Source organism: Marmota flaviventris, chromosome 3 (genome assembly GCF_047511675.1).
Source record: "Marmota flaviventris isolate mMarFla1 chromosome 3, mMarFla1.hap1, whole genome shotgun sequence".
NCBI classification, from domain to species: Eukaryota; Metazoa; Chordata; class Mammalia; order Rodentia; family Sciuridae; genus Marmota; species Marmota flaviventris.
Window position 1 is genome coordinate 136,817,895 of NC_092500.1, and position 72,089 is coordinate 136,889,983.

The window sequence follows — 72,089 nt, forward strand, 5'->3', positions numbered from 1 at the left end:
TTGTACCCAGAATTGAAACCAGGAACACTTAACCACTGAGGCACATCCCCAACCCTTTTTATTTTTTATTTTTTGTTCTGAGACAGTGTCTCGCTAAGTTGCTTAGGGCTTCTATAAGTTGCTGAAGCTGACTTTGAACTCATGATCTTCCTGCCTCAGCCTCCTGAGCCATTGGGATTACTGCCATGATCTGCTGCACCCATCAAATGTTGTTTAATTTTTAATGTAAAAGTCATATCACCTATGAATAATGGTAGTTTTGTTCTTCTTCCCTTTCCAGTCTTTATGTATGTATTTTATCAGTAGAACATATTGTCATGCACTAAGAAACCAACAGAATATGACACCATGAATTGATTAAGAGTACCAATATAGATAAGTATTTTTTTCTAAAAATATTTCTTTAGTTGCAGATGGTCACAATACTTTTATTTTTGTTTATTTATTTTTATGTGGTGCCGGGGATCAAACCCATTGCCTCATGCATGCTAGGCAAGTGCTCTAGCACTGAACCACAACCCTGCCCCAAGGTAAATATATATATCACACGTGCACTTCCCCTAATCTCTAACCAGCATTGCTATGGAGGGTTACTAACTCTACCTAGACTCTTCCAACCTGCAGAAATTTTCTCTCTAAGCCCACACCCTTAACAAGCATTCAAATTCCCAAACCTGAATTCAGTTTAGCCATAATGTTTTTTTTTTAATTTTTTGGAAGTTTTAAAGTGAGAGAGATATATTTTTCATGTATGTAATTCATCTATTATCTATATTATGCATGATTTATTGATGGCATTTGGCTGTTCTTTGAGCCATGAATAAACTTACCAAGAAGTAGCTATTCTAATAGTGTATGGCTCAGTAAACTCATATATTGCTGGTGGGACTGCAAATTGCTGCAACCACTATGGAAAGCTATGTGGAAATTTCTCAGACAACTTGGAGTAGAATCATCATTTGACCCAGTTATCCCACTCCTTGGTCTATGCCCAAAGGATAGAAAATCAGCATACTATAGTGACTCAGCCACATCAATGTTTATAGCAATTCAGTTCACAAAAGCTGAAAGCAAATGAGGTGCCCTTCAATAAATGAGTGGTTAAAGAAAATGTGGTATAGGGCTGGGGATGTGGCTCAAATGGTAATGCGCTCACCTGGCATGCACAGGGCGCTGGGTTCGATCCTCAGTGGTACACAAAATAAAATAAAGATGTTGTGTCCACCGAAAACTACAAATAAGTATTAAAAACTTCTTTCTCTCTCTGTCCTCTCTCTCTCTTCTCTCTCTCTTAAAAAAAAAGAAAATGTGGTATGTATATATATATACACACACACACAATGAAATATTATTCATCCATAAAAAATTCTGAAATTATGACATTTGCTGGTAAATGGATGGAACGGGAGAATATCATAGGTGGAGAATAAATGAAATAAGACAAACCCAAAAAACCAAAGGCAGAATGATTTCTCTGATATGTGGGTGCTAATTCATAATAAGGGGGTGGGGATTAGGGAAGATTAGAAGAACTTCGGATTAGACAAAGGAGAATGACAGGATGGGAGGGGGAATGGAAATAGGAAAGATAGTAGAGTGGATTGGATTTACTCTCCTATGGTCATATATGATCATATGACCAATGCAATTCTATATCATGTACAACCAGAAGAATGAGAAGTTATACTCCATATATATAATGTCAAAATACATTCTATTATATATAAATAATTAGAACAAATAAAAAAGCAAAAAAAAATATTTGAATATAAATATTTCCAAATATAGAAACCAAATAAAATTCATGGTTTTTGACATTTATAAAAGAGAAAAATCTATGCCAATACTATTTAATATTTACTTATTTAAGCTACTCTACTATGTTTACACCACTATATTTGCTATGTACTTGTACTTTCAAACTTAAATACATATTGAGAAATTTTCCAATAGGAATGTATTTACACAGTTTTATGTCAGTTATTCATAATTTAATTTGTTCTGAGATATTATATGCTTTATTTCACCTTAGAAAGCAATTATTTTGTACTCAAAATCAGTTAAATGTTCTTGTTAAATAACAAGAAGGGAGTATATTGACAACTTAATAAACAACAGAATGCCTATGATTTTTAAAAAGTCTAAAAAGCTTATTTATCTCAAGGTCATGCTTTGGTTAAAATTATAGTTGGGACAACCATTAGATAACACACAATTTCCTTGCTAACAGATTTGATCATCTACTGTCTGTTATGTCAGATTTATTCTGAGTTCTACACACAGTATTAGGTGGGAAAGTACACTAGGCAGTGGCTGTTCTCCATTTCCACAGATGCTGCCCTTCAAGAGGCTTCACTTCCCCCAAAATAATAAAATTAAATTTAAAAAATCCACAAAAACTACATGGGTAGATATGTCTTGAATGTTTTAAATAAATATTTAAGTGACAGGGTAAAATTTATATTCTGCCCCAAAGTGTGTGTCAGTTTTTCAAGAAAAAAATGAATGATCACCTGACATTATTGCTTTTACATTTCTATATAATTCCATAAATAATAATAACAAAGTGAAAGAATACACATAACAACCATAATAATAAGTAATTGATTATTACTACCTGCCTCTGAGAAACACGAATTGTAATAAAATCTGTAACAGAACTAAGAAGTGGCAAGGCTAAGAACTTTTTCTTACAGTGAAATATTTAGTTAGCAATCATATTCCAGAGATGTTTCACACCTGCAGCCTGTGAAATAAAGTTATTAATTTGTTCAGTTAGTTTCTCTTAAATTTCAGTTTGGAGGAGATGGAATTTATTGTTTTGGTTTACATGTACAAGAAGATTTAAAACGATGGTTATTATTGAGAATAAGGCACTGTGATGAGAGGTAGAGATAGAGATAAAAATAGAACCCCTTATTTTCTCATTATAGCATCCTTTTTAATTCCTTTTGTGATCAAAGTAATATAATTACAAAAAGATTCGTCTTTAAAAGGCAGTTATTATATGAGTTATATTGGATAAGATGTGGTTTCAAGAGCAAGATATGTCAAGCGCAACTATAAATTTCAAGATAATATGTGACATTTAAAGTAAATTTGTATAATATTCAAAATTGAATATCTAAAAATATAAGATAATTACAATATTATTGTCCTATATTTCATTAACTGTTTTAAAATAAAATTATTATTATCCATTAAAATTATTTATGGTTTTCTTTGATTAAATAAAATGCACTGTGATTTAAATATCATGGTAAGTGTTAAAATATTTTCTTCACATTCACATTGTATCTAAAATCCAATAGAAAAATAATATTTTAGAATAAAAGATAAAAAGCTAAAATAAAAGACTCTCAGGAAGCAATAATTTTTGCTTTATGTACTTTTTAATTTGGGGAATTAATTAATTTGATTCTTTTACTGAAATGTCTTATATGAATTCAAATTTATCACAAATAAAATAGAAATGACCGTCAGTAAGAAAATCAGTTTACAATTTTAATTTACCTTTGACACTTGATAAATAAGTTTGTGATGGCCACAAAATTATTTCTAAAAATGTATTCTAAATTGTCTAAAAGTAGGTAGATATATTTTATAGCAGTTAGTGTTTTTCCTTATTAATACATGCTTGTTTTAGGAAATCTAGAAAATACTGCATAATGTCAAAATAAAAATATTAAACATCCATAAACCTCTGACTCACAGAAATTCACTTTTGGAATTTTAGTGAAATTAAACATTACAAAACAGAGACCATGTATATTTAAACTTATTTATACATATACCATTCCATTATGAGTATTTCCTCAAGGAAATGGATTTACCTTAATTTTAAAATTAATTTTATAAATTGGAAAATTATAGATTTTTCTCAATATTTTCAATTAAAAATGTATTTCAAATTCACCTGAAGAATTTTTCATTGATTTTTGTGTCTATGTATTTTATTAATTCATGTTATATATACATTTATGAAGTCATTGGCTTGATGTTAATCTCTCAAATAAAAATGCTATCTTAAATTACATATATATACTTATTCAAATGCATATAATATTTTTTTATTTTTTATGTCCCTGACAATATAACTTCACATAATATGTCCTGATAGAAATTTTTGTATTATTTCAATAAAAATATATACCTATATCATTTAGGTATAATTGTATATTTTGTAATCCTACTTCCTTGTTCATCCTGCTTCTATATTCAGAATTAAGTGGATTAACCCACAATAGTAAACTATGTGTAAGCATATGTAACTCAGAAGACAACAATTTTTTTTATCTCTACATCCTGAAAAAATTCCCCCAACATAGCCAATTGATAGTGATATGCTCTCAATTAAACAAAACTTCAAGTACTTAAGTTCATGCCAGATAACAAAGTAGATAATCTGAAAATTTCCCACCACAACTACCTGGAAATGACAGGAACAACATTAATAAGCATTTTTAAATGCACATCTAAAGTCCTTGAAAAATAAGGGCTCCCAAATCAAGGGAAAAGTGAGAAATAGAGTGAGAGGTACATAAGCCAATTTCCTTGGGAAGTTGGAGGCATAATTGATGTTCTGGTAGGAAGCCAGGACCCTTGGAAAGGCTGCCTCAGCAGATCAGAAAAAAATTTCCACTAGCCCAGCTGGAGTAGAAGAAAGCTTGTTTGCCTTGATGAGCATCCTAGGAGGGGAAAAAAATGGGTCCTCTGAAAATAAATGCTGCTTGTGCAAATGACATTTGCATGAAAGTCACTACTGCTTTCTGAGAACTTCTCCCTTCCAAAATCAGTTCCTCTTTCACTGAGGGAAGAGCTTGTCTGCCCCAGGGACAAGCATTCTCAAATGATCCTGTGCATTCCCATACATAACATCTCACTTAAAAGGCTATTGACCTGCAATAACCATTGATGTAGATCAATAGAAACTCCATTGCGTACAACCAGAGAAATGAAAAGTTGTGCTGCAATTGTGTACAATGAATTCAAATGCATTCTGCTGTCATACATATCTAATTAAGATAAATTAATTAATTAATAAAAATAGGCTATTGAAAAAGAACTCAAACTCCAAATAATACATGCAGGAGGAAACAAATTGTATACCTGGGAACTTCAGTTAATGGAATTCTAATAGATATTTTTAATAAAAATACAAACTCAGAAGAGGAGCAGCCGCCTGCTGAGAGGCTGAGCCGCCCCCTCCCCCTGCGCCGGCATAGTAGAGGGAACTGGGACCAAACACAGAGCAGGCCCAGCGGCCGGCTGAGGGGCAGAGCCGCCCCCCACCCCCCTCGCCTGCCAGGTAGGGGAAGGGTGACCACCGACAGAAAAGGCCCAGTGGCCCGCGGCGGGACAGAGCTTCCAATCACTCCTGCAAGGTAGGCGGGCCTGCGACCCACCGGCAGAAGAGGAGCAGCCGCCTGCTGAGAGGCTGAGCCGCCCCCTCCCCCTGCGCCGGCATAGTAGAGGGAACTGTGACCAAACACAGAGCAGGCCCAGCGGCCTGCTGAGGGGCAGAGCCGCCCCCCACCCCCCGCGCCTGCCAGGTAGGGGAACTGTGACCACCGACAGAAAAGGCCCAGTGGCCCGCGGCGGGACAGAGCTTCCAATCACTCCTGCAAGGTAGGCGGGCCTGCGACCCACCGGCAGAAGAGGAGCAGCCGCCTGCTGAGAGGCAGAGCCGCCCCCTCCCCCCCACGCCTGCAAGGTAGTCGGAACTGTGACCACTATCAGAACAGGTCAGACCTGCAACCGAGAGACAGAACAGGCCCAGTGGCCTGAGGAAGGGTAGAGCCGCCCCCCCCCCCACGCCTGCAAAGTAGGCAGACCTGCGACCCACTGGCAGTACAGCCCCAGAGGCCTGCAGAGGGGCAGTGCCGCTGCCTGCGCCTGCAAAGTAGGCAGAACTGCGACCACCGACAGAACAAGCCTAGCGGCCCACAGAGGGACAGAGCCGCCGCCCGCGCCTGCAAGGTCGGCGGACCTGCTACCAACTGGCAGAGCAGGCCCAGCGGCCTGCCGGCGTGGTAGGCACATTGCCCCAATTGGAGGAGGGGCAGAGCCGCCGCCCGCGCCTGCGAGGGAGACTTTGCAACTATACAAGACCAATATAAATACATAGGGGGAAAATTCAATAGCACAACAGTTCCACCAAGTAGAAAGGAACGCGAACAGTATGAAGAGACAAGGAAAGAAAGGACCACAAGCATTGCAGGTCAACTCAACGTTAGAAGAGGTAATAGCTGCAGCTGATGGAATGTCAGATAAAGAATTCAGGATATACATGCTTCAGATGATCTGGAGTCTCAAGGAAGACATCAGACAGCAAAATCAGACAATGAAAGATCACTTCAACAATGAATTACATAAACAAATCCAAGAAGCAAAAGATCAACTATACAGGGAAATAGAGGTTATAAAAAACAAACAAACAGAAATCCTAGAAATGCAGGAAGCAATAAGCCAACTTAAAAACTCAATTGAGAATACTACCAGCAGAGTAGAACACTTAGAAGACAGAACATCAGACAATGAAGATAAAGTATTTCAACTTGAAAAGAACATAGACAGATCAGCAAGACTGTTAAGAAACCATGAGCAGAACATCCAAGAAATATGGGATAACATCAAGAGACCAAATTTAAGAGTCATTGGGATACAGGAAGGAACAGAGTTTCAAACCAAAGGAATGAGCAATCTATTCAATGAAATAATACGAGAAAACTTCCCAGACTTGAAGAATGAGACAGAACCCCAAATCCTAGAAGCCTACAGGACGCCGAATGTGCAAAATCATAAGAGACCCACACCTAGACACATTATAATGAAGATGCCCAACATACAGAATAAGGAGAGAATTTTAAAAGCTACAAGAGAAAGGAAGCAGATCACATTTAGGGGTAAGCCAATCAGGATAACAGCTGATCTTTCAACACAGACTCTGAAAGCTAGAAGATCCTGGAATAACATATTTCAAACACTGAAAGAAAATGGGTTCCAACCAAGAATTGTGTTTCCAGCGAAATTAAGCTTCAGGATGGAAGATGAAATTAAAACCTTCCACGATAAACAAAAGTTAAAAGAATTTGCAGCTAGAAAACCATCTCTTCAAAACATCCTTGGCAAAACATTACAGGAAGAGGAAATGGAAAATAACAATGAAAACCAACAGTGGGAGGTAGGACACTAAAGGGGGGAAAATAATCAAAGTGGAAAACAAACCATGTTTAGTAACATAAATAAACAAATATGGCTGGAAGAACAACCCATATCTCAATAATAACCCTAAATGTTAATGGCTTAAACTCACCAATCAAGAGACACAGGCTAGTAGAATGGATCACAAAACAAGACCCAACAATATGCTGCCTACAGGAGACGCATTTGATAGGAAAAGACATACATAGGCTGAAGGTGAAAGGTTGGGAAAAATCATATCACTCATATGGACTTCGGAAACAAGCAGGAGTATCCATACTCATATCAAATAAAATAGATTTTAAGCCAAAGTTAATCAAAAGGGATAAAGAGGGACACTACATACTGCTCAAGGGAACCATACACCAACAAGACATAACAATCATAAATATATATGCCCCAAACAATGGTGCAGCTATGTTCATCAAACAAACTCTTCTCAAGTTCAAGAGTCTAATAGACCACCATACAATAATCATGGGAGACTTCAACACACCTCTATCACCACTGGACAGATCTTCCAAACAAAAGTTGAATAAGGAAACTATAGAACTCAATAACACAATTAATAACCTAGACTTAATTGACATATATAGAATATACCACCCAACATCAAGCAGTTACACTTTTTTCTCAGCAGCACATGGATCCTTCTCAAAAATAGATCATATATTATGTCACAGGGAAACTCTTAGACAATACAAAGGAGTAGAGATAATACCATGCATCCTATCTGATCATAATGGAATGGAACTGAAAATCAACGATAAAAGAAGGAAGGAAAAAGCATACATCACTTGGAGAATGAACAATAGGTTACTGAATGATCAATGGGTTATAGAAGACATCAAGGAGGAAATTAAAAAATTCTTAGAGATTAATGAAAACACAGACACAACATATCGGAATGTATGGGACACATTGAAAGCAGTTCTAAGAGGAAAATTCATTGCTTGGAGTTCATTCCTTAAAAAAAGAAAAAACCAACAAATAAATGATCTCATACTTCATCTCAAAATCCTAGAAAAAGAAGAGCAAAACAACAGCAAAAGAAGTAGAAGGCAAGAAATAATTAAAATCAGAGCTGAAATTAATGAAATCGAAACAAAAGAAACAATTGAAAAAATTGACAAAACTAAAAGTTGGTTCTTTGAAAAAATAAACAAAATCGACAGACCCTTAGCCATGCTAGCGAAGAGAAGAAGAGAGAGAACTCAAATCACTAACATACGGGATGAAAGAGGCAATATCACAACAGACACTTCAGAAATACAGAAGATAATCAAAAATTATTTTGAATCCTTATACTCCAATAAATTAGAAGATAGTGAAGGCATAGATAAATTTCTTAAGTCATATGATCTGCCCAGATTGAGTCAGGAGGATATAGACAACCTAAACAGACCAATATCAATTGAGGAAATAGAAGAAACCATCAAAAGACTACCAACTAAGAAAAGCCCAGGACCGGATGGGTATACAGCAGAGTTTTACAAAACCTTTAAAGAGGAACTAATACCAATACTTTTCAAGCTACTTCGGGAAATAGAAAAAGAGGGAGAACTTCCAAATTCATTCTACGAGGCCAACATCACCCTGATACCTAAACCAGACAAAGACACTTCAAAGAAGGAAAACTACAGACCAATATCTCTAATGAACCTAGATGCAAAAATCCTCAATAAAATTCTGGCCACTCGGATACAAAAACATATCAAAAAAATTGTGCACCATGATCAAGTAGGATTCATCCCTGGGATGCAAGGCTGGTTCAATATACGGAAATCAATAAATGTTATTCACCACATCAATAGACTTAAAAATAAGAACCATATGATCATCTCGATAGATGCGGAAAAAGCATTCGACAAAGTACAGCATCCCTTTATGTTCAAAACTCTAGAAAAACTAGGGATAACAGGAACATACCTCAATATTGTAAAAGCAATCTATGCTAAGCCTCAGGCTAGCATCATTCTGAATGGAGAAAAATTGAAGGCATTCCCTCTAAAATCTGGAACAAGACAGGGATGCCCTCTCTCACCACTTCTGTTCAACATAGTTCTCGAAACACTGGCCAGAGCAATTAGACAGACGAAAGAAATTAAAGGCATCAAAATAGGAAAAGAAGAACTTAAATTATCACTATTTGCAGATGACATGATTCTATACCTAGCAGACCCAAAAGGGTCTACAAAGAAACTATTAGAGCTAATAAATGAATTCAGCAAAGTGGCAGGATATAAAATCAACACGCATAAATCAAAGGCATTCCTGTATATCAGCGACAAATCCTCTGAAATGGAAATGAGGACAACCACTCCATTCACAATATCTTCAAAAAAAATAAAATACTTGGGAATCAACCTAACAAAAGAGGTGAAAGACTTATACAATGAAAACTACAGAACCCTAAAGAGAGAAATAGAAGAAGATCTTAGAAGATGGAAAAATATACCCTGTTCATGGATAGGCAGAACTAACATCATCAAAATGGCGATATTACCAAAAGTTCTCTATAGGTTTAATGCAATGCCAATCAAAATCCCAACGGCATTTCTTGTAGAAATAGAGAAAGCAATCATGAAATTCATATGGAAAAATAAAAGACCCAGAATAGCAAAAACAATGCTAAGCAGGAAGTGTGAATCAGGCGGTATAGCGATACCAGACTTCAAACTATATTACAGAGCAATAGTAACAAAAACAGCATGGTACTGGTACCAACACAGGCGGGTGGACCAATGGTACAGAATAGAGGACACAGAAACCAATCCACAAAACTACAACTATCTTATATTTGATAAAGGGGCTAAAAGCATGCAATGGAGGAAGGATAGCATCTTCAACAAATGGTGCTGGGAAAACTGGAAATCCATATGCAACAAAATGAAACTGAATCCCTTTCTCTCGCCATGCACAAAAGTGAATTCAAAATGGATCAAGGAGCTTGATATCAAATCAGAGACTCTGCGTCTGATAGAAGAAAAAGTTGGCTACGATCTACAGTCAGTGGGGTCGGGCTCCAAATTCCTCAATAGGACACCCATAGCACAAAAGTTAATAACTAGAATCAACAAATGGGACTTACTCAAACTAAAAAGTTTTTTCTCAGCAAAAGATACAATAAGAGAGGTAAATAGAGAGCCTATATCCTGGGAACAAATCTTTACTCCTCACACTTCAGATAGAGCCCTAATATCCAGAGTATACAAAGAACTCCAAAAATTAGACAATAAGAGAACAAACAACCCAATCAACAAATGGGCCAAGGACCTGAACAGACACTTCTCAGAGGAGGACATACAATCAATCAACAAGTACATGAAAAAATGCTCACCATCTCTAGCAGTCAGAGAAATGCAAATCAAAACCACCCTAAGATACCATCTCACTCCAGTTAGATTGGCAGCCATTATGAAGTCAAACAACAACAAGTGCTGGCGAGGATGTGGGGAAAAGGGTACACTTGTACATTGCTGGTGGGACTGCAAATTGGTGCAGCCAATTTGGAAAGCAGTATGGAGATTTCTTGGAAAGCTGGGAATGGAGCCACCATTTGACCCAGCTATTCCCCTTCTCGGTCTATTCCCTAAAGACCTAAATAGAGCATGCTACAGGGACACTGCTACATCGATGTTCATAGCAGCACAATTCACAATAGCTAGACTGTGGAACCAACCTAGATGCCCTTCAATGGATGAATGGATAAAAAACATGTGGCTTTTATACACAATGTAGTATTACTCTGCATTAAAAAATGACAAAATCATAGAATTTACAGGGAAATGGATGGCATTAGAGCAGATTATGCTAAGTGAAGCTAGCCAATCCCTAAAAAACAAATGCCAAATGTCTTCTTTGATATAAGGAGAGTAACTAAGAACAGAGTAGGGTCGAAGAGCATGAGAAGAAGATTAACATTAAACAGGGATGAGAGGTGGGAGGGAAAGGGAGAGAGAAGGGAAAATGCAGGGAAATGGAAGGAGACCCTCAGAGTTATACAAAAGTACATACAAGAGGAAGTGAGGGGAAGGGGGAAAATAATACAAGGGGGACAAACGAATGTCAGTAGAGGGGGCAGAGAGAGAAGAGGGGAGGGGAGGGGAGTGGAGGGGGGATAGTAGAGGATAGGAAAGGCAGCAGAATACAACAGACACTAGTATGGCATTATGTAAATCAATGGATGTGTAACTGATGTGATTCTGCAATCTGTATATGGGGTAAAAATGGGAGCTCATAACCCACTTGAATCAAATTGTGAAATATGATATATCAAGTACTATGTAATGTTTTGAACAGCCAACAATAAAAAATTAAAAAAAAAAAATACAAACTCATTAAAGACATGAAAAGAAAACCAGGTAACTATGGACAGAAAAATATAATTTTGGAAATAAATATCCAATAAATTATTATAAAAGGATACTATAAATGGCCAAAGAAGGAATTTATGTATTAAAAATTCAGGGTGAGTACATTACACAGAAGGCTGTAAAGGGAGATAAAGAATTAGAAGATGTGAAAATCCATTAGAAGGGCAGGAGACAGAAATGATAACTTTTTACCAATGATTATTTATAGTTCCAAATGGAAAGAACACAGAAGTAATATTTGAAAAACTAATGACAAAAAATTTTCTATGACATGAGTTCTCCAAAGACATGAATCTTCATATTCAAAAGGCACAATATTTCCTTAATTTGATAGTTAAGACTACCTTCACTCTGATGCACTGGAGTTAAACTACAGAACTTCAAAAACAAGATCCCTTAAAAAAAAAACAAAGGATGTTAACAATATGGAGATGCTGTCAACTTGCCTTCTCATCAGCACAAAGAAATGCACAGACATTGAGAAAATAGCTTCCGTTGTTGAGAGAAAAACATCCTCTCTCCTCTCCTGAATTCTGGAGCCAACTAAGTTACCATTTGATAGTGAGGAAGAGAGTAATGAAGAGTCTAGACATTACCAATACTGATAATTACTTATAAGAACTTTCTTTTAGGACTAAGGAAATCAAACCTTAAAGAAACTATTGAGAATGCAAGAAAGAAGGATGAACAAATTAAAAACTGTGATTACATCCAAACAAGCACTGATTATGTGAAACAATGACAACAATGAGAAACAAAACAAAAGCCCACCCTGGATACATGTAGGGTTGTTATAGAAAGTTAGAAACACCTATAATGGGCAAAAAATAACAGTATGCGGGAAGAAAAATTGAATAGATCTAAGATCTTGTCTAAGATCTTAGGAGAGGGGTAAGAGATGCTGAATAACTCCAGAAATCATTTTGTCAAGTGTGGCTGCTATAATTTTAATAGTTCAAGCAATAAAAGGGAAAATAAGCTGAAATAGATAAACACTGAAAATATTTAATAAAGTTTCATCAAATTCTTTGGATTAAAATGGTCATAGTTATTAATGTTGATATCTTACATAGTTTTAAAAAGTTACCTGGTAATAATGTTAATAATTTTTCCATTGTCCTTATTTTGTGTCAAGTATGTTTTGAAGCACCTTATATCCGGTACCTCATTTGGGAGTTAATCATTAAGACAGTGTGAATTATGCTGAACCATCAAATTGGAAAAAAAAATCATTTAATTTTACTCTTTTCTAGAAAGACACAACTTAATAAAACTGCATGAGGAAGATGTCAGAAATTTGAATACATTCATAAATATTAAATAAACTCAATTTGGGAAGTTCAAGAATGAGAATATCAATGTGGCATGGTTGAAAGCTGTACTTGAAGAAAAATGAGGTACTTCAGTATCATACTCTTCAGGAATACCTGTTCAAAATTGGGTACACATGGGTTCACTGTCAATCATGACTGGAAATTATAAATATAAATGCAGAATAATTACTAATTCTTTGAAGGGGGTGGAGGGCTAGTTGCCTTTGGCTCTGAAGACCAAGTTCTGCATGACCCAAGATCAACTACCTCACTTAGATGTCAGTGTGAGTGCTTTTTGCCCAACATGAAGCATCATGCACAAAGATCAGAGGGAGGAAAACAATGATGGCTTATTCCAAAAACATGTACAATATGAAACAAATAGACAGAAATTTTAATTTAAGCACAAAGTTGTCAATTATAAAATTCTCAAAACTCTTGTACATTCTTGATACAATACATACATTTTAAACATAAAACAATACAAAGATGCCTTGTTAATGTGTCAAAAATAAGTACCTAGACAAATAATAGACACATGACTTTTCATTTCTAAAGCCCTAACATTTTTAATCAAGAACTTTAAAATGTACATAACATTGCGATACTTCTGTTAATGAAGCAAATAAATGAATAATGGGTTAATTCTTGAAACTTTATTTAAGTCATTAATGTTATGACCCTGCTATAAATAGCGGACCTCTATTTCACTTAGTTAAATTCAAGAGGCAGAACTAGTTGATCTCTCACCTTCTATTTAAATTAAACCTTGAATAGGAATAGTTTTATAATTTGCAATTCAAAATATATGGCTTTACTTTAGCTATACAAATATAAAATTCATTTCTTAAGCAAGTAAAAAGGTCTTGAATTTTATTAGCCTTATGTGTTACTAAGCAAATTCATCTGGTATATCAATTCCTTCTGTAAACATTTTACCAAGAAGATGAAAACAACAGTACTACTTCTTTGGGAATTTGGCACCATATTTTTGAAAAGTATTCGAATGAATGTTCATGTCGTTTTCTGAAAACTCAGCATGACACTTTCAATCACAAATCTTGTAGTTTTAACTGATAGACTTTCTATTAGGTCATTGTGTTTAACCTCAAACACTGTACGCTCCCTTGTAAGGAGAGATAAAACCAATTTCCTTTTAAAGTGAATGAAAAACTGATTTTAAAAAAATGTTCTTTTATCAAACTATAACCTATTGTTTCAGTTATAGAAAAATCACACACAGGAAAGTGTATAAAGGGACTCCATGAAATTATCATGACAAGAAGAATTGCCAAAACAATAGACATAAAGTGTCTATCTTCTGCAAGAATGATGTGAGCAAATTCCAATATAACTTGACATTTTCATGTACAAACTGTGAATTATTTTAAATCCAATATCATTGAGCGCCATATATATTCATAGGAAAATTGAGTCTTTCTACCTAAAACAACTTTATTGACATTGGCCATATTAACATGCTTTTCTGCTGACTTTTAATACTTCATTCTTTTCATTTTTTTTTCCCACAGAACTATACTGTTTAGTAAAGGTCAATACAAATTATAGCATGAAGTGAAAATAATAGGAAAAAAAGGTCACTTTATTTCCATTATAAATATGTTGCAGTGCAGAAAAGTTACTTAAGATGAATATTAGATGTGTTTACACTGTCCTTTTTCTAATGATTTTAGGTATATGATGAAGTGTAAACAATTTTGCTCCCATGAGAATAACTTCACTGTGGAGGCATCTTAGAAGCACCCACAAGGAATCAAGAGAGAGAAGAAGAGAGGGGAAGAGGGAAGGGTTGTTGTAGATAGTTGTGGCTGGAGAAGGCTGCACAGAAGAGTGGACACTTAATGTAAACTGCAAAGATTAAGCCCAGTTAGGCAACCCCACGTGGACAGAGAAAATATGCATAGGTGATAAAGTTATACTATTTTAAAATGCTAACTAGTACCCTCTTAGAAAAGAAAAAAGGCAATGAACCTTCCTTATGGAGCAGAATTCCAGTAAAAGGAGAACCTTATTATTTAAATGAAACCCTTTCCCCACTTCCCAAAAACAGTAAAAAAAAAAAAAAAAAAAAAAAGATTACAAATATATACTTCTAAGGAAATAAAAAATTTGAAAAGATTGTAAGGACTGTGGAAACAAAATTACAGAAAAAAAGGAGATCCTAAACATGTAGGTGAACTTAATGCAAGCATAATTAATCAGGCACATTTGGACTTCAATGATGGATTATTGCATGATGAAAGATATTTGAGGTCATGACTTCATCAAATCCTCCAGTTTAAGATGCCTCCCAGGTTAAGTTGAGATATCCACAGTACAAAACAGAAGCAGGAGTAAACCAACCATCCACGTGCCCAAAGGCATCATAACTTCATTAAAATTCTTAAAAAGAACAACTTAGAATTGGAAAAATTTCTGGTCTCAAGGTTTTTAGAAGTTCAGTTCATGGTCAGCTGACTGCATTACTCAAGACCTGAGGTGAGGCCAAACATCACAGTGAAAGGGCCCAGCAGAGGAAAGCTGTTCAACTCTCACATCTGGGAAGCAGAAAGACAGAAACAACAGTCCCCAGTGACCTACTTCTTTCAGATGCATCCCACGTGCCTATAATTACCACCCAGTAGTTCATTCAAATTACTAATCCATCAAATGGAATAATCCAGTGATGAAGTTACATCCTCCTGATCTGATCATTCTTAAAAGCCCTACCTCTGAACCTTGCTGTGTTGGGAACCATGCTTTCAGTACATGAGCTTTTCAGGGGTTATTAAATGTCCAAGTGATGATGAAATACTCTCTTACATAAACTAGAACATGAAGCAGAAATAAAAGTGTTGAAAAGGGATCTATACAATAGGAGAATAAATCTGAGCTACTAGAGTTAGGAAAAGTGTTTTTCTGTTTGGTTTGATTTTGGTTTTATTTGTTTTTATTGTTGTTGTTTTATTTATTGTGGTGCTGGGAATTGAACCCAAGGCATTGTGCATGTGAGGCAAGCACTCTACCAACCCAGCACTAGGAAAAGTTTTTAAAAAATTGAAACTACATAAATAATGGCATAATTACAAAAATGAGATGGTTTTTAGATGACGGAAGTGGAGTATAAAATAATAAACATAACAAAAATGAAATGGGCATACATTATCAGTTTTAAAGGTTAGAGGGAAAAAATGTATGAATGAATAAAAATGGATATCTAATATAAAACAAAATTGTAATTTCTAAGTTGGGGATGAAAAAATAAAACATGGAATAAAAGACTTTCAAAAGTAGAATTTAAAATCTTTCAAGATAAAATACTATAATCTGGTTATTAAAATGATACATTGTCAATCAAGGGGAATATCTATATATGTTTATCTGCTCAAATTGCAATCAGACTGAAATGTATTGTCCTGAAGTAATTGCTAAGTAGCACTCTACTTTTATTATCAGAAATGTTCAGTTTGAACAAAAACTTGTACATAGGTGGGTTGAGAAAAATTTTAAGGAATACTGTGCCCAAAAGCCTTGCTTTATAGAATTATTTTTAGATGATGAAGAATTAACTCACAACCAAAAGGTAGAAAATATATTTGAAGACAATTCTTAATCTGCGGAGAGTGGTGACTGGAATCAAGTTCTTTCTGATTGCCTTATGGCTGAATTTGTACTCCGAACTTCCGGGTGTCAGATCTGGATGGCCCAGTTGCTATGGTGATGCCAGGGAGAAAACTCTGTGCAAAGGCTCAGAGTTATATCAGTCCAGAACTTGAGCTCAGGCACCAACTCCCAGGTATAGAAAATTCTGAGCATAACAAGATAACCCTAAGGTCTCACCAGTCTTGCATCCTTCAGATTGCCTGTTTTGCTAAAACTTTCCCACAAACAACCTTTTGATGAAACTTATATAATAAATGTTATGAGCTAGCTCTGAGTCAGTCAAATGCCATCAGAGGTTGACCACCCACCTGGCCCCAGATTTTTCTCTATGTGTGTCTATTTGTCTTTTTTTCATCCCAGATCACCCTTCATCCTGTTTCTTTCTCTGAATTAACAACCAGGGATGAGAGTTGAGAGGGCCATGGTAGTTGCTACTTGAACAGGGACATGAGAGCCTCAGGCATTAATCTTCTTACATGAAGTGATTTTAAAAAATACAGGATGGATTGATAAAAGAATATATTTTGTACATACATTGACAAGGTAGATATTAAATAAACTAATAAAGATTGAATGTAGAGCAGAAGAGTATGAGATAGTGCAATGTCTGATTTCCTTTCAGCTTCATATCTAGATTTTCAAAACCTGTTATTTAAAACTGATAATTCAATTATTAGAACTAAGACTAACTCAAATCATATAATAAACAAACATAAGTGAAGGACGGAATGGAGGAGAAAGGTGAGTTATGCTATTTTCATCAATGGCCATGGTGGGAAATGAATCAATATTATATGAAGATATAAATATGTAAGTATCATATAAATTAATGACAGAAAAGAGAAGTTCTAAAAAACACAATTCTTCCCAATTATCAGAATAAATAAGTATAAGGGAAACAAAGCAAATAAAATTAATCACATAGCTATTAAAGAAGGAAAGCAACTGAAACAGATGGCAAAACAAAGTCTAAATTTGATAATTATGGTAAATTGACTAAATGCGCCTACTAAAAGATAAAGAAAATTGAGTTGGGTTCAAAAGCACAACCCAGTGCTATGCTGCATACAAAATAAAGTAGTTGGAAAAGGCAGAAATGGAAAGGAGAGCAATGATAATAAAAACAAAAAAGATAATAGAGGTTATATTCTAAATATAAAACAATTTGAATCCTGGCACTTTGTTATAAAGATGCAATCGTTATTAATATCTGTGCAGCAAACAATTCAGCATAAAGTTTTCTAAAAACAACAAAAATGAGAGAATCAATTACAACACATAAAAAATAGAGACCAATATTCTGAAGACAGAAACAATGCATATAAAAGTTACAATAGAAATAAGTTAAATATCTTTCAAATTTTTAAATGCACATGCAATTTGAACAATAAATTTAACTTCTAGAAATGTATACTTGTAGCATGTGTATACTTGCTCACAAAGTATATGCACTGTAGCATGGGTATAATAGCAAACAGTTGGAAAGTTTCTAATGCAGGACTAAGTAAGTAAAATGTGGCACTTTCATTTAATTTGACATTATTAGGTCTTTAAAATCAAAATTACATATAATGATATAGAGCAATCTCCAGGAGATAGACAGATAGATACATAGATAGATAGACGAACTTAAAAATGAAAGAGTGATATGTAAGTGCTGGATTAGTGCTCAATATTTTTTAGCTTCTGGACATTGCTAGGCTACATTTTCAAAAAGACCATATTTCCCAACCCTTTTGCTGTGGCAATACCATGTGACTAGAAGTCCTGGGCTATAATAGCATCTATTTGTAATAGATCCAAATATTTCCGAGTATTTAATAGAATTCTAATTATATATGGGCAATGGATTAACCATATAAAAAGCATATTTTCCTTTAATTGCTTCTGTGTGACTCCTTCTTCTCTTCTGACCTGCAGTGGAAGAGGGGAACTTGAGTTCTATTTGGTGCCAAGAAGAAAGATGAAGACTGTCAATCATGTCTCTGAGTGACAGAACAGGGCAGAGCACCAGGGAACTCCCAGTGCCTGGCTGTTAACCCAGATTGAATATGCACTGCAATCAATAAAGAACTCTTTGGTTAACCATTCATTTACAGACTTGATTTCTTAGTGCAGTTTAGTATAGACCATCTGAATATGGCACAGAACAGTATATAGAAAGTAATCATTTGTAGAGCAAAGAAAAACTCTACTTATAAACATAGATATGTGAACTGAGAACAGGGTCAATAGAGCAGAAAATGTAGGGCTGGAGAAAAGAGGACTGAAGCATTTACATTTGAATTTGCATTTTCACCTTTTTTTAAACCATTTCAAATTTACACATATCTTATTTCTGTATATATAGTTTATACGTTTTTCCTCAAGAGGAAAAAAAAAGAAGAATCAATAGTTGGATAACTGTAGAACCTAAAATACAGCTGCATCTCTTTGTGTTGATCATACCAAGTGTTAAATGTGAAATTATTAAAAGGACTACATTGTTACTGTCAAACTGGAAAGGTATCTAATTTTACATAATTAGCATAATGGTCTCCAGATTTCTATCCAGTGAGAGGGTATTTTCATCTGATACTGCAAGTCATAAAATGATTTGGCCAAGACAAAACAAGGCCTAAGTCATTGTTTTCTAAAATTTTTGTAGAATTTGAAAAATTGGAATGAATATTCAGATTCTGAAAAAATTGAAGGACCCAAGTAATAAGAAAGATGTCCAATTAAACCTAAGGTGTTATCTATATAACAAACTATAGCATTAATTAAAATATATCAAAGCCATAATCATTATAAATATAAATATAAAGAAATCTTTGTAATACATAAAAGTGTCTACCCGTCTCACTCACAATGAAAATTAACATTTAATAAGTTCTGTTCATACCTACACATTTTTTTTAGTACTTCTTCCTGAAGGGATAGTCAAAGACCCTGATACTTGAAGAATGCCTTTATCACAAAAAAAAGACACAAAATGGAAAAATAGCAAAAATGAACTAGAGTCAGTAGAAACAATTCAGGAAGTAATTAAACATTATTGAATGAAACTAATATCTTCAGAGGAAAAAAATTTCCTTTCTTCATAGCCTATGCAGCTATGAAGAAAGAACACACTATAGAGAGCTATCATCTAAAACAAAGTTAGAGATCAAGAAACAGCGTTCAGAACTTTAAAACAAAAGTAAAATTTAAAAGAATAACCAAACAGTGTAAATTTGGGAAATTAAATAGGAGGAGGCACACAGAAGCAAGTGAAGATTAGACACTGAGTGGGAAAGAATTACTGGGGTTCTCCATCTACTGCCCCCTGCAGTCACTCAGATACTCCAGAGGCAGTTGTTAGAGAGATTTCAAGTTCTAAAACTCTAGTGTTTCAGTCCTCTGGTCTCCACCACTGGTAATTGTGGATGACAGTTTGGAAATTACTATACCCTCACAGGTATGAATTATTATGAGAGCCCTCAAAAATATGCATGCCAACTGGGCTGAGGGTATGGCCCAGTGGTGGAGTGTATGCTTAACACACCTGAGGCCGAGTTCAATTTCCAGCACCAAAAAAAGAAAAAAAGAAGAGTTTCAAGGCCAAATCTCCACTTCAAATGTGTCACGTATGTTTAGTGAACCGAAACACAGGGCAATCAGTTTGGTCTGATTTTTTGCTAGTTCATTCTAGTGGCTAAATATTTATGTAAACTGTGAGAACTGCCAGAATATGTTTGAATTAGGAGCTGGGGTAGAAAAAGAAATACACAGTAACCATTATTAAAATACCCAAACACCTTCAAATTTTAAAATCACCAGAATCACAAAGATTTACTTCTGAAAATAGAGATGTGAATGGACTGTATGTAATTCAAATAAAATTAATCTTTTGGATGCTCTTGTAAAAACTGAATGCCAGTTTAAAACTGCACATTTTTTATTGAATTCCTTTCTCTCAATTATATTTTCTGGTGACTTGAGAGCATCTGTTCCCAGTAGCAAGGCAGAACAGTAATAACAGGACAACAGATCATTATAACTAACCTTGTCATACAGTTAATGTCAAGAAAGGCATCTAATTTCACATCCAGTATACTTCCCAGCGTATGATTGATATGTCATGAATATAAAAAAATAATGATTTTTGACATATCTTAAATTGAAAAGTTGTGTGATAAAACTCTACCAGTAAACTATACCAGAGAAGTAATACTTTGCAGTGACCCCAGGTTTTAATATTTTTAAAAATATGTAAGTACTTTACTACCTGGTGACCTTTTTATTGATTCTATAGGAACCAGTTAATTAGGCACATACCAAATGCATCTTGATCAAAAAAAATTATATACTTCTTTTTCACTTCTAGTTGCCTTTTAATTAGGAGTGGCCTATGAAAAGAATTTGTTGGCTATGTATAGCATCTGTCTTTCCATACAAATGTTTCAGAGCATGTAATAAAAGTGGATTGTATATCATCATATTTATTTCTAATTTTTGAACTTTAAAATCTCACCATTTTAAAAGTGAATTGATTAAAGATTCATATCATTATTAAGCAAATAAATATATATATACAAAAGAATGAAGAGATAATAAACCTAGTTTATTTCTAAGAACAAATAGTATGAGAGTTAGAGAAATTAAGAACAATTTTCACTACATTTCTATTCACTTATGTTAAAAATACATTTATTTATATATGTTAATCATGAAAGACCTTAAAAAACTTTAGTGTAAACAGAATCAGTAATGTGGTATATGAATATCTACCTATGGATATCATAAATGCTTTTTCCCAAATTAATTTCAAAAATAGAATCTGGTGTCTATGATTATCTTTCTGTTTGCTTTTCTTGTTTTTTTTTTTTTTTTTTGTCTTGTTTGTAGTATTTTTGTATTAACAGTAAAAACTGAAGATAAAAATCAGAAATCTAGGGCTGGGGCTATAGCTCAGTGGCAGAGCAATTGCCTAGCATGTGTGAGGCACTGGATTCCATCCTTAGCACCATATACAAATAAAATAAAGGCATTCCGTCCATCTCCAACTCCATTTTTAAAAAAATCAGAAATCTAGGATTATTTTGTTAAAAATAGAACAAAGAAAGAAGGGAATATAATATCTGTACTGGGGCAGATAAGGGAAAGGATAAAATATCACTTTTTGAGAACACTAGGGAAAGGACACAGGGGTGGAATGATTCAAGTGTGAATCCTGCTATGTGTTTTTGTGCTAAGATATGTGGTTACCTTAATGGGGCATAAGTTACATTGTCCTGTTTATTGGTGAGGTGTTAAAGAGACCACCCAATCCAAAGAACACATTCAAATCACCTTAGTTAGCTATAATGAAGTGTTTATAAAACTTACCTAAATGTTTTCTCACTTAACATATTTATGTTTCTCGTGTTCCAAGGACAAAATAAAATGAATGTTAAGTAAGAAACACTTATAAAATCTCTCTCCCTCCCATCCCATAAAAACTGCTCTCCCGGTACTTCTTAGGATCCAATCTACAAATCACATAGGATTTTCAAGAAATTTTTCACCTGCCTTTTTTGAAAAGATTTGAACTTTGAGCCTAATTATCTGTGCTTGGAATGCTCATTCACTGCATCTTTGTATAAGTGTGGTTCCTTCTCAACAAATGATACAATTTTCTTCCCTGCATGATTTTCTTATCAAACATAACACAGTCTAGTGGTCCTCTATCCCAGTACATTGCTTCATGTTCTTTAATGCAGTTTGCATCTTCTCAAATCGTGTTATTTATTTGGTTCCATGTTGATTGTCTCTTCCTATGAGAACAGGACTAAATTAGTAATGTTTACCATTGATAAACAATATTCACTCAGGCAATATTTTTCAAATAGGACTGGATGAACAAAGGGAGTTAGGGGTAAAGTGAATATATTATTTCACTCTTTGGTAGAAATTAGGGGTTAAGATACTGAGGGCTATCAAGTAATACTACCTTAGTTTGGATCCTGACTCATATCTACCATCTGGTTGGCCTTTAGTTTGCTAACACACAAGAAGGAGAAGAAATGTAACCACTATATAGGATTACAGTTAATTCAAGTAAGTTGTTATTATTGTTAGTGTCACAAAAGAACTTAATTAATTATCTCTACTATTAACCACAAAAAAAGGATTTTATAGACATACTGATATGAAATATGTATTTTAAAGATTATCAGAAAAATCCAAAGCAAAAGAATTGAGGCTAGTCTATGGTTCAACTCACTGAAGACTTTTGAAATGACACATTATACATTAACTGTACATTACTACGTTAATGTGACATTTGAAATGACAAATTCTACATGAACTGTAAAATGCAGAGAACACATAGAAAATCATTCTATCTATAATGCCCTTGAACTTCAGGAAACAAAAGAAAAAAATCAAACTGGGAGTTCAATCACCCATCTAAATATGCATTTTTTTCATCTACTTGTGAAATTTCATCACAAACGCTCAGAAAAGAAAGCAAGATTATGCATATTCATATAACACTTTATTGGAGATGATAAATGAAACATAGCCACAAAACCATTCATTGAATATAACATGACTACATTTCTTTCCATACTACCTGACAACAAAGATTACCATGCAAGATTCTTATGTTTATAAGAAAAAAAAGTCTAAATTTCTGAATGAAGGCAAAATCAAAATACATAACTTATAAACATCAACTGGTATATGATTTCAATGTGCTTCTTTGTTTTTCATTAAGAAATACATAATAAAATCCAAAATCTTACAAGAAGATAGATAGTTGTTCTGACTCACTGATGATTTCAGTAATTTGACTTGGCAATGCTTAACAATTGAAAACAAACACTATTTTTGTATTTAAATGAGTTTTCTAAGTAAAATATAGGTAGTCTTCAAAACTATTTTGTTTAACTTTTTGGTTATAAAGCAATAGAATAGCATTTTAATTAATGTTCAAACTACTTTTGTTCAAAACCTTTAATGTTTGTGCAGTATATCAAAGTGATAGGCTTTCAATGATATATTATGGCAATAACTTATCACAAAGACAGCAGTTTGATTATGCTGTACATTAAATATACCACCACAACTTGTCTTTCTGATAGCAATGTAAAAAAGAATCTAGCACAAATTCTTATTTGGTTACATGACTTTTCTTTAACTCTAGAAACCATTTTTCAGTCTCCCTCACAGTCACATAGACACACTGTTATACACAAACATATGCACACATCTATTCCTGACTGAGTACATGTTTATACATGTTATAAATATTACTCAGAAAGAATTTAACCTAATGGGAAAGCAGATTCAGGTGAAAAACTTGATAAGAATAAGTAGATCAAGAGAAAAACAAAAAGATAGTTAAACATATGTTTGTGCATGGTTTTACAGATAATAAAAATAATTCATGACAATGGTTAAAAAATCTAAAAATACAAATCACAAAGAGGAAAATAATAGTTATCCATACTGCCACCAGCCATAAAAAACAAATATTATGATGTATCCCTTTTCTTTTAATCTTGAATTATTTCTATGAACTCTTCCATAAATATATAATATATATAAAAGGTAACATAGATCTAAAGCACAAAAATTATTACATCATAAATATATCCTATGAATACTTCATAGATACATATTACATAGCATATGTAAATGTTAAAATAATTCATTTTGTCTTCTGTGAACTATTATATATCTTTTTTATTACCAAATATATATTTTCTACCAACTCTTATGAATATATAATTTATACAGCAGTTATTTAGATCTAAAGCACAAAAATAATTGCATCATAAATACATAAATATGCTATGTATATAAGTAGATGTAAATGTTAAAATAATTGAATTTATTCTCTATGTACTATGTAATAATATGACAATTCTCATTTAAAATTATAAGTTCCTTTTTAAACAAATATGCATAGGTAAGACATTTTTCTTAAATGCATTAATTTGTAGTTATCAAATTTCCAAATTTAAGTCATTTAAAAAAGCATCATTCACATTTAACATGAGCTAAGAATATTTTTGTTTCTGTGACTTAAGTTTATATGTATATTTCTCACTATTTATTTAGAATAACATACCAGTAGTAAACTTGTTTGAAGATAATGAACATGAATGTGAAATTCTTTCTAGAAATGTTACTGAATACACATTTGCATCATTAAGTTTCAGTTCTCTGGAAACAGATCCTGAAATTGATCTTAGGTTGTCAAAAGATAAAAGTACTATAAATTTAAAGATGTAAGTAGCTTTTATTTGCAATTGTAGAGTGGGGCTTATCCTCTCCTATAGAAAGAGTTTTCTAATTTTTAAAAATTTATCTGTTCAAGAAAAAGATTCTAGAACTAGGCAGCATGTGAAATCAAAGGTAGTTAGGAATGCTCCACCCTACCACATGTGCAGGTTATATTTATAACCAGAGAAGCAACCTGATAGGCTACAGTTATAATTTTTCTATGGTTATGGTTGTGTTTGACCTCTGGCTCACAGTTCACAGATCACAGGTTCACAGTTGCTTGGTTACAAGGGTATATACTAATGTTGTGTTTTAACTTGTTTACACATAAGCACAGTTCACTATATACAGAGATTCCTTGGGCCAAATCTTATTATCCAAGTATAGAACCTAGTTTAGGCTAAATTTATCTCAGTTTAACAATTGGCACAAAAGAACTGAACAAAATGGAAATAAGGAATAAAAGGCAGCATTATGGTTTGCACGAGAGACGTCCCTCAGAAGTTTCTGTGTGAGACAATGCAAGAAAAATTCAATTGGGTTGAGAGTCTTAACCCAATCAGTGAATTCATCACCTGACGGAATTAATTGAGTGTTAACTGAAGACAGATGGGGTGTGGGTGGAGGAGGTGGATCACTGGGGGTGTGACCTTGGGTTAGATATTTTGTATCTGCCAGGGGAGTCTCTGTTTTCTGATCACCCCTTAAACCTCTTTGCTCCACCACACTCTTCTGCCATGATCTCCTGCCTCACCTCAAGCCCCTGACAAATGGAGCTGGCTGTCTGTGGACTGAGACCTCTGAAACGGTAGGTCCCCGAGTAAATGTTTCCTCCTCTGCAATTGTTTTGGTCTAATAAGCAGATATGTCATTTCAAGGTTACTTTCCTTATAGGGTTAAAACACACAGGACTTCCATATTACCTGGATTTAAGTTGACTGGAATTTCCAGTGTTTTTGAACATTGGCCTGTTTCAAAGTTCAGTTTCATTGCAGGGTGTGGTGGTCTTCTGGGGCCTACTTCAGGCACCTATTCATAGCAACGGCCTCCCTGAGTGCAGGGCTTTTGTTAGGAATTCACATTCGAGAAAGGAAGAGTCTGGCAACAGGATAGAACAAAGAAGTTGATCAGTAGTGCAGGGCCAACTTTCTCTTTCTTTTTTCTTTTTTATTCTTGCCCTTTCATGGTCTTTCACCTTTTATCCTTCCAGTAAATTTATTCGATTATTTATTTTTTAGAAATATATCATCTATTAAGAACATTAGACTTTTCTCTCAAGTATCTTGTGATTAAATGCACTTGGCCCCTTTAGTATTGTTGATAATCAAATCTATTTTAAGGAAGAGTAACTAAACTTTAACACCATTTCTTCCCACAAAGAAACTTACTCTCTCCTCTTTTATTGGTCTTGTCTTCTCATTACTGGTTAAGAGCTTGCAGTTTTCTCATGAGAGTCCCATACATTTAATAAGTTAATTTCATAGCATTTCACAGTATTTTGCTCTTATAAGATAGATTCATTTATCTTATTTTCATACTTGCTTATAAATAAAAATGTCTGATTTTTTGCATATTTTAACTATTTTACAGTAATGAGTTACTGTTTTGAATCATTTCTGTATTTGTTCTCATGATTTTTTAAGTATGCAGGCTTGGCATGTATAAACTTCAATGATTCTTAAACATCAATTGTTTGATAAAATTTAATTCAATGCAGCCTGATGCACTAATGGAAAGAGATTTAGGAGAGCACTTGGGGGAAAACAATGGATACAGTTTGCCTGTCTGAAAGAGGTGACTTTTGTTGCCAGAGGTTGAGACTCTAGCAGATTATATTTTCCAAAAGTGGAAGAGCAGTTTTCTTGTTCCTGATGCTCTTTTCTGGAGTTTTCTATTCCTTCCTCAGGAGTTAGGGCTAACATTCCTTCCTTTGCTCATAAGAGGGATCTTGTTATGTTCACTTCCATAAGTACCATATGAAATAAGTGATTAAGGCTGTCCTGGCTGGTGTATAAAATATGCTTTGTTTTCACCTAGCACTTTCTATCAGGATTTTCCACTTAGAAGCTATTAAGGAAGCCCATTCTATGTGGAAAGTTGTTCTAGCCAGTAGTCACTGGTAAAATGCATATAAGAGACAAAAATTCTCTATTTCTATATTTTAATGCTTTGGATCTTACATTTATTCTACCTAATATGGTATATTTTCTTTATTTCTATCCAAATGGTATATGTTATTACTGTTTGTTTTTTTTTACAAAATTCAGGTGACTCTCTTATAAAGTATAATTTGAATTTGAATTTTCAATCTGACCTAACTGCTATGAATCTACAATTGAGTTTCATTCCCTTACATAATTTAATATTTTTAAAATAATTTTATACTTAGTTAAAATTGTTATCTTTACTGTATGAATTATATTATTCTAGTATTGTTGATTTTTAATGTAGCCTAATCACTTCATTATATGTTTAATTTACTAGAAGTTATATTCAATTTTAAAAGAACACATACATACCCCTCTGTTCTAATTATTTGTGTAAATATATAGATAATATTTATTGATTCTCAACTCTATTTAAAATGCAGAAATCAGCTATTATTTTTTGATTCATGATGCTAAGTATTTAATAGTAAGTGAGTTGACCTTCACCAGAAGCTTATGAAATGTATATCATTTTTATTTCCATTTATCTGAGAGAATAAGTAACTTGCCTCAGATTAAAAGAGAAAACAGGGATTCAAGTTAAATTTGTCAAACTCCTAACTACAAGTTCTTAACCACAATGCACACTCTTGCTATAAATTATACTTCTTCATCTACCCAACTTCGTTTTCTCACATGGATAATGCTATATCACCCACCTAGACCAAATTTATGTCACCCCCTCAAACACACACATATTTCTTTCTGACATTCCAAACAGCAATTGCTCCTCATTGTGCTACACGTCTGTGAATATTTGTAAAGATGCTTTATAACTTGTAGTTTTACTGCCTGATCTCTAACTATATTGAATCAAGCTTACTCCTCTGCATTCTAAGTGTTGGCCATGTTCTTTAATCATGTTATCTATTAAAGACAGATCACATCACAGGTGAATTTTATCAGAGAAACAAATGAATGGATGAATATATTGTATAATAAACACTAGAACTACCCATCCAAAAAAGGCCTTGAATATGTCTGTGATATAAAGTAAATGTGCTTTATGTATTTAATACATGTGTTTTATACATTTAATCCAAATTGATCCAAGTTAATATTAGTCATTGTTTTATGCAGATAATATAGACATAATTGCTGTGTTTGGGAAGATTGATTAGGGTAAAAGAACTATGGAAAATGTACTAGGATGTATGGAAGTATAATGGAATACAGTACCAACACATTCTGACCAACAGGCTATCAGGGTCTTAGTGAACAGGATCCCAGCAAAAGCTGTACACCATGGCATGAGTAAGGAAAAAGAAATGAAGCTCCTAATTCCAAAACCTCTATGGAATTTTCATTTTCACTTCCATCATCATTAATGGCAGAAAAGTTGACCTTCCAAAAGATACAAAATATAAAGTCCCTGGGGACTGGTAAATGTATTGTAGGACTCTGGAAGGGATATTGCAGTCATCTATTTTCTATCAAATCCACTGGCAAAGATCACTCCTAGTTAATAATATTTATTTTGTCATATTCAGTCATAATTCTTATATTTCAAATACACTGGCAAAGATGATTTCCAGTTAATAATATTTACTTTGTCATATTTAGTCATAATGCTTATATTTATAGTGATGAAATTGCAATTATGATATTTATATTTTAGAGAATAGATGATCCAAAATCATATTCATTTAAATTATATCCCATTAAAGTAGAAGGCCTTAAACAAACTAACTTTTGTAAAACACTGAACAAAAGCCATTAAAACTTGTCATTCTTTACTTCAAATTTTAATATTATCACCTTCTAAAAGCCCTTCAACTTCCATGTACTTAGTACTCATTTGTTTTGGACTGGTTGTGTTTAATTCTCCATGTAGATGATAAACTCCTGAGAACAAGAATTTTGTGATCTTATTAAGTACATATTACTTTGTTGAGATTAGTATCTTATAGTCATAGCATCAGTGAGTCCTCAAGTTTTAAGTTTACAACAAGAAAAATAATAGCTAGTAATCAGTAAATCAAGTACTTCATGTTTTAGTGTAAACATTTGTTGTTATCATCATCTCTAATACTGCTTTTGCCACTTCCCACAAGTTTCATTATGTCTTGTTTTTATTTTCATTTATCTCAAGATATCTTCTGATTTCCCTTTTTATTTTTTGACAAATATTGTTCAAGAATGTGGTGTTTAATTTTTCTACCCATGGAAGTTTTCCAATATCCCTTCTGTTCTTCACTTCTATTTTCATACTTCCATGATTAGAAAAATATTAAATATGATTTCCATCTTTCTAAATGTGTTGAGTCCATTTGTGTCCTAACATATAATCTACTCTGGAGAATGTTCCATTGGCACTTAAGAAGAATGTGTATTTTATTGCTATTGAGTATGATGTTCTACGTATTTGTTAGGGTAAGTTGGTCTACACTGTTGCATGCCAGCTATTTCCATATTGATTTTTTCTCTGAATATTCTACTATTCTTGAAAGTGGAATATTGAATTTTCATTCTACTATTGTGTTGCTGTCTACTTCTCCTTACAATTCTGCTAATATTTACTTTATATATTTATATGCTTTGATATTGGGTAGTAAATATTTATAATTATTATATCTTTCTAGGAAATAGATTCTTTTATCATTATACAATGTCTTTGTCTTTAAGATCATTTATACTTAAATTAGGTTTAGTACTTAAGTTGAGTCGCTACAGCTCATTTTTTGTGAATTGTTTGCATATAGTATCTTTTGTTGTTCACTTTCAGTTTAAGTGTATCCATAAATCAAATGTAAATTTCCTGTAGACATAAAATAGTTATATCTGGTTATTTTTTTCAACTACTTGCCTACTCTTTTACTTAACTGGAGAATGTAATCCGTTTGCATTTAACATAATTATTGAATGTGATTAACTTACTTTTGTCACTTTCTTGTTTTTTCTTTATCCTTTAGTTTTTCTTCCTTTTCTTCTCTCTTGCTATCTTCCTTCCTGTCATAGATTTTTTTTGTTGTGATACTCTATGAGTTATTTTTCCTCTTCTTCAGTATGACTTTTTTATATGGCATCTATTTGCCATAAGTCCTATATAAAAATGTAACTGTCTATTTTAAGCTTATGACAAATTAACTTAAATTACAGCTATAATTCTACTTCTACTACAATCATTTTCTTAATGATGTCACATTTTTATTTTATATTATGAATTTTTATATTATGAATCGATTAATAAGATTTTTTAGTTATGTTTATTAATGCTTTTGTCTTCTAAGCTTTATATTTAAAGCAACAAAGTTTTTGGAAAACTTTTGTCTTCTAAGCTTTATATTTAAAGCAACAGTGATTTACATACCACTATTATAGAATGTTTGTATTCTTACAAAGCTTAAATGTTGCTATTTTGTGTCCTTTCATTTTAACTGAAGAACTTCCTTTAATAATTCTTGTATGTCTGTATGTTGGTTACAGTAGGGACAACAAACTTGCTCATTTTTATTTTTTTGGAGGGGGGTTTGGGAAAGGCTTTTTCTTCATTTTTAAAGGAAAAATTTTGTATAATTGACAGTGTGTTTGGTTTTTTTTAATTTCTATGTTTGTTTGTTTGTTTCAGCAGTTTTACCATATCATCACAGTCCTTACTGGCCTACAAGGTTTCTGCTAATAAATTAAGTCTTACAGATTCCTTATACATTACAAATGGCTTTGTCTTACTGCTTTCAAAATACTCTGTCTCTAACTTTTGACAATTTGATTATAACCTATGTGTTTTTTGAATGTAGACTTCTTTGGATTTATCTCATTTGGGATATTTTGGGCTTTAAGAATCTAGATAATCACTTTCTTCTCCAGATTTGGGATGTTTGTACCCCTCATTTCTTTTTTTTTAAACAATATCTTTATTTATCTATGTGGTGCTGAGGATCAAACCCAGGACCTCACACATGTGAGGTGAGTGCTCTATCACTGAGCCACAAACCCAGCCCCTATACCCCTCATTTCTTTAAATACACTTTCTTACACTTTCCTTGTTCTCTTAGGATTTTCATAATGCACACATTGGTTCTCTACATAGTATACCATGAGTCTCATAGAATATCTCTATTCTTTTTCATTATTTTTTTGTTTTGATCCTCTGACTGGATAATTTCAAATGATGTGTCTTTGAGTTTGGTGATTGTTTCTTCTGCTTGACCAAATCAGTGGTTGAAACTCTCTATATATTTTTTCAGTTCGGTTACCGTAAACTTCTAGAATTTCTGTTTGGTTCTTTTTAATGTTTTCTATCTTTTGTCAATATTCTCATTTTGACCATGTATTACTTCTCTGGTTTCATTCAGTTTTCTCTCTGTGTTCTCTTATAGCTAATTGAAATTCTTAAAGTTTATCATTTTGAATTCTTAGTCAATTCACAGGTCTCCAATGCTTCAGAATCAATTACTGGAGTTTTGTTTTGTTCTTTTGGTGGTTTTGTAGCTCTTCAATTCATTTTCTTTGTACCTTTGTGTTGATATCTGTGTATTTGAAGTGCAGTCAGCTTCTAGTCTTTAAAGATTTTCTTTCACAGAAAATGACCTCCATGATTAGCTTGGCTAAATATTATCAGAGTGTCCAACACCTTTTTCATAAATGTACCACTCTAAACCTCTCCCTTCTTGGTGGGAATAAATCTCAGGGTTTTTTTTTTTGTTGTTGTTGTTGTTTTGTTTTGTTTTGTTTTTGGCTCTTCTAAGTCCCAAAAAAAATCATGTCAATTATTGAGAGCAGAGGCACTGCATTGAAATTCTGGGACACTGGAGAAAGTTCCATTACTTTACTTCTCTCCTGAAGTAGATGTTTTGGGATTCATGCTTTATCCTAATCCCACCAATGTAAGCCAATTTCTGAGATTCCTGCTTTCACCTAACAACTATGCTGGCTACTGAGAGCCACACCAGTATTTAGATTCATACTGCCTACTGAAACCATTAGCTGAGATCTGTATTGCCAATCAAGAACCACAAAGATGACTAATATTTACTCCATCAACTAAGATCCAGGCTGGCTGCTAGAAACCTGCATCAGCTGCTAAAAGCCACCTCCATTTTTCTTTGTTCTTCTTCTCTCTGGGATTCCATGCTCCTTCAGTATTCTGGAAGAAGCAAGACAAAAGAAGGTCTTTTAAGCAGTGCCCCAAGAGGCTGGAGATGTTGGATGCACACTTATTCTCTTTCCCTCATGGAAGAAATCAGAATTTGAAGGTATCTCTCTTAGTACTAGGCTGTATTGACTTGAGGAAGTGGCTTTGTGGGTAAAGGGAAACTGCTCTTCTTCCCCCATTTTAGTGTGGTTCTTTTTGGACTTGTGTTCTTCTGAGGGGTTTCAACCTTTTAATTGGATCTGGAATTCTCATAAAGAAGTTTTGGTACATATATGGGTTAAATTGATGTTTCTGTTGGGGGACAAAGATTGGGACTTCCCAATCTATCATCTGGCTAATGTCACTCCACATTGATTTCCTTATAAACTATTCTACAACTTGAATGTCACCACTACTATTCTTATTTTCAAAACATTCATTTTGAGTTAAATTTGCTTATTGCACTTTCCTTTGTTAGGAAAGTAAGAAGAATAGCTCTTTCTAATACAGACTGGTGAATCTGAAAGTCAATTTTATTCCAAAGAGTGAATTTAAAGATTAAAATTATGACAATCTATTTAAAAAAGGAATAAGTTTGAATATACTTCAAATCATAAAACAAAGGCAACTATTTATTCTGGTTTCATATAGGTCTAAATACCAATAATACTTCTCTTATTACATTATTTACAGATGTGCTTCTGCAAATTATATTGAAAGCTAGAATCCTGAATCAAAGAATCCAAGGTAGTATCCATAGCAGCAAAAAAGAAGAGCAGAGGGACAAATGGTACGCAGTCAAAAAGAACCCTAAGGAATATCTGAGTGATCTCAAGTTCAAGAGCCCATTAAGCCTATAGAGAATTTGTTATCTCATAGGATGGATGGTCAACATAGAGTCGTGATTAGTAAAAGAACATTTTGTGTGTGTGAGTGTGAGTGTGTGTGTGTGTGTGTGTGTTTTGTTCTTTTTAGTTATACATGACAGTAGAGTATTACTTGACTTATTTATATAACCACAGCTATACAATTTGTGTTGATTAAAAAATTAATCCAAAAGGTATACTCTTTTCTGTCCAAAGTATACATGCTTATCAAAATTAAGTAAGACATTAACCTAAGCTAAGTAATTGGCGTTAGGAACTGCCACAGTGTTGATGAAAGCAAAAGAATTAGGCATGTTGAACTTTTCATCTTGGTGTGAGTCTTGAGAAATCTGTGATAGCTAGGTATTAAAGCATAAGGATAAACAGACTTATAAATATGAGACAAAATTTTTATGCTGCAATATTCTAATTCCTGTATAACTAACTAAAACAAATAAATAAATGCACTACTATAAATTAGCTTTTGTTGCATAAGACACTACACTAATACATAGGGCCTATAAACAGAACACATGTATTATTTCTCATATTTTGTGGATTATTTTGTTGGTTCTCCTGGTTTGGGCTGGATGAATGGAACTTAATGGATTAAGGGCCTCACATATTGGTTGGGATTCCCAGGACAGGTCAGGTCTCTTTCCATGTGGCCTTTTGTTTTTTTTGTTTGCATGGTGGAAGGAGAATTCCCAGCAACAAGAAGGTGCTGGTTAGGCAGATCTCAGGTTGCATCACATTTGCTAATATTCCATTGACACAAACAAGTCTCTAAACTGGAACTTTCTTCAAATAGGCTTAGCAGCACAGTTGCATTTTAAAGGAATATATAAGGAGGTATATGAGACATTTTTGATCATTTTGGAATATTACACAGTATTTTAGAGCCAAAGAAAAAGTTCACTTAGATTTAAGATGTTTTTTCAAGTAGAGGGTTAAAAAAATGAAATTTAGTATTAAAAATACATAGTCCATTTAGTTTCTCACTTTTATTGGATTATACAGGAAACATCTTACATCTGAACCAGGATCATGGTGTAAACCTAAATGCACAGAAAACCTCGATCACCCACTTGAGAAAGCAAAACATTTATATAAATGTTTATCAAAGCCCCTGTCACCTCTCAGTTTCAAAATGGCACCAGAGAACAGAATGACTTTGGAAATAATTTTGAAATTCATTTTTTTTAATATACAAATAACTCAGTGTTAGTCATGAATGGGCACCTCTAAAACTTATAGGTGCTAAATTTATAGGTGGATTTCTGCATTATTTTCCAAAATGATATATTCTAATACTTAAAAATTTCCAAAAGTAGTCATAACACTCTAAAGACATAGATCATTATGGAATATTATTGTCTTAATACCCATCAGTTATTTTATTAAATATGTCACAAAAAGTAATGATGATATCCATAGATATCTGATATTGCTCTTTTCACATTTAGGATAATTTGTTGGAATCTTGTGTCATTTGATGACTCAACAATGCCTTGTACATAATTAATTGCAATCTCAGCTACCACATCATCTTCATTATTGGTCTGGTGGAGTAGATGTCACAGTTTACCACTTATTCTAAATTTATGTGTAAAATGTTCTGCACTAAGGACTTCTAGCATTCCATATGAAAATTCAATTTGAATAACAGGAGCTTACAAATGCAATTTTTTCTGCATCACTAAAAGGTAAATAACATCATTTGATTTCAATTAAATAAAGTGACACTAAAAACTTTGTAAGCAAAAATATCACAATAGAAATACATTAGGATGGAAATTTATAGTCACACCATAACTTATGCTTTAGAATATATTATAATAAGTGTCAGATGCCACAATTTCATTCCTTAAAATGCAAAACAAAGTTTACTCACTAAATTCATGACAGAAAGGAATCATGGAAAATTACACTTCTTTACAATGTCTTATTACAGTATACTTTCAAATTAGATGAGTTTTATTTAGGTCAGGATCCCCAAAAATGTAAAATGCCTGAAAAAAAACAGATACATTCATAGCTAGAGGGTATTGTTATATGAGAATGAAATGATTAGATCTCTAAATTACTTCCATCTTTAAATTCAGTTCAATTAAATATACTCTCGCAACATCTCTGGTATTTTCAGTAATTTTCCCTAGTTATTATAAGAAACAGAAAGCCAAGAAAGAATTCTGTGCGGGGCAGACCCAATCATATTGTATTCAGTCTTTTGACCACAGGGGGATGGTGGTAGTGGTGTTCCATCACTTCCTCAGACACCCTATTTTAGAATCTTATGCAGTTCTGAGGCAGATGCCCTGTGATTCAAGGGTCATCTACCATGACAAGTATGGTCCTTCTAACATCAGCATGAGTCTGAGAGCCTAGAAACTCTTGATTGAGTCCAAGTTCTTCCTGAACTCTGTGATCATCCTTTGAGGTCACCATCCCACCTATTTAAATGACTCTTGTAATCATCTCCCTCCCAAGAAAACTACTGGCCTTCTGGCTTCTCTGCTGGATGCTCAGGATACATTCCCTATACTCTGAAATCCAAAAACATCTCCACAGTCACCATCACCTTTCACACCAAATTGGAATACTTTCTAATTTTAGCAAAATCTTCCCCACTTTGTGTGCTTAAGATATTTTGTCTATGCCCCAATCTTCTCATTTTGTCTATGCCCCAATTTTCTCTAGAAAAATCTTACAGAAGTCTTCTGTATTCTATCGTGTTTCAAAATTATCTCAAAATAAAAGCACAGTCCTAAGAATTTGCTTATGTTGGAAAAGACAATAGGGGAATAAGAATGGTTAGGGGAAAATGCAAGGAAAAAACATACCACCCAAATATCTTATATATTTAGCAGATAGAAGATATGGAAGCCCAAGGGCTACAAATACAGAGAAACTGATCTAACAGGGTCAATCCCCTAATATTTTGAAGATTGAAAAAGCATTTAAATTCCCAAACTATAAGACAAATTTAAATCTAAACAATGGCCTGTGTTTCTGACACATTTTTCCAATAAGCAACCTTTCCACATTTCTATTGATGCTTTCTATTTTAGTCAGATTTTGCATCTCTATGAACAAAGACCTGACAAGATGATTTAGAGGAGGAAAGACTTATTTTGGCTCCTGGTTTCAGAGATTCAGTCCACGTTTGGCTTACTCCATTGTTCTGGGCCTGAGAAGAGGCAGCACATCATGGCGGAAGCATGGTCGAGGAAAACTGTTTCCACTGTGGCAGCAAGGAATTACATAAAGAAAGTGGTGAAGAGGCCAAAGGAAAAACAACCCTTCTTGCGCATGCCTCCTGTGACCCACCTCCTCCATCCAGGGGCCCCTGCCTAGAGTTACCACTCAGTTATTCAAACTAGGACAGACTAATTAAAATTATAGCTCTCACAATCTAATCACTTTATCTCTGAAAATTCCTGCATTAATAGAAGCTTTTGGGGAACACTTCATATCCAAACTATGACACTTTCTTAAAATCTTTTATTTTCAGGTTTGTCTCCTAAAAAGAAATGGCAATTTTTGACCAGCGATAGGATAAATGTGGCCCTAATATTTTGAAGGGAATACTCTGAGAGTAGCTACTCCAAGACTAATTAGGGGTTTATTGCTATAAGTCAGGGAAGAGGTAATATGAAGTTGATCAAAATGGTGATGTTAAAAGAGTAATAAATGAATTCTAATTAGACCCTAGATCAATGACTTCAAGATTGATTAAGATCCTGTACTAGAGATGGAATATGAAAACATAGCCTCTAGATTCCTCAGTGAGTGCCTAGGTAGATAGTGGAGTTGTTTGCTCTAATACAAAGCACTAGAACTTCAGAAGTTTGCATAGACTTTATGGTAGTTTGGTGAAAGATATGCTTATGTATACATTTCATGTTTCAATGGCATTTCAAGTTCAACATATACTTAATCACTTTCTATATGTTGTCTATTTGCTAATGAGTCCCAAATTTATATGTTGAATATTTTAGTTAGCTTTCTCACTCCTGAGACCAAAAGACCTGAAAAGAAAAACATTTAGAGGAGGAAAAGTATATTTGGTGTTTCAGAGGTCTCAATCCATACACAGCCGGCTCCAGTGCTCTGGGCCCTATGTGAAGTAGAACATCATAGCAGATGGGTGGGGTGGAACAAAATAATTCAGGATATGGCACCAGGAATCAGAGAGAGACTAAGCTCAGCTAACAAAATATATTCCCTAAAAGCACACCTCCAATAACCCACCTTCTCCATCTATATTCTACCCCCTTGCAGTTACCACCTAGTTAATCCCTATCAGAGGATAAATACAGTGATTAGGTTAAGGCTCTCATAACTCAATCATTTTACCACTACTTTCTTGTATTGTTTCACACTTGGCTTTTGGGGGGAACCTCCTTTCTAAACCATAAGATCTAAACTTGACATTTTTGTGAAATTTAACTTTGCTCTTAGACTTGAGACTAAATATAAATATATATGTATATACATATGTGTGTATAAATATAAATACTCACACATGTGTGTATACATGTATATATGTGTGTGTGTATTATTAGCATGTAGACAGTAACTAAGTTTATATAAGTGGATAAAATCACCTAAGGAGAGTATAGAATGAAAAAATCATCTAAGGAGAGTATAGAATGAATTGGCAGAGGATGAGATAAATTTTTACAAGACCCAGAGCCAGAGAACTGGAAAAGGTCCTTACAAGATGTTAACAATATGTGATTGACATGTATCAATTGCTTTCCTCTTTCCAGAAATGTGCTAAGACTATTTGACACATTATTTTATTTAATCCCTTTAGCAATGATATAGGCAATAATGAATGTGGACACAGATATTTAATGGAAAATGATATAATGATGTATAAAATCAGAAAGAAGCTTCAAGCAGTCATCTCTATAGTATTGTCTTTGTCTTTGTGAAGAAACACAAATAAGAGAAACTGGAAAATATTTGTGTACTCTGCAAACATATTTTATATTTCCTGGAAGTCAGAAATTCTCACATCTGTGCCGCAGTCTGGCTGGGCACAAATCACGAGCCACTGAAGCAGGAACAAACTTTATTTTTGAACTCCACCAGCAACTCCTCCTGAACGCCAGGCGGCTCCTCCAGGAACCACCCACAGGAAATATCTCCTCCGGAAATCCCTCCTCCTGCACTTCTCCAACCAATGGGAACTCTCGGGAATCCCTGGGATTCCCCCAAGAACTCCAAAGTAGCACGAGAACTCAAAAGTAGCAGCCAAGGCGGATATTAATGCCTTGCCTGTCAATCAATCCTGTTGGCAAAATGCCAGGGGCGGTACAGACTCTGCCTTGGCTCTCAGCACATCTAAAAAACAGCATGAGAGCCAGGCTAAGCAGACAACTGGGATGCTTACAGGATATTTAAGGTTTTAAATGTCAGTGTATTTAATTCAATTCTAATCTTTCTCAAGCCAAATCATTGATTAATAGATACTTCGAAGGTTTTCCCATCCATATCCTTGCTAAAATCTTGCATTCATTTAACAGTACTATGTATTTATAATGCAGGTTATTGGTCAGAGAGAAAATTATAACTTTTTCTTTTCTTCATTCTATCACATTTTTATAAAGTGTTTAACATTTTTAGTAACTGCTTTACATGTATGTCTTCCCCATAAATCTATGAGCACATTAGTGATTGGAACATATCTTACTCAACTTGAATATCCAGAAGTTAAAATAAGGTATGTTTTTAAATGTAATACTACATTTTAAAAGTTACATATTTATAAAACTACATTTTTAAATGTTTTTTGAGGGTTAAATTAATGATTTCCAATGGATATTATCTTTGAGACCATGGCTTAAAGGAGTAAAACCACAGGTCTGGGGGCAGATGCAGGTTGAAATGCCTACTATAGTTCAGACTCCTTGTTTCTGTTTTCCTCTTTTTCATCTTATATACCACGGTCCGTTATTAAATCACTTCTTACCAAAGAGTCTTAATTTCTTTCCCGTCTGTTGAGCTCCATCAAACCAAATACTTCCCTTTTTCATCCATTCACCTACAAAACATGCTAGACAAAAATTGCCCAAGTAAGCTTCCTGATTTTAACTTTGAATTAATGATCAAAAAATTTCAAATGTGCATCCAGGATATGCAGATAGTCTTTGTTTAGCTAGTAAATCAGATGTACCATTCATTTATTTTATTTCTTACCTTTTCTATCTTAATATCACCAAATCTGTAATAAACTGGCACATAGAAAGTTTACAAACTGTCTTCATAAGGATATGGTAGGAGAATTCTTTGAGTAAAAACTTTTATCAGTTTCTTCATTCACTTAAAAATTAGAGGCCTGATATATAAATATGCCACAGTGAATTCTACTTTTATGTATATCTATAAACCATCAATTAAAAATAATTTGATAGTTCTGAAATTTCACAATGAAATTCCTTGGTATGAGCTATTTTTAAATTTCCAGTGTAATTTCAACAAAATATAAACTCAATGATGACACAGACTGTTGGCGTCCCAGCATTCCCAGAGTCTTGCATTTAATAATGCCCAACCTAGCATACACTTAAGGAAAGTCCTCCATTTATCAACACCTGACCTGGTAGACCCTTAAGGAACATGGGTAGAATGAACCGTAAAATATCCCTGTGCCTGCCAAAACCTCTCAGTTCAGAAGTACACGAATTTTCCCAAATTTCTTCTTTCTAATTTTCTTCCCAGGATTCCTGGATTATTTCTCTATTTTTAAATCATTATTAGTTGGGTGTTAGTCTTCCTGAATTGATTCCTACTATTTCCTCATTGTTCTACTTTCTGAGAGATTTGTTACATCTTTTTGTTTCTGTGATTAAAAGTTGCTTTAACCTTTGGTTACAAAAAAAAAAAAAAGCTAAACAAATAAAAGGAAGACCAGTAGAGTAGAAAAAGGGAAATAAGGGGAAAGAGAAGGGGAGGAAGGAGGAGCACCAGGGACTGAGAAACATCAAGTTACATTCCATGCATATATGATTACATTAAAATGAAACAAACTATAATGTATAACTATAATGTCCCAATAAAAGCATAGAACATATCCCATATTTGATTTCTTCAGTGTTAAGAACTATTTGACATCACTTATTTGTATTTTTTAGTTTTTAGTACAGTAAGTTCAAATAATTTAGTTTTAGATAAGTCTGTATTTTTTCATTGAGTCAGAGACATTTTTGTTTGCAGATAAAATTGCCCAATGTCCAGTTATTGATACTCGGGATATTTTATTACATATTCAGTTTTTATTGATGCTGTCATTGTTATTTCCCCTATTGGTATATGGTCTCATTCACATTTATGATTTTAAAATTTATTTTGAAAAACTCTATTTTGCTTTCTCCTAATAATTAAAAATATATAATAATTATACAATATGCAGTATATAATACCTATAAACTTGTCATCTATCCTCTGTCTTTATTTGGTAGTATTTTTCCATTTATGGAAGATGGGATCATTAACAGCCTTATAGTTAATCAAATATGTTCCATGGTCTCTTATTTTATAAATATATTTGTTTCAAATGTTCAAGCTTTATAATATGTTCATTCTTTACTGGAATTATTATCCTCAGAGATTTAAATTAAGTTTTTCATTTATAGTACTTTGCATGGGTATTTGCTTAAATGACTGTTTTGCATGTCTATTAATTTATTTCTCTATTTTTGAAATGTATTTATTTTTATTGAAGCACAACAAATTTAAGTATAACATTCTTAAAGCTTCCATGCTTCTCCACCACTGAACATCACCTCTTTTGCCATTAAACGTTCAATCATGAAAGTCTGAAACCTAAAAAAAAAAAAAAATCGTAGGCCTGCCTGAATATCTCTTGGATAAGATACTTCTATAAATAAGTAGAGTTTAAATTAATTTATGTTTATACTGCAAGCCTTGGATTTGTGAACCTAATCTTGCAATTTATGTGACCTATCAACTCTGTTTCTTATCTTGTCCTGTGTACATCACCACTCAAGTATTTCAACAGGATTAATTCATCCATACAAACGCACATACACACACACACACACACACACATTCACACATCCACAAATGTTGACTGTGTGCCAGCTATGCACAAGGAAAAAATTATGGAAGCTGTTCACTGTTACTGTTATAGCAGTGAGTAAGCATATGATGTTCCCATATTTGGGAAGATCATATCCTAGTGGAAGAGGTGGAAAAATAAGTATATAAATGGGTCAGGGGTGATGAGGGTTAAGAAGAAGAAGAAGGCAATTTGGGGAATGAGCGTCATGCTCTTAGGGCTTCTGTTTTCCATAATTTGGCAGGAAAGTCTTCATTAATAAAATGATATTTGAGCAGTGTCTTAAAGAAAGTGTAGTGCAAGCCATGTGTGTGTCAGGAAAAAAGTGTTTTCTATTGGAGGTAAAGAACAATGGCCATGAGTTGGTGTTCAGAGACAAAAATGGAGGCCAGAGGGCTGAGAGTCCAATAATCAAAGCAAAGTTGGAGAGAGAGTAAAAGTCCATATAGGTCTTTGTGTCCACTGTAAGGATTTTGTCTTTTTTTTTTTTTTTAATCACAGGAGGAAAAAGTAATTGATTTATGCTTCTAAAACAGAAGGAATACCAAGTGGAAAACTTGAGCGTTAATTTAATCACCAGATCATTGTGGCTGGACTGACATTAGTGAACTAAAGCAAGGTCATGAAATGGGTTATAGATATCCCATGCACTTTGTTAATATGAGGTATGAGTGAAAGAGAATGGAGAGATGACTCCAAAACTTTTGGTTAAGATTACTGAGCTGAGAGATGCCTGCAAGGAATGCAAGTTTTTTGAGTTACCTATTATATAGTCAAATAGAGATGTCTGGTAGACATCCTGAGTTTGGGAGAGATTTTGACAAGAGATTTTAATTGGGACTTAAAGGCAAGAACCTGAATGAGATCACCTATGCAGTGAATTTAAATGGGGAAGATAAAATGTCCAAAGACTGAAATCTGGGACTTTTCATTATTTGGAGGTCAAAGAGATGAACAGAATGCAAGAGAAGAGATTTAGACAGGGGGTAGAGGCAGGGGCGGAGGGAAGGATGGGGTAAAATGTACATATTCTGTTTTTGAAGCCAGTAGTAGGGAATGCTTCAAGAAAGAAGAATTAATTTGTCAAATTCTAGAGACTGGTCAGTTTAGATCAGGTTCCAAACTTACCAGCTGGATTTAACAACATGGAGGTTTCTGGAGTTTGCATGAGCTGCTTATTAATGCAATAACCACGAAATCTTAGGATTCTCACATTTTATACTTGTATTAAAATTTGTATCACACCATTTTCAATTACCTTAAAAATTCTAGAACATTAGAACAAATATTGTTCATTGTTCTTCCCTTCCTTTGTTTCTTCCACTTTATCCATTTTTTGTTGTGGAATACTTTGACCTACTTTTTTTTTTTTGGAAGAGGGGTGCTGGGGATTGAACCCAGGGACTTGTGCATGTGAGGCAAGCACTCTACCAACTGAGCTAAATCCCCAGCCCCTTGACACACCTTTTAATGTCAAACTTTAACATAAACTGTGGGGGTTATAAAAATAACTTACTAATTATACTTAAATTTATTTATATTGTATATTTTTATTTTAATTGATACATAAAACAAAAATTATACATATTTATGGGGTATAATGCAATGTTTTAATACAGCATCTATTGTGTGATGTTTAAATAAGGCTAACCATTTCTATTGCTTCAAACATTTACTATTTCTTTGTGGAGAAAACATTAAAAATCCTTTCTTTCTAACTTTTTCAAATATAGAGTACATTTCCACCATCTTCAGCCCCACCACCACAGTGCAATAATTCAACAGAATTTTTTACTCCCACCTGACTGTAACTTATTACTACTCATTCATGGATCTTTCCTTATCCCATTATTCCCGCTATCCTTCCAGCATCTGATAACCACTATTCTACTCTCAACTCTGTAAGATCCATGTTTTTAGATTCCACATGAGTGAGGACATGCAGTACTTGTCTTTTCTGTACCTGGCTTATTTCACTTAGCACAATGATATTCAGTTCCATCCCTTTGTCTCAAATGACAGAATTTCATCCTATGGCTAAATAGAACTCCATTGTATAGAAGTACTACACTTTCTTTAGCCATTCATCAGTGGATGGACACTTTGCCTGCTTCCATTCTTGTCTAAAGAAATAGTGTTGCAATGATGGTAGGGGTGTTACATCCTGTGGATTTATACCAGTAGCGGAGTCCATGGGTCATATGATGGTTCTAAAGGCACTACTTTACCTCCAAACTCTGCCCTTAAGTTTGAAATCCTACTACTCACCTCCTTATCTTGTGCGCAGTTCTCCTAGAATGCTTAGGCTTTTTTTCCTGACTCATATGCTTCCTTCTGTATACAATGTTCTTCCCTCAGAATCTACTTGTTTGTTTCACCCAAAGCTTTACTCATGTGAATGAGGCTTTTCTCAGATTTTCTTTGTGGTCAACAGAATAATGACACTCCCAAAGTGTCCACATCCTAATCTTCAGAATCTGTAATGTTCAGTTAGGTTACAGGGCAAAGAGATATTAAGATTGTATATGGAATTAAGTTTACTATCATTGACCTTAAAATAAGGAAATTATCCTGGATTATGCAGGTAGGTTTAATATAATCACAGGGTACTTACAGTGGAAGAATAAGGCAGAAGACAAGTCAAAAGGAGATGTGACTACACACAAAAAGTGCAGGCAACGGCAACATTAATGATGGTAATTTTGAAGATAGTAAAGAAAAATTTAAGCCAAGGAATACTTATAGCCTGCAGAAGCTAGAAAAGCTAGAAAATTAATTTTCCCCTACAGAATTCAGAGGAATGCATCTCTGCTATTATCTTGATTTGAACCCAGTGAGAATCATTTCATGCAGGGCCTATATGACTTTGTATGGCCCTCTAGAGCTACAAAATGGCAAATTTGTATTGTTTTAAGCTACTAAATTTGTTGTAATTTTTATAACAGCAATGAAAAATCAATACACCTAGCTAACGTTTAATCTCCTACCTAATATTTCTTTACCTTCTTCCCTGTTTAATTTTCTCCACAATATACAATTATTTTGCTCATTTTTCTTGTTATTGCTATGTCCCCACTAGATATAATTTCCTTAAAAGGCAGTAAGGATAATTTTTCAGCTTTTTAAAAAAAATTGTTACTAGTGTTAATTGTTATATCCCCAACTTCTAAGAGTGCTCAGGGCATCAGAGCTGTTTAAATAATGTTTGTTGAATAAATAAATAAATTAGACACATAGTTAGGTAAATGATAGATTATATTGAATTTAGAATCTCTTCATTCAATTTAGATTCCTTATTCTGCATATTTTAAGGGCAATTCCCTTTTATTTATTTACCAAGTTATTGAATAATTATTACTTCTACCCTCAAGTAAATAATCTTGCAGCCCAGAGACTTTACTTTTGCCATCTTTAGGTCTCTTGATCCTTGTCACTGACTTCACATATAGCATTTGCAGCAAATATTGTCCTGTTTATAAAACTAGTATTATCATACACCAAGGCATTTAGTTATTTTTGACATGAACTTACAATTTTGCCTAGTGGTAAGCATTATGTTCATAATGGATCACATTGAAAAATGTCTTATAATCTTAACTTTTATTTGATTGAAAATTATTAACCTTCTAAGTATCAAACAATAAGCATTAGTTTATAAGTAAATAAAAGGTTAATCAGGTAATGTAACTACTATATGTGTTACAGAGAAAAGAAGGGCACATACAGATACCTTTATTGCCCTCTCAATTCAGAAGTCCATTTTTTTATTGCCTAGATTTTCTTTTTACTTTTGATCATCTTTCTTGTCTCCATTTAAGTTGCAATACTATATTTCATCTACCCAATATTATACTTCCTTAGAGTACTAGCTTCAAAGAAAAAGAAAAATTGAATTTACCCTTGAAATCATTCTTCATATGTATAATGTGATATGTATTTTATTCATAATATGTTAGATAGTAAGCACTCAAAAAATTATCTGAAGATAAATGCACTAAACAAACTGAATTAAACTTTATCTGCTGAGATTTGCACCTTATTTAGTGTTTTATGAGAAGAAAACACAGATTGACTAAAGAATTTTTTTCACATTATAACATCCTTTTGTATTCTGATTATGATTACATGGAGGCCATGTTTTTAAAATGTGCAATGGTTTCTTATCAGAATAAGAATGACACAAGATGCTTTCTGACTTATATAACCTTAAGTCTCAAAATGGGTCACTCAAGTAAATTAAAAAGTGAGAGGATTGGAATAGGTTAGCTCCCTCTCCTTCATCTTGTCTTGTGGAGCATAATAACATATTAGACTGTTAGGGGCACCAGGTACAAAATACACACACAATAATCCATAATTTATCTATAATTTACCTACTGTGAAATCAGTGATTTGACATAATGCCTGACATTGTATACCCACGGCTTAAGGGAAATCTTTATGCAGTCAAACTCAACCTTACTCTCTCCCAGAGGGTAATTACAGCATTCAAAACCCATGCTGATTATTATGTTCATTTATGTCCATAAAAACATCTGCAAATCTTCCAGCCTCTTTCATCTTATACATGTAATAGCGCTCTTTCATTTAGAAATGAACAAAACTGGTAAAAATGTGTTAATTAAAGCGAATGAAAAATTTTATTTCCTATGATTTGAATGAATAAAGTGTTGGAAAATAACTGATCAAAATAAAGATGTCTCAATTTTAAAGTAAGATTCTTCTCTAATTTTACAGATAATTTTGATTTTCAAATAGAATCCTAACTAGACAACAACTAATTCTTATCGTGGTTTTCTAAATACACCTGTGATGATAATTTGTTCTATCACATCAGCACAGGTCACTTTCCATCTGATAGTTTGTGTGTTTGTCCTAAATTAGTGCTGAAAAGTTGTGCTTCCACTTTGTAAAAACATCTTTTAAACCATTGATTAAATGCAATCTGCATTGTTTTGCATTCTAATCTGAATAATATAAAGTCATGGTGGGGATTTTAATAATCATCATTAGAAAGTGACCTCTAGCACAAAATTGTACTTAAAACTACAGATGAGAAAACCTAAAGTAGAACAGCACTCTTCAGATGTGACCCACACTGGCAAGATAGAAATAACTCAATATTTTCTTCAGTCAGCACAATGTTTCATACTAGTCGGTATGTGTGGTTTTATTTTTTTTTTCATGCATGATGACAAAATGACTACAGTCTGAAAATACCTTCGGCTCGAAGCTGTGTTTCATTATAAACAACAATTTAGTAACTTCTCATATTACTTTCTGCTTTTCTTATCAATTCAATACTCCGTATCACATGGTACAATTTACTTCAGACCCAGAACTCTTTGTAGGTTATTCATTTACAAGCAGAGCATCTATTTGCATTATTGTAATCTAGTTTTTGTCATTCGTTAGATCCATACTAAATAACCAGGTCATAAAAAGGGAATGTGCATTATTAATAGAGACAGAAAAGGAATCCTTTCTTCATGATCATATTCTGTCTCCAATGGTTTGAATTAACAGAGTTTTTATTGTTGACTTGTTTTATTTATTTATTTATTTTCCTTTGAGTTAAAAAATAATCTATCCTGAGACCACGCTGGCCCTTTCTATTCAGATGATTTATGCAAGTCAAGTAAACTCTTGAATTTTAAAACTACGCTATAATATTATGTCTTACAGGATTTTTATGAAAATTAAGCAAGATAATATGAGAGCCTTGACCCAACATCTGTTAAACATCAGGCTCTATCAGTTCAGGAACTGGATCAATTTTGTCCACCTATCAATCCTAATGCTTATCATAATGCCTAGGACATTGCAGGCACTCAGTTACATGTTCTAAATAAATCAAAGAATGCACTAATAAAATCTGCTCCCTATGCTCCCTATTTTTTATATCTAATGTATGATTGTGGAAAAATACAAGATCAATGAGCTAAATCAATGAAAATCGTAGAAAAGTCATGATATAAAAATAGAGAGAACCATAATATCTATGTGGTTTAAAGCAATATTTCTTTGGAGGACATAATTTTCAGAGAAGTTTTGTCTTTACAGATTATGTTTATCTATTATTAAGAGTTGTGATTATCTTCCCTTGTTCGCATTTCTGTCTGTCTCAAGTTCTAGGTCATAGAGGGGATGATATAATTTTATTTTATTCATATGAAATTTGTACGTGTTGTCAAAATACTACTGCTAAGATGAGCTTCTCCACTGAGTTTAACTGATATGCAGTTACTGGATAATAGCAGCAATTAGACACAAACCTAGTCTTAAATAAATACATGTCATTTAGAAAAGGGAAGTATAAAAACATAGAGACATGGAAATAGGAAGTAAAGATATGTATTAAAAGCAACAATATGTCACCTAATATATGGTAAAAATAATTCTATCTTTCATGGTTGGAAAGTAACTATCTCACACATTGCTCTATTGAATATGCTTAAAAATATAACAGATGATAAAGGATCTTAAAAATATTTGTATGCACTCTCTAATCATTCTGAGAGTCTTTTATATGTCAAAGCAATTAATGAAAAAACACCTTTAAAAATATTTAGCAATATCCATGGCCATGAATTCAGATATTATTTATATCTAATCAAAGAAACCTGACAAGTTCTGCTTAATATTCTTTTGGATATAGAAACTCATATATTATGAATTTCTCCACCCACTATATCCTAGTAGCTCACACTTAGGGCACAAAAAGATTACCAGGAAATATTTGTAGAATAAAACCAACACATTTTAAAGAGATTCTCTGGGACAGATTATTTAGATGTATGTCTTATACAGAACCTTGCTGCAACTTGGGTATGTGGATGCTGTCATGCACTGAATGTTTATGTGGCTCCAAAATTCATATGTTGAAATACCAACCCCAACTGTAATCATAGGGAGTAGGGACATGGTAGATGATTAGGTCATGAGCTTCATGAATTAGTGTCCATGTAAAAATAACCCTAGAGAGTATTCTTGCTTCTTTGTTGGCAATGTGAGGACACAGCAAGACAACAACTACCTATGAACAGGAAAGGGAACCCCCATCAAAAAGTAGACATACCAACTCTTTGATCTTAGAATTTCCAGGCTCCAGAAATGTAAGAAATAGATATTGGATATGTAAGATCCCTGACTAATATATTTTTGTTGTAGCAACTCAAACTGACTAAGATGATGCTGCACCAAACAAGTTATTCCTATTTTGTATTAGATCACATAAAAAAAAAACTAAGGCATATCTCTATTCCTACTCAATTATGATTGTCTCTTTAAAAAGAACATATTATTTAGTTAATTTCCCTATTTCTTTAAAAAGAACAGATTATTAAATTCATGTGCCCGTTTATTTATTAGGTTATTTTTTATTTGTGGTGGTGAATTTTTTGAGTTCTTTATATATTCTGGATATTAATCCTCTGTCCAAAAAATAACTAGTAAAGCCTTTCTCCTGTAGTTTGTCTCTTCATATTTTTAAGTGTTTTCTTTTCTGTGCAGAAGATTTTTAATTTGATGCTATACCATTTATTAATTCTTGGTATTATTTCCTAAGTTTTAGAAGTTCTAATTAGGAAGTCATTGCCTACACTTATATGTTGGAGAGTTGACCATACATTTTCTTCCAGCAGTTGCAAAGTTTCTGGTCTAATTCCCAGAGCTTTGATTCACTTTGAGTTGACTTGTGCGTGGGTGAGAGACAGATATCTAGCACATTCTTTAATATGGGGGTCCAGTTTTCCCAATGCCATCTGTTTAAAAGCCTGTGTTGTGTGTAATGTACATTTTTGGCACCTTTATCAAGGATTAGATAATTGCATCTGTGTATGTGTATGTCTGTGTGCCTTATACTTTGTTCCATAAGTCCTTCTTTCTGTTTTTATGCCATGCTGTTATTGTTATTATAGCTCTGTAGTGCATTTTCTAGTTGGACATTGTGATGACCCCATGACTACTATTTTTTCCCCCTAGCTTACAACTGCTTTGGCTATTCTGGGTCTTCAATTCTTCCAAATGAATTTTAGGACTGTTTTCTATTTCTGTGAAGAATGTCATTGGTATTTTGATGAAGATTGCACTGAATCTGTAGATTGTTTTGTGAGTATGGCATTTTTAATATTATTAATTCTGCCTATCCATAAACATGAGAGGTCTTTTATTTTCTAATGTCTTCTTCAATTTCTTTCTTTGATGTTTTTAAAATTTTCATTGTAGAGATCTTTACCTTCTTGGTTAGATTTATTCCTGGGGATATTATTTTTTAAGACTACAGTGAATTGAACTGTTTTCCTGAATTCTTTTTCAGAAAATTCATTATTGGTGTATTTGTGTACTGAAACCTTGCTGAATTTATTTATTAGTTCTAGAAGTTTTCTGGTGGAACATTTTGGATTTTCTAAGTATAAGGACCAGATCATCTGCAAACAGTGATAATTTCACTTCTTCCTTTTCTATTTGTATCCCTTTTATTTCCTTCTCATTGCCTAAATTGCAGACACTTCTTAAAAGAACAAATATAAATGGCCAAAATATAATCAACATCGTTAGCAATTAGGAATGATCAACATCGTTAGCAATTAGGGAAATGCAAATCAAAGCTACACTGAGATTTCATCTCACACCAATTAGAATGGCAAAATCAAGAATACAAAAAACAATACATGTCAGAGAGGATGTGGGGAAAAGGGAACTCTTCTACACTGTTGGACAGATTGTAAATTTGTAGAACCACTATGGGAAAAAGGGAGGTTCTGCAAAAGACTAGAAATAGAACCGCATGACCCAGCTATACCACTCCTCAGTATTTATCCTAAAGAATTAAAGTCAGCATATGATACTGATAAATGCATACCCATGTTTATGGCAGTACAATTCACAATAACCAAATTTGGGAATAAGCCTAGGTGTCTGTCAATGGATGAATAAAGAAAATGTGGTACATCTAAACTATGGAGTTTTATTCAGCCATAAAGATTGAAATTATGTCATTTGATGGCAAATGGAATATAGTATCAAATATGGTGAATATCATACTAAGTGAAATAAGCCAAACTCAAAAATTGAGGGTCCTATGTTTTATTTTCATATGTGAAAGTTAGAAAGTAAAAAGGAAATGAAAAAGGGGATATCACATGAAACATAAAGAAGATCAATAGAATAGTGAAAGGGGAGTAGGGGGAGGGAGAAGTGGAGGGAAAACGGAGATAATAAGGAATTAAATTGATCAAATGATTCTGTTACTCTGCATGTATTATGAATATGTAAAAATGTTATATATGATTATAATGCACCAATAGAAAGAAAAAAAGAAAAAATAAGTAAATAATGCAAAAAAACAACTAATTAGGGCTTTTTTTTAAAACAGGATGATATTTAAAAATTAGTCATAGTTCTTTGAAGTTATTTTTTCTATGTCACAATTGAACTTCTCATTAAATCATGTTTCTGAGCCAGGCGCATTAGCACTTGCCTGTAATCCCAGCTACTCAGGAGGCTGAGGTAGGAACATGACAAGGTCAAGGGCACCCTGGATTACATAACAAACCCTTGTTTCAAAATAAAAGTAAAAAAGGCCTGGGAATATAGTTCAGTAATAGAGGGTCTGTGGGTCCAATCCCCAGTACTAGAAGAAAGAAAGAAAAAATCTAAAAATCATGTCTGTTGTTCATTTTCACCAAAATCAAATGAACTCCTTTTGTAAGAGATGGAACTGAGGCCCAGAGAGATTTCTTTCTTTGCTTTGCTTTCAATACCAATTTGCTTTTGTTGCTGAAGTGTACTGTTCACCTTCAAGAGCTGAGGAGGCAAGTTTTATGGACTCATGCACACTTTTATATATGGTGGCAACTGAGTAAATACAAGTAAAGATGTGACTAGAAATCCCACACCTTAGAAGATGACTTTAGTTTACAGAATCCGACTCTCTATAACTCTTACAATTCTTGGCTGTAAAAATTTATAGCATCAAGACCAATTTTCCATACTCGAACACTGAGTCGTGCTTCAGGAAGCACATTTTTTATATCAGTATGAAAAATTATAACTAAAAGAATATATTATTCCACCAAGACATACTGGGTGTTTTTGCTCCATATCCAGCATTCTAGATTTCCTTTTTAAAATAATTTTTTTTATTTCTATTTGGAATTCATTTGGGTCTAAAATCACTTATGGTTAAGAACACTTTTTAGAGACTTGTAAGGTGGAGGAATTTTGATGATGCTGACATTGTATTCAACTTTTAAAACTCATTTTCTCTATAAATTATGTTCACCTAAGTCAAACATTCTGGTGGTGTTTGTGTTTGTAAAAATTTTGAAATGTAATGTCTACTTACATTGTGTATCCTGTAGTTGAACGTGTTCTGTTTGGTTTTGGAGCAAAGCAAAACATGTTCCTCCATACTGAGCATGAATGGCATTCTGAATTCATTTCCAAACACATATGCGCAGTGGCAACTGTCAAGGAAAGATTCACAATAATATTACACTAAATGTGCAGATTCTCCCATATTAATTATAGGGCAAATATATGCAAAACATAATATATTTTTGAGTGGTAACAGAGATAGAAGATCTGTTTATATTTATCTTACATTTTTCAAAAGTTGCCTTCTCTCTGGTGGTAATTTAATCTTTCAACAAACAAAGGTTGATAGTAGAAATGAAAATAAGTAGGGAAGTTGATGTCACCAGTCTCTATGGAACTGACAAAGATTTTCCCCTTTGCCAAACCCTAGTGAGGCTCCTCTGAATCTCCTTCTTGCCTAGGCCTCAATCTTGGTCTATGAAGCTGTGAACAAATTAACAATTTCTTATACCTCAAGGCTTGTCCTAAAGATGACACTAATGTCCCTTAAAGTACCTGCCTGAGAAAACAGGAGCTGCCAAGAGAATTTACTTTGTCCCAGCCCACACCCAAGGATAGGGTCTCTGTCTCCCAGTCTCTGTGGATGATAAAATCCTAACTTCAGTAATTATCAGCTCCTATACACAGGTGTACATTTACACTGATTAACACTGGAATATTTTGCATCCTTGATTCTATTGAGCCCATGCTCTTCCCCCAGGCATTCCCTCCTTCTCTCTTTAAAATTCCTAGCATCAGGGCTGGGGATGTGGCTCAAGCGGTAGCTCGCCTGGCATGCGTGCGGCCCGGGTTCCATCCTCAGCACCACATACAAACAAAGATGTTGTGTCCGCCCAAAACTAAAAAATAAATATTAAAAACTTCTCTATCTCTTAAAAAAAAATCCTAGCATCTTCTGTATAAATCAAAGTTGAGTTCATGCACAATGGAGTGTTCCCTACTGCAATAATTAGTACTTATTACATTATGTTCCTAACATTGACTACTGTCTAGTATTGTTTATCTTTGGCACAACATTTTCTTCCTAGAGGATCAAAGTGGGAGAAATGAGCCAAATAGCTAACCAGGAGGTTGTTTACCAGTACTGATTATATCTACTTGCCTCAAAACCATTGGTACCACTTATGCGCTTAACAGTTCCAGTCTTTGCAATCCATTTTACATAGCCCTGACTAACTCTGTCTTATTATTCAGAGAGGGCTTTTCAAAATATTGAGCTTCTCCTCATGTTTTGAAATGGAGTCTAGCTGGGGTTTTTTAGACTTTTCTAACTTGTAACAAAAAGATTACAGCCTAGTTATCTCACAGACTCATCTCCAGACACACACATACACACTCGGGCACACTCACAAAATAGTCCCCAAATCAAGATTACCAGTATTCCTAGCCTTCCTAACAGATTTGCAGTTACAGCTCATTGTAGTTTTAATTTGCATTTCCCTGATGATTAGAGATGCTGAGCATTTGTTCGTATACTTGTTGGCCATTTGTATCTCTTCATTTAAGAGATGTCTGTTCAGATCCTCTGCCCATTTTGATATCAGGTAGTTTTCTTGCTATTGAGCTGTTTGAATTCTAGCCCCTTTTCACAAGTATGATTTGCAAATATTGTCTCCCAGTTTTCTTCCTTCTCTGTTCACGGTTTCCTTTGCCATGCAGAAACTCTTTAGTTCAGTGAAATCTCATTTGTCTGTTTTGATGTTGTTGCCTGTACCTTTGGAGTTTTATCTAAGAAATATTGCTCCTTCCTGGAGGTTTCCCCTGGCTTTCTTCTAATAACATTAGAGTTTCATGCGCTAGGCTTGTCTTTTATCTATTTGAGGTGATTTTTGTTTGTGCTTTGAGATAAGGGTCTAATTTCCTTCTTCTGCATGTGCATATCCATTTTCCAAACACCATATGTGAAAGAGACTGTTCTTTCCCCATTATGTGTTCTTTGTTACCTTTGTCAAAAATAAATTGACTGTAAACGTGTGGGTTCAGTTCTGGGCTTTCTGTAGTGTTCCATTGGTTGTTGTGTTTGTTTTTATGCTAGTACCACGCCTGACTAGAGTTGGGGCTAGGAGAGAATCTTTGTTAATAAAATAAATAAGGCGCTGTGACTCCAGAGTATCTATAAAATCTTTTCAGAATCTGCAGAAAAATTAAAGTTCTCATATTTTCATCAGAGAGCATAATTATTTTAATTTCTCAAAGGTAGTTTCCATTGTATTTGACCATACATTAAGTAAAGGAAGTTTAAGTAATCATGTGTGTTTACTAATTCTAAAACTAATCAGATTGTATAATAAATCCATCAATATGGGCTGATCAGTACTAAATCAGAAGCACAACATTTCTAAAAATATGGTTCTGAGTAAAAGCAAATCTTATAGAATATTTATCTGATGTCATCAAGACCCATAACTGATGGGTTAATTAGAAAACTATGTGCATATGTAACCTAAGTATTTCATCTTAACCATAAATATGTAAATTTAAAGTTATGCAACATTTTTACACAAAGAGTCAAGACCTTTCCTTTTGACTTTTATGTTCTCTTATTTTGCTTATTCCAGGGAAATAGTAATCTATGATGTCTGGTATTTGTATGGAAGAAATTAAAGACATTAATTTTGATTATAAAACCTAGGTAAACACCACAGGAAGTTAAACTTCAAAGTTTTATTGCTCTCTGTAATTATTTTTCTTTTTTAAAAACACTTTTTAGAGTTTTGTTTTTCAAATTATCCTAGTTGTTTTTTGTTTGGGGGGCTTTAAAAGTAGTACTTTTTCCTCATTAAAAAAAAAAAAAAGTATCAGTTAACACAGAAAAGCTTGAAGAAAATGGTATTTATCACCTAAAATGCAGTGATGATCTATATCAGCTGATAGTAGTTCCCATGCTTTACCAATCAAGTTTTACCATCAGAAGAGGGTCTGTTCTCACCAGCTGCAAGTGATCATCCCTGGAAAAGGCTATGACTGGTCTTTTTTGCATCTGATGCTAACATACAGACAGTCAATTATACTGGAAAGTAAAGACTGCCATGAGTGGCTCAATTTTTCATGGGGGAACAATTCTGAGGCTGATCTCCATTGTTTAATGTTCATGAAAACAAAAAGTCACATTCAGATCATGAAAGCAGATGGGACATGGGTTTCGCAAAAATGAATAGGATGCTAATTTTATGTATACCCACAATGAAATGACTGATTTGTAGAAATAATGAAAGAAGGCATCTTGACAAAGGTAATGCTTGAGTCAGACCTAACAGTAGTTAGAAAATTTTAGAGGTTTTAATTTTTTTTATTTTTGTAAATGCATGTACTATATAGAAGATTTAAATTTGCTATGTCACAGAATGGGTTTGGGCTTATTAAATAACAAGTTGTAGAATTTGGGGAGAAGAGCTCTGTATATGTGACATAGAGTAAAAGGAAATAAGATTGAGATAATGAATTAAAACAAGATCATTTTGAAAGATCTAGCATATGTTGATGATTTCTCCCCTCATACAAAGCCTTCCTTAAGAATTTGGACTTAGGAATAATTTGAGATCTGTAAGATTGACATGATAGAATATACAAAATAGTTTCTAGTTACTCAAAAATGTTATAAAGCCAATAGCCAAATTTGTCATAAAGGAATCTATAAGTTGTTTTTAGGTTGATTTATTACCAAATTTAAACTCATTTTTTTCAGGTAGAATTGTTTGTGCATTATTGGTGTGACTGAATCATTGGTCTGGAAAATAAAAATTTCTGAGTTCCTTTTTTATAGTGTGACAGTTCAGAATTTGAACAAGAAACTTTGACCAGCTCCTTTTATACATATAAAAAAATTAAATTAAAAATGTCTGGCTTCCTAGAGTGACTAATGTTTCCTTAAGTGATGAAATACACTATCCTTAAATGACCAAATATATTATTAGTTGAAACATAATGCTGGAATTCACTGAAAGTTTCATAAAAGATGATGTGTCAGTTAATAATTATATCTTATCACTGTATCATTTATTTTCTTTAAGAATTATAAGAACAAGGTAGATGAAGTACCATTTCAGCATGTCTTAGCTAATTTAGCAATGCATCACCTATTTTGTCATGCAAGCCTTATAGAATACTTTTGAGCTAAGCAGGTGTCTCTTCTGAATGTCTTTAATAAACTCACTCTTGTATTCTCTGAAGGTTGAAAAGTCTTCCCAACTTCAAACTCTGATTTTCCTACACACCTAAGTCAGTTAATGACTTCATTTTTACTTAAATGATATATTCCCACAAGAAGTTTCACAAGAAGATAATTACCTCAACTTCCTATTAGTCTACCTGCATTTTTCACATCCTCCATCTTACAATCCTCTGAATCCTACCCATACCAACTTCTCAGGAGTCAGTAACTATGGATGACTTCTTGCCCTCCGTCTGTCAATCCATTTTTGTTGGCAATTTCTCAGTTTTTCATATGTAATCTTCCAACATTAAATATATTTTTATTAATTTTTTATTTGTTTTAATTAGTTATATATGACAGTAGAATGCATTTATACACTTTGATATATCATACATAGATAGGATATAATTTCTCATTTTTCTGAATATACGTGTTGCAGAATCTTATTGGTCATGTAGTCACATAAATATATACAGTAATAATGTCAGTTTCATTCTACTATCTTTCCTATCCCACATCCCCTTCCCTCCCTTCCCATCACTTCCCTCTACCTAATCTAAGGTAACACTATTCTTCCCTAGTCCCCCCAGCCTTATTGTGAAAAAGCCACTTTTCATTACCTCATTACCCTGTGGAACTTGAACATATCTAAAGCCCTGTCCTTACATCTGCATTTTTCTCAGCCCATTTATTTCTGCCAAACTACTAAATTAAAAAGATTCTAAATACAATGGAAGCATGGAATAGGCATTAAAATCTTGCCATGGGTACATGAACAGGATGGTAGACTAATTACCATGTTGTTTTTTGCATCTTCAACTATAGAATGTAAAATAAATCTGTCTGATCAGCTTTCAGGATTTTCACCCTAATCATTTTTTCCTTTTAGCCCAAGCAATAACATTCCTTATCACAAATTATCATCCTTCACAAATATAAAAATATACATACATGTTCATAATTAAAGATAGAAAACTCATTTTGTGGGGAAGGAGAAAGATGGTGCTCACTCACCAATACCTGAACATTTCTTCGACTATCCTCTCACTCCCATTTAATGTAATCTACTAAGAATAATAGTAGGAACAATAATATCTTACTGTAAAAATACTGCCAAATAAATTATTAAAATGCAACCTATAACTATATTCTTCTTATTATAGAAAGCATTGTAGATAAACTATCCATCCAGTCATAACATTAGAAAGGAAACATGTTATTGAAATGTTAGATATAATGCTGTTCTAGATACAAACTAGAATAAAACTGAATTTTAATATATCCATATTTATTAAGAGTTATAAAAATATAGTAGATGACATATTGTTTTAATATACCATTTAAAACTTTAATAGTATTTCATTTTAAATGATGGAATCATTACTTATGAGCATAATAATCAGAATTATCTCCAGGAATGTCTTTTAGACAAGTTGTAATGATGCTTTTAAAAAATTTACTGAATATACAATAACTTTATTCTCTGCATTTTTAATAATTTACTAGTGGTGTAATTTTTCAAGTTTGTTTACCCATAATGAATTCGAGTACATATGCAAGAAAATGCATTTATATGAAATCAGATACTAGAAGAAAATTGGGACTGTGACAGCTGCCTAAGATTGTTCCTCTAAACAACTACAACACTTCATAAGGCCTCAGCAATTTCAAAAACACAGATCATCATCTTACATTTTGAAAATATGAAAAGGAGGCATATTATAAACATTTTCCCTGTATTGAATATTTTTGACACTTGAACTTTTTTAATAAATCTTTATATCTGTGTTTATTTTTCTTTGTTGATACAGTAGCTTCAAACCAAGGGGAGTTGCTTGCCATCGAATTGGACCGTTTACCTTCAATACATTTGAAGAATCCACTTGTGCTGCAATATTTTATCAGTAATTAAGGTATAGTCTATATACAGAATATTTAATTATTTTAATTAAAAATTCAGTGAGTTTTAACAGCTGACCCACCCACCATCAGCAACTGCCACAGTCAGGTATCAGGATACTCCCTTCACATACACAAACTTCCTTGACCCCTTTACAGGCCACCCAGACAACTACTGATCTGCCTTCTGTCAGTAGAAACTAATTTGAACATTTGTGGTTTGTACACAAAGGAAATGGAGCAGTAAATACTCTTTTGCATGTAGTTCATTGATTTTTGAGACAGACCCAATTTGTTTTGTGATTCAGTATTTCATTCCATTTTGTTGATGAGAAATATTCTATTATGTGACTCTGCAGAATCTTTTTTTTTTGCAGGGGGTGGGGGGGGCAGTTCTGGGGATTGAACCCAGGGCCTTACACATGTAAGGAAAGCACTCTGCCAACTGAGCTATATCCCCAGCCCCTCTACAGAATCTTTTTCACTCGTTTTTTGATGAACATACAGCTGCAACCAAGTTTCACAGTTATTAATAAATCTGTCTTGAGTATTCCCGTATAATTTTTTATATCTTTTTGTAGACACAGACTTTCGTTTTTGTTGGGTATATGACTTGAAGTACAGTCCTTCCTCAAAGGATAGGTGTCTGGTTAACTATAAGAAATTGTAAATTCATTTCCAAAGTGGTAATTGCCTTTTATGTAATCAACAGCAATGGATGAGAGTTCCACTTGCAACTTGTCTTCACCAACAACTATTGTCAGTATTTTTGTGTTCATTCTGCTAATGTGTTAGATGATATATAATTATGGTTTCAATTCATATTTTCCGATACCTAATGATGCAAAGCTATTTTTCACATCCTTCTTTGGCCATGTGTATATTTTTCTTTCTAAGTCTAATTCAATGTCAGAAATAATTATTTATTGTATTTGGATTATGTGTTACTTTGAGTCCTTCAAAAATCATATGCCTGTATGGGATTAGACAGAGAAGTGACTTAAAGGGATAATGCCTGTGAAAGATAAAGGAGAGGGATCCAGAGAAGTCAGGGAGATTTTTAGACTATTATGCTGATTCAACACCCTGCAACGCCATTTTAAAATAGAGGAGTTGATGGGGAATCTTGAAACCAAAGTGTTCCACTAAGGAGTCTCTCATCTCACAGGAATGGGCCTGTATAAGCACTACTGTTGTGCTGCATCACTGCTAGACAGGACATGGAGGAAGCATTATTGCCTCCATACAGATGTTGGGTGGTGCCAGCAAGACAGCAGGTGAAGCTGTCAGTGAATTACAATCTTCCTGGCAGGAGATCATAGCCACCATGCCGCACTGTACTCCACATACCTTCTTTCTGCAGGTTGAAGCAGTTCTCCTACATGCTTGCAAGGGCGTCTCTCTGAGAGAAATTTAGAAGAAGGAGGTTAGTGGAATGGATTATTGCCCTGTTTTACCACTTAGCCCCAGAGTCACAGTGTTACTCATTCTGTTCCACCGGTAGGTACCTGGTCACAAAAAGTCCAAAGACACTAACAATTGCCATAATTTGTGGCCCTTTGGGATCTTTTAAGTGAGTCTGACAAGAGTGTGCAGCACTGGGAGCCACAACCTTCAAGCCAACAGAAACCTGAGTTGTACAGCTGGATGACACAAACCATCCTAGAATTAGGGTTTATGGTATATGGGACAACTTCTGCTTTTCACCTTTTGGTATTCATTTTATTCTTCAGGGCAAAGCACTATATAAAGTTGTTTTAATGCACACATGCAACAGGAAAAACAACACCCATTTTTTAAAGTGTGGTCTCTGAGCAGGCATTTCAGCTGTGCTTTTATAAGGTTGTTTCAGTGCTTTACAGGGTCAGCCATTTCTGGATGGTGCAATAAGTGATAGAACCATGATGCCCAGTGATCATGGGCCACCCATTGGAGGTCCTAGCCAGTGTAGTAAAGAAGAAGAAAAAAATAACAAGCATAAATATTAGGGAAAAATAACGTAAAACTATAGAAAGTTTTAGAGAAACTTTGCATAGAAAGATGTTATCTTCTCAGTAGAAAACATTAATCTACTTAAAACCTATTGAAACTATTAAATTAGTTTTGCAGGGTAACAATTCACAAAAGCAATGTACAAAAATATATTATTTCTATGCAATCATATTAAACATTAGAAATTCTAATTAAAACAATTAGAATAGCACAGAGAGCATGAAATAGTTTAAAATATGTGCAAAATATGTACAGTTAATTTTATAAGACATTGTTGAAAGAAATTATATAAAAATCAACAACAATGGAAATATATAACTTATTCATAGATTGGAAGATGATAGTAGGATCTCATTTTTTTTTCCTAATCTATTGATTTAATTCCTTCCAAGTTCAAATCCTATGGAATTTTTTTTTAATTTTGATAATGTTTTAGTTAGTGTTTTGTTTCTGTGACCAAAATATCTGACAATAACCTAGAAGAGTTTATTTTGGCTCATGGTTTGAGAGGTTCAGTTCATTGTTGGCCAAATCCACAGCTTTGGGCCAGGATGAGACAGAACATATGGTGAAAGGACAGGGTGGGAGAACAGCTGGTCGGTTCATGACAGCCAAGAAGCAAAGAGAGAGCTCTGTTTGCCAGAGACAAAATTTAAACCTCGAACACATGGCCCCAGTGACCTACTTTTTCTAGCCACACAGTACCTACCTATACTCACCTATACCCAGGACAGTTGCAAGTTGCTAAAACATCAAATGGATTAATCCTCTTATTAGATTAGCTCTCAAAATCTAATCATCTCACCTCTGAACATTCTTACATTATCTCACACATGGGCATTTGGGGAATAACCTATATCCAAACCATAGCGGATATTATTTTTCCATTAATTAATGAGCTAAGTCCAAATTCTCATTAAAATGCAAATAGTCTAAAATAGCCAAAATGATTTTCAAAAGTAAGAACAAATTGAAAGTACTCATACAAACTAATTTCAAAAATTATTATAAATTATTATAAAGGAAGTCTTTGCAGTATTGACATAAAATTAGAAAGATGGTGCAATGGAACAGAATAGAAGTAACGGTATGTAAAAAAATTAACTTAAATTAGATCACAACTAAAAATATAATTTTTCTATAAGAAATTATAGAATTATTAAGAAAAGCATAAGAAAAAAATTTGTCCTTGTATTATACAAAGATTTCTTAGATAAAAAAGCATTAGGTTTAAAAATGAAAAAACATATAACATAAAAGAAAAAAATGCACAAATCGGATTTCATCAAAATTTGAAACTTCCCATCATGTGTAACTACAAGAATGGGAAGTTATACTCATGTATGTATAATATGTCAAAATACATTCTACTGTCATGTATAACTAAAAAAAAAAAACAAATAAATTATAAAATGTGAAAAAACTTAGGGAATTGCTAAATGTAAGGGATTGCTTAGCTTAAAAAATTGAATCTTTCATTTTTGAAATATTTTATAAATGAAAAGATAAGAGACATATCAGAGGAAATGGTCCCCTTTCTCATAAAGAGCTTATATCTGGAATTAATAAAGACTACTCATTAAGAAGATAAGCAATTTGAAAATAAGAGTGGGAGAGAAAGACATAAATAAGAAAAATAAACAAATGTCAAAAAAACATTAAAAAAACATTTAACTTTACTAAAAATTAGGAAATACAAATCAAAACCTTAATGAGGTATTGTTACACATACTATAGAGTGGTTAAAATTAAAAAGACTGCTCAAATCAAGAGTTGGTTAATGGTGAGATTGTAAAATAGCACAGTCACTTTGAAAGCTATTTTGACAATTTCTAGTAAAGCAAAATATTTAATTAACAATAATCAGCCAATTCCACTTCTAGACACTTACCCAGGAGAAATGAACACATATGTCCACAACATATGTGCATGTTCATAGAACTAGAAAGTGGAATAAACCTACCTCTACTTGTTTATGCATTCATATGTGACTAAGCATTGATCCATTCATACAATATGGTCCTACCAAGCAACAAAAAGAAACTATGGATACTCTCGATGTTGCTGAATCTCCAAATTATTATGCTGAGTGAAAGAAGCCAATAACAAAGACATTACATTATATAACTTCATTCATGTGTACAAAATTCTAGAAAAGGCCCAACTATAACAGAAAGGACATCAAATATTGAAAGAGTTGGGAGCAGGATATTTACAAAAGGACACAGGGAAATTTGGGGCAATGGCAATTTCCTGCACCTTTATGAAATGTATGTGACTGTATACATCTGCCACATCTCTTCTAAACATTCATTTAAAATAGCTAAATTTTTCTGGGTATATTATAATGCATTAACGGTGATTAAAACCCCAAATGTATTATTAATATTGCCACAATGAACAGCTATGAGGAATTTGATTTAGCTCGAAGTGATGGAAGTACACAGAATACTCCCCAGAATTCTTGACTATGTTTAGGTGATGAGGGCACATGTCCAGTGGCTTCCAAATCTCCTATTATTTGTGACTCAGTGTCATTTATAGCTATATTGGCTCTGAAGAGAAGCTCTGTAGCCCAAAGCAGAAAGATTCCTACTGTTCCAGGGAGCCTGGACTTTTGTCTGAGTTGAACTAGTTGTTTTCAACAAATTTTTTAAAACTAGTAGTATTTATGTATGTTGGGCATTCAGCTGAATTTATTCAACAATGTTTTATTTGGCCACTTGTGTTGATGAATATGTATGTGTGTGTGTATGTATGTATGTGTATATATATATATGTGTATATATATATACACATACATACATACACACACACATGCAATAAATATTTACGCACACAGATCTATCCCAAGGAGAGCTTCTTATATGTAACACTGTGCATATTCAAATGAGGTAACTACCGACAAAAGCAAAGAAACTAATTATTTAGTTTATATAGCCTCAGCACAAGTAAATATGCAATTTTCATCAGTGAATTTGAAATAATTGAAAACCAGTTAAAGAAATTTTTCCACCCCTAACTATTGCTTATCCTTATGGTTCTATCTACCCATGGCATCAAGTATCTAATCCTTAAAGAACTTCTCACAAATTTCTCATTATCTGATTTTATGTCACTTGCTCTTCAAAGTTAAATTAAAACCAAAGAAACCAGGTATCTTATAGTTTTTGTGCTACAATAGTATTATTGCTAGGTTAATATAAATAAATATTATTAGGACACAATTCAATTCCATTTAGCATAAAAATTGAACTATATATTTCCAAAGTAAACATAATCTTAAGAACAGATCAGAACTGCTTTGTATTCGATCATTTGCTAGTTCCAAGAGATATTTAAGTATATCATTAGTTTTCTTCCAGTGTTTCAAACTTTATCAGATAAAAGGCACATTGAAGGGATTTGGTTTTATCTTTCATACATTCAATAAGTACAGTTTTCCAACATTCTGTAAAACCTTTGTGCTTTATGTGTCCTTATTTTCATAAATAAAATATGCTGTGTGCCCATATGAAAAATATAGAAAATTGAAAACTTGAGATCAAACCAAATAGAGGATTATTCTATGAGATACTGGGGTTTTTGAGAATAGCAATGATTTTTAAAAAATGAAGCCAGTCTGTAGCATGTGTTATGGTGCCCAATGCTCCCCACTTCCTAGTATATTTTTTCCCTTGTGAAATCTATTCACCTAGACCTAGTGACTTGCACTCAATTAATTGAACACAGAAAAAATGATGAATGTCACTTGTGAGATTTACTCTTGCTCTCTTAATTGCTTTTTTGGAGGGAAGCCAGTAACCATATTTTTAGCTATACTATGGAGAAATCACATGGCAAAAAATGAACTGAGGGAAGATTCCAGTTAACAGTCAGTAAAAAGCTAATGTCTACTAGCAGGCATGTGAGTGAACTTGGAAGTGGATCTTCTGAAGCCTGCCAATAGTCATTTGAATCATCTTGAAGGAAGATCCTCACCCAGTTGACCCTTGAAATGACTACAGCCCTGGTCACCAACTTCATTCCAACCTTCTGAGAGACATAGCCCAGGGACACAAAGCTAAGCAACACTGAGATTCGTGACCCAGATATGTTTTTTAGTTTCTAAGTTTGGGGGTTAATTTGTTACACAGCAATTCTCACTGATGAATCACTCACATGAGAGAACTAGTTCATAGACAACGGCATCAAATACCAAGGTTCATTTCTGCACTAAAGAGAATGAAGCTTCAGCAATTTTATTCAGTGTTTTGTACCAAATAAAGAGAAAGACATTTAATGCAGATTTCTGTATATATCAGTATTAGCTCATTTGTTTTAACTGAGAGTTTAGCTATTTTAGGCCAATCTTAATTGTTTGGGTATTCTATTAATAATGTCTTGGCTCATTTATTGTAAACATGCAAAAAGAGGCTAATTTTTTTGAGGAATAATGTGGTTACTCATAAATAGATAAATAGACACCTGAAAAAGAGCTTGATAATACCTACCTTCTAACTTTCTTTTACTAATCACTTGACCAAAACTGAGGTTTCTCAGGAGAAAATAAAGATAAGCAAATATTCATTACAACATTGGATGATCAGATATTCTAGTTTGCACAAAATGACTCAGACAAATGCCAGAAACACACTGGGAGCCTGTGACCTTTCAAAGGTGCTTTGCTCACCAAGTAGTGTGTATCTATTGTAAAGTGTTTGTGTAGCTTTGAGAATCACCAGTGCAGAAATGGCCTGCCTGGCTCTTATCATCAGATCCTTATTATTTTTAATAGCTAGGTTTTCTAACAACCAATGTGCATATTCACTTCCAATTGAGATTTTATCATCAGACTCGGCTTAAGGAAAGTGAGTTATTTTGAATCCTATTCATTGCAGTCTCTACATCTCATTGCTGTGATATTGGGCACCAGTTTTATTTTCTCAGTTTTTACTTTGTGCCTACATTCTTCCTCTACCCAAAGTCTTTTCAGTTTTCAAACTGTATCATAAATGTTTGTATGCATTGTGTAAACTTTTGTCACCTTTTTATCTACCCCTCCATGCAAAAAGAATTACTAATTTGTCAATACCAAGACATGTTTTTAAACTCCTCGGGGACAGAGGAAATTACTGAATCAATTAAAAGTCTGGAGTACATTCAATTTGGTTCAAATGCAAAGGGTTTCTCTGATGACACGTTTTAATTCTATTTCTCTCTTTGACACTGCATTTCTTTCCCTTTTATTTTCCTGATTTTTTTTCCTACACCACTGTGTGATTTTGTGTAAGAATACCCACTAGATGAGCCTTCTTCTGGAAATATGCATCCACTTGTATTTTCAATGCACAAAATTGGGATCCCTTTCATGTGTCTATTGTGACACTTCAGTGACCTAAATGCTTGGGTATATAAATTAACCACTGACAACTCTCTGTCTTTTCCTATCAGTTGCCATAAACTACCTAATTACTAAACCTGATCCTGTTGTTTTTGGCCCAAGGCTATCCTGAGCTATGCTGTCTTTATCTGTTCAGTAACTCTCTACCATCAGCTGATTGCTTTTCCTGGTATGTAGTAATTATTATATCTGGTTTTCCATAGGCATTGAACCAACATATTTTCCAAAACTTACTTGAGTGACTGTTCACCTCCCTCTAATTTTCTGAGTTTATCTTTCTCAGAGCACCAATACTTTCACCAAAAAATGAAGGGTTAAAAACTCTAAGTATATACAGTTTTATTAAGAATAATTGAAGTAACCAAAAAACATGTCTTAGCTATTTTTAAAATTGGCACATTAAAAATGCCAAATGCCTTCCAATTCGGCAATTAGGTTATAAAAATTAAATCATGAGCCTTATATTTTACATCAGTTTTTTTTTTTCTCAGTAGGGAATATTGCAATTGACATTTAGGCAAAATAAGAAAGAGTATATGAGGCATGGGGCAGCACAAAGAAATAATTTATTATCAAGCATATTACATTACACACTCCTCTAACATTAAATTAAAACATAGTTTATGAAGAAATATGAAGTGAGGGATTTTACATGCTAGAAGAATTAGGCGAGAAGAAACATTATGGAATCATACATGTGAGTGTGTGTGTGAGTGTGTATGTGTGTGTGTGTGTGTGTGTGTGATGATACATAAATAATTTACAATAGAAGTGTAAAGGTCGGGTGAGCGTCGGAGGAAGAGACCACCAAGAGACTGTCTCATGCAACAGCAAAGGGTTTATTGGGGGTCCAGCATGCTGGGGCTCAGAGCTCACTTGAATAGAGCAAAGAGCCCTGAGAACAGCTTAAGCAGAGCTTATATACTTTCCTTGGAGAGGGCAGGGAGGGAAGTTCATTGATGGGTCAGGGCGAGTGGGCGGTTTGCCTGCAACCAAGTGAGGGAGTACATTCTACAGTTTGGCAGTTGGGGACAGCACATTCTGGGAACAAGATTAGCAAACAGTTCTCAAGATTTCAACAGTGTTTTGTTAAGCATACAGAAAAATGGAGTGACAAGTACCTATTTTATTAACCTTTCATTCCCCACTTCTTCTTCTGGCTACTTTTAATCATAAAAGTGATCATTGGGGGGTGTCACATTCTATGTCTGCTAGTGGGGTATATTGTTGTCTGATTACCATAAGTTTAACTTGTTCAATTTGAGCTTGGAGAAAGGAAACTACACGGTTGAGCAAACAGGGTCCTACAGTTAGCAATAATATGAGGATTATTAATGGACCAGCCAGGGCTGATAAAAGCGTAATTAACCAGGGGGACTGTGTGAACTAAGACTCAAACCACCCTTTTTGGGTTTCTCTCTCTCATTGACGCTCTTCAAGGCGTCTTTTTAATTTACTCATAGATTTTTTTTTTTTACAACTCCAGTATGGTCAGCATAAAAACAACATTTTTCCTCAATGCAGCACAAAGGCCCTCTTCTCTCATGAAGAAGAGGTCCAACCTTCGCCTGTTCTGTAAACAACTTCAGAGAGAGAGGTTAAAATTCCTGCAAAGCTGTGATGGAGGTTTCTAATATCTTTAAGTTTTGGTCTATTGCTGTTTTTCAATTGGGTCATTTGTTGTGTCCCATGGACCAGGGCAGTGGTTCCTGTGCCCACCCCTGCAGCAACTCCTATTCCTAATAGGATGGCTAAAGTGAGGGATACAGGTTCCCAGCGGAACCGGGTTGTATGCCCCCCTATTTGATCTTCAAATGAACCTGCGTCATGATAGAGCACTCTGGGAAACATCTGCACCATTATATAATTAATTACATCTGTTGACCATTTTATGAAAACATAAACAATGTTTAAGTATATAGAATTATACTGTTGTAGGGACGGACAAGGCAAGGTACCTAAGATAGCACCGAAGACAGGGAAACAGTACTATTTGGTTGCAATCGGATTCAGAGGGCATTGCTTCTGTTGTAATCAATTAATCCCCTGAACCCCAAGTTTAGGTAGTTTCAGAATTTTGTACCCAACATGTAAGGGAAGGGGCTCAGAAGTTCACAGTCTGCAGAAGTTTATAAAAAGCAGTTTTTGTTTGTTTTTTTCCTCTGTTCTGGGCAAGTTAACTTTTTAAGGACATCTGGGAGGGGGAGAGCTTTTTTTTTTTTCCTTTCTTTTCTCCCCCTGCCAGCTGTTACCATGGAGCCCAGTTGGTAACTTCTTTATCTTAGAAATGTAGCCATCTCTGTGAAGCCCCAGCTCAAGGCCAGAGGCCTTGTTCACATATTTTGTGAAAAACTAGCAAGGGGGTGTCTAGCTTAGGAGTGCTGATTTTTTAGCCAGTGGACAAGTAGAACAGGGAAACACGAAAAGAGGAAGTTTATCTACACTGAACTCTTTTATAGGGACTCTTTTGCTGAAAGTCTTAAAGTTAGCCATGGTGAAGACTTCTGGAGAAGATCAGTTAAGACTTTTCTGTGGGCCTGGTACAGAGGGGGAAGACGGGGAAGGCGGGGCTGAGAGCAGCTCCGTGGATCTGAGAGTGAGGAAGGAGAGATGTAAAAGAATAATGGGAAATGGGTTTGGGATTTTCCTAGCAACAAAAACTTGAGTAGTAGAACAGGTAGAGCAGAAGGGAAGACGGGAGTGAGTATCCCAAAAAGCCTGTGAGGGACTTTAAATTCTTAGTAACCTGTTTTCAGTGATGACAAAGCAACTTTAAAGGCCATTTTCATTACATCTTGGATAGGGGTCTGAGGGCTCTCCTCAGCTGGTTTGAGCTTTGGGTTAGCTGGTAAGAGGACCTGGTGGGACTCGGTGCAGGCACTGACAGGAGAAGAGAGGAGTGAGTGGGTGGAGGGGTACCTCAGTACTTGCTACCTCAGCAAGGGAGCAATGGTCTGAGAACCGGCAGAGGTTTGGGTTCCATTAGGCAGTCCCTGTATGCTCACATCCCCATGACTTACAGAAGAAGTCAGTTTTTCCCCCACACAGCCGTGACTGTTTGCGGCTTCGATAGTCCGCCGGGCAAACATAGTAATCTATGCTAGCCAACCTACATCTGGCTTGCGTGTCTCTACATCCATAATGTTTGTTTCCATTATCTATGGTATGGAAGGGATTTAATGAAATTTTAGTGGGATCCTCTTCATCGGGGATATCCCAATAGGAAAGACCCATAGCCAACTGACAAATGTCTGGGTGGAGAGATGGCCACCAGGTCCCTAAAGGAGCTGTATGCGAGATAGACCATACTTCCTGTCCAGTAGGATTTGTGATCAGCCATCGCTGCTGAACGGGCTGATGAGGGTTAGGACTACTGGTGGTCAAGGGGAGAGTCCATAGCCCTATCCACACGGCGAATACGCAATTTGAGAGGGTTACCAGTCTTTTCCAATTTCCAGCCAGAGTCTGGACAGGGCGCAGGCTTGCGATGAGAGGCATGGATCCTGGATCCAACATGGCGGAGAGTGGGGAGGCAGCGCTTTCAGTACCTCCGCAACAACGGGGTCAGAGAGACGCATGGATACGCTTAGATTCGACCTGCTGAGAAACTCCTAGCAAAATTCCACTAAAGAGAGACCGGCCGGGAATTGGTAGGATCTTTGGAGGTGACAGTTTGCCCTAGACGAGTGAATCTCCGCCACGCAGCGCAGAGGTCCAGACCCGCGAGCTGCTGCCCGCGCGACTCGGCGACTGTCGGCTGCCTGCACGCAGCCCCGTGTCTAGGCGGATAGCCTCCGAGGCGCAGCGCAGCAGGAGCAGTGCAGGGACTCTAGGAAGAGGGCTCTCGCCAAGCCTTCATGAAATAGCGAACCAGGAGCTGAAACCAACCAGAGACAGACCAGTCCCACCCCTCCCTTCGGACACTCCGGCAAGGAGCCTGGGGCCCGCCATAGCAGACAGGTGACATCACCAGAGTTCCGCCGACGGAATTCCTTCCCAGCGGAATCCACGTTAGCAGGTGTGTGACTCCCACCCCCTCCAGATACAAGCAGCCAGGAAACCTCGGAATCTCTCCGGGGGTGTGTCTGTAGGGAAGCAGAGGGGATTCCATATCCCCACCTCCCCTTAACACCAGCGGCGACACCCAAGATCTTAGCCACCAGTTTCTGGGGGGCGTGCCCACCAAAGGGGTCCGGAAAAATTAAACTGTTGGTTCCCAGATCACCCCACCACAGCACTGGGGCTTAGATGAATGACAGAGAGGGTGTTCATCATTCGGGATATAGGACACGCGGTGGGGCTGCAAGTGTAATCAGACCCTTGGGGAACCGCCTCCGGTGAACAGGACCTGGCTGGCTGGCTGGGAGGAGGAACAGGGGGAGGGGCCGGATAAGTGAAAGGGCTCTGGACTAACAGGATTGAGAGACTCCCAGGAGCCACCTTACAGGGATTTCTGTCAGCACATAGAGGGCAGAAGCTCAGCTCGGAGGGCACAGCTCCGCCTATTGGAAGAGAAGAAAATGGGATTCAGCCATAGAACAGGGGATGCCAGCATGGCAGAGATCTGATGTCATCGGAGAGCGGCCGAGGAGAGAACTTCATCGGTGCCAGCGGCGACGGAAACAGTTGGTCAACTGGTAGGGAGGGTGAGTCACAGATACCCGAAGGGGAGGAGCGGGGCCGCCGCCCGCGCCCGCAAGGTAGGCAGACCTGTGACCAACCTGCAGATCAGGCCCAGCGGACTGCGGGCGTGGTAGGAGGGGCAGGGCAGAGCCGCCGCCCGCGCCGGCAAGGTAAGCAGACCTGCGACAGACCGGCGGATCAGGCCCAGCGGCCTGCCAGCGTGGTACACACTTCACCCCAACTGGAGTAGGGGCAGAGCACAGCCTTCGCCCGTGCCCAGATCAGGCCCAGCGGCCCGCCTGTGTGGTGGTCACGTGACCCCAATTGGAGTGGGGGCGGAGAGGAACTGCCACCCGTGCCCGCAAGGTGGGCAGACCGGCGACTAACCTGCAGATCAGGCCCGGCGGTCCGCGGGCATAGTAGGAGGGGCAGGGCAGAGCCTTCGCCCCCGCCTGCAAGGTAGGCAGACCTGCGACAGAACGGCGGATCAGGCCCAGGAGTCCGCGGGCGTGGTAGACACCTCACACCAATTGGAGGAGGGGCAGAGCAGAGCCGCCGCCCGTGCCCGCAAGGGAGACTTTTCAACTATACAAGAGCAATATAAATATATAGGGGGGGGGAAATTTTCAAAAACACAATAGTTTCACCAAGAGAAAGAAATGCAAGCAGTATGAAAAGACAAGGAAAGAAAGGACCACAAGCAATGCAGGTCAACTCAACTTTAGAAGAGGTAACAGCTGCAGCAGATGGAATGTCAGATAAAGAATTCAGGATATATATGCTTCAGATGATCTGGAGTATCAAGGAAGACATTAGACAGCAAAATCAGACAATGAAAGATCACTTCGACAAGGAATTACACAAACAAATCCAGGAAGCAAAGGATAAACTATACAGGGAGATAGAGGTTATAAAAAACAAACAAACAGAAATCCTAGAAATGCAGGAAGCAATAAACCAACTTAAAAACTCAATTGAGAATACTACCAGCAGAGTAGAACACTTAGAAGATAGAACATCAGACAATGAAGACAAAGTATTTCAACTTGAAAAGAACATAGACAGCTCAGCAAGACTGTAAATAAACCATGAGCAGAACATCCAAGAAATATGGGATAACATTAAGAGACCAAAATTAAGAGTCATTGGGATACAGGAAGGTATAGAACTCCATACCAAAGGAATGAGCAATTTATTCAATGAAATAATACGAGAAAACTTCCCAGACTTGAAGAATGAGACAGAATCCCAAATTCTAGAAGCCTACAGGATGCCGAATGTGCAAAATTATAAGAGATCCACACCTAGACACATTATAATGAAGATGCCCAACATACAGAATAAGGAGAGAATTTTAAAAGCTACAAGAGAAAGGAAGCAGATTACATTTAGGGGTAAGCCAATCAGGATAACAGCTGATCTTTCAACACAGACTCTGAAAGCTAGAAGATCCTGGAATAACATATTTCAAACACTGAAAGAAAATGGGTTCCAACCAAGAATTGTGTATCCAGAGAAATTAAGCTTCAGGATGGAAGATGAAATTAAAACCTTCCACGACAAACAAAAGTTAAAAGAACATGCAGCTAGAAAACCATTTCTTCAAAACATCCTCGGCAAAACATTACAGGAAGAGGAAATGGAAAATAACAATGAAAACCAACAGTGGGAGGTAGGACAGTAAAGGGGGGGGAATAATCAAAGAGGAAAACAAACCATGTTTAGTAACATAAATAAACAAATATGGCTGGAACAACAACCCATATCTCAATAATAACCCTAAATGTTAATGGCTTAAACTCACCAATTAAGAGACACAGGCTAGTAGAATGGATCACAAAACAAGACCCAACAATATGCTGCCTACAGGAGAAGCATTTGATAGGAAAACACATACATAGGCTGAAGGTGAAAGGTTGGGAAAAATCATATCACTCATATGGACTTTGGAAACAAGCAGGAGTGTCCATACTCATATCAAATAAAATAGATTTCAAGCCAAAGTTAATCAAAAGGGATAAAGAGGGACACTACATACTGCTTAAGGGAACCATACACCAACAAGACATAACAATCATAAATATATATGCCCCAAACAATGGTGCAGCTATGTTCATCAAACAAATTCTTCTCAAGTTCAAGAGTCTAATAGACCACCATACAATAATTATGGGAGACTTCAACACACCTCTCTCGCCACTGGACAGATCTTCCAAACAAAAGTTGAATAAGGAAACTATAGAACTCAATAACACAATTAATAACCTAGACTTAATTGACATATATAGAATATACCACCCAACATCAAGCAGTTACACTTTTTTCTCAGCAGCACATGGATCCTTCTCAAAAATAGATCATATATTATGTCACAGGGCACCTCTTAGACAATATAAAGGAGTAGAGATAATACCATGCATCCTATCTGATCATAATGGAATGAAACTGAAAAATCAATGATAAAAGAAGGAAGGAAAAAGCATACATCACTTGGAGAATGAACAATAGGTTACTGAATGATCAATGGGTTATAGAAGACATCAAGGAGGAAATTAAAAAATTCTTAGAGATTAATGAAAACACAGACACAACATATCGGAATCTATGGGACACATTGAAAGCAGTTCTAA